The sequence below is a fragment of the Meriones unguiculatus genome, chromosome 14 (assembly GCF_030254825.1).
Source record: "Meriones unguiculatus strain TT.TT164.6M chromosome 14, Bangor_MerUng_6.1, whole genome shotgun sequence".
NCBI lineage: Eukaryota > Metazoa > Chordata > Mammalia > Rodentia > Muridae > Meriones > Meriones unguiculatus.
In genome coordinates, this window is record NC_083361.1 from 68,997,382 (window position 1) to 69,058,329 (window position 60,948).

Sequence of the window (60,948 nt, forward strand, 5' to 3'; positions counted from 1 at the left end):
CACCCTAAAAGAGGTTCATAGTCAGAGACGGGTAAATTTTCTCTGGGGTATATGAAAATTCATATACAAATATTGACCCAAAAATGGGGACATGAATAAAAATATACCTTTCGAGAGAAACAACCTAAGACAGGCACAATCTTCTGCTCCATAACTCTCAAGTTATGGCAAATTTAAAAAATATAAAAAAGGGGGACATGTCAGGAGCCGGGACTCCAGCGGCCAGCTTTGATATTTAAATCTCGGTGGAGAGATGGCTTTGAGCAGGCCTTTACTAATGGCAGAGGAGAACTTGCAAGTCCATCCCCTCTTGTTTGTGACAGCAGGTGGGATAGCTTGTGAGGGTCACACCTCTTCCTCAAGCTCCTGTGCAAATTAACCTATTGTTCTGAGATGTTTTACTGCCTAAAAGTAACTCCTGACATAAAAGAGGTCAGAGGGCTGGAGGCGGAGGAGGAGGCAGAGACCTGAGACTTGCTGCTTGCTGCAGCAGCCTGCCTTTTGCTGTGGCTGTCGAGTGTGGACCTTTAAAAGAGGTTTCCTGTGTGCTGTGTGCTCATTTTATTAATATTAATCCTCACTCCCGACTCAAGAACCGTTCGACTCTGCTGGCTGGCTCTGGCACCTTACCTTACTTAACTTACCTTACTTAACTTACTTACCTTACTTAACTTACCTTACTTAACTTAGTTACTTTACTTCACTTACTTACCTTATTTAACTTACTTACCTTACCTTACTTAACTTACTTTACTTAATTACCTTATGTTATTTATCTTACCTTCCTTAACTTACCTTACCTTATCTACCTTACCTTACTTAACTTTCCTACCTTACTTACTATGTTATGCCAGGTTCACAGGACCCTCAGAGACCACCAGGAGATGACTCAATGCAATTGCCAGAGAGCTTTATTATGAGAGCGATAAAACTCGGGACCCAAGTCTCACTGGATCAGCAGTAGAGAAGCGGGACCCAGAGCTCTGAGTGAACAGGATTTTTAAAGGGAAAGTCTGTGAGCCTGGGGTTTCCATGGCAGCAAGCAGGGGGCACAAGCCTTGGTGTTACAGAATTGGGTGAATTTTAGCAGGGCGGGGTGACCTTTTCTGAGGCACACAATCACAATGGCTAAGGCATATAATCACAATGGCTATTTTTCTAAACCATATGTGAAACATTGGGGAGAATTTTCCCACCCGATTCTCAACCGATTCCCATTGATTATTGCCAGGGAGTTTGTCTCTATTTTCTAGGAAGCATTTATTCTGTTATATTTTCTGGAGGCTGTTGCTAGGAGAGTTAACTTTGTTTTCTGCCAGGTGTACATTCTGTGATATTTCCTGGTACCTGAATTCAGTTCCCGGTCAAGATCTTTATTTCAAAATGGAGTTATATTCAGGCTATCTTAAGCTCTTCATTTCCCCCTTTCCATGTAACTGAAGAGGCCAATCTTGGGCTCTTACAGTTCAAGGTCATCTCCAAACTGACTGTATTGGGTTTTTATTACCATTAACTGTATAGTTCCTAGTCTTTTTAAATATTTAACAACTTTTTAAGTAAGCCTGATCCAAAAATGGCCAAAAGCAAAAAATTCTGCCTTTGAGCTGCTATAACTCTGGCTTTGTTCATCCAGTATTGTATTGCAATACGAGTTTCTGTTCCAGCTAAGTAATCCCCAAGATAATAGCTAATATCAGGGAGCCACCTTTGACTTAGCATTTCAGCCTGTAGGTGGGATTTTGGGCCGGTGGTCTTGTCTTCTGAAACTACTTCAGCGCTGACAGTAGGACCGTTGCCATCAGGGGCTAGGAAGGCTGAAATGCCAGTCAAAGGCTGGGCAATGGGGCAGTCCTCAGAAATGTCTGGTTAGGTGGTCCATCTGAGGAGGCAGTGAGTAATCATGACAGCTCCCAGGAAGTTCAGATCTCAGCTTGCCGTTTCAACCAGATGAAAATCTGCTGAGAGAAGTTTAAACTAGAAACAGAAATTAAAATTTGCCTAATAAATGGGAAAAATGAGGAATCACAAGACCAGGGAAAAACTCATCTGGGGTCTGTTTGAGCTATGTCAAATTCAGGTCTCATGACTTTTTGATTTTCTAAAACATTTTGTGAATAACAGGTAAAACTGCATCCAATAGAATGAGCAACAATTTAAGTATATCCATGATCTGAAACTAACATTTTAACTGTGGATACAGCTGTTGGTAATCAGCCACCAATAGAGCTGGGCCACTTTTTTTTCAGATCTTCTTAGAATTTATTTTTAGTTCCCATCTCCATGTTACACTGGAAAGTTAGGCAGAAATACATTAGTGGCTTTAGTGCTGAACTGTGGATGCTTGGACTTCCCTTAACAAAGCAACTAGAAAAAATAGATTTAAAATATTTTTAACTTCTGTATCAAAATCTACCTCAAAAATGGCAAATATTAAAGATATCATAATAAAAGCTCTGGCTTTTGGGTCAAATATACACATTGTATATATGTGTTTAGCATGATGAAATGCATTTTTATATTTATCTCCCGAAAACCATCAAAAGGCAATTAAAATCTTAAACTTGTGACTGGATATAAAGCAATCAGCTTATCAGAACTCTATTAATCAATGACAGAGAGAGAGGAGAGAAGTCTAAAATATAAAATATCTCCCATTTTTAATATGCCTCAAATTATTTTTCTGTAGCATTATAATTTATGTTTATATATTTTAAAACAACTATTTACATCCTCCAATCTTTCTTGTATTTATTAATCCTGAAACATTTTAGGCTGGGCCCTAGCAGTGGGCCAGTTGGGGCAGTCTTGCCCAGTGGCTAGCATACCATAATCCAGAGTCACATTTTGCCCAAATCTTCTTGGAGACCTTGGGGGAGCTACTGCCAGGATTTTGGGACTCTCTGTCATAATAAACTTACACATGTTAAAATGCCATATTCATCAGATCTCTGACAAGCTTGAGGGCCGGCATATCTGAATTATTTTTTATCTCTCTTTAAATTATTTCTTTTAAATTGCATCCTATGAAATAGAATGCCATAATTTCTAATTCTGGCATATTTCTTAAATAAATATTTTTAAACCCATATTCATCTTCAGTAGATCTATGTAGGGCAATTTTATAATTACCCATCCTAGGCTTAACTTTAAAAAATAAACAAAATACCAGATAAAATCCATTTTTATAACTAACCGCATTTATTAGCAGTTATTTATATTTATTAGCATAACTTCAAATATCTTTCTGAACTAAAATCAAAGCAAAACTTTCAATCAAATACAATACATAGAAGGGCCAGAAAATCTTGTCATCCTATCATATTGCATTAAAACTAAACAACAAAAAAAGCATAAAGGACAAATTTTCATTTAGAGACAGCATTAAATAATTTATATAGGAACTGGCAACCAGGCATATATTTTTATAATAATTAAAAATGAGTTGAATATAACCCTATATAAACCTGGGCTAAAAAGCATAAGAAAACATTTTGCATTAAAAAAAATTAGCCTTTCAAATGAAGAGCAATATATCTTACAGTTCTTTTTCAAATCATGCTTGCAGGTGTAAAAACCAAAGCAAATACAATTTATATCTTTTATAACAGTCTGTATATCTTCAGGTTAGGCTTTTCCCAGCTCCATTCTTTTGATTTAACCAGACATTTTTTTAAAATTCTTAAACCATATAAAAGTTTTTATTAGAATCATTTTTATTATTTTATCAAAACTGCAATTTTCATAATTGGCTCAAATAGTATAACTTGGTTTTATTTGGTAAAATTAACAAAACAAATATCAAAGTCTTTTGTTCTCCTCCAAAGGATTGAGAAACTGTTCCAAGTTCTCTGTTAGAATGCCTAAGGTCATTGTCTAAAATACCTGATAAACTTTAAAATGCTTTATTGCCTTAAACATAGTTTTTTTTTTTTAACCTGTTTTTGAAATATCAAAATAAGGTACCCTTTTTAGGAATGAAGTCATAAAGTATAACCATAATTTTAAAAGGCAAAACCAAGTTTTATCAATGCAAACAATTCAGTACTTTTAAAATCAATATTAAATGTATTATTTTGATGTTGGCTGCCAGCAAAAGAAGATCCTATATATAAACACATGAAGGTACACTTTTAATATTTTATATAAACATAGTTTTAAACCTTATTATTTTTATAAACCTGGTTTTTAAAACAGGACAGAAATTATGTGCAGTATTGATTGTTAATATATTTAATAATAACATATATCAAGATATATAGAACATAGTTAACTTATATATTCAAAACAAACAAATAAAATTACAAAACTTATTTTTATTCCCTTTAGCTGTAATTTCAAGGGAGGAACATCTTGTTACCTGTTAAATCCAATTTTTATGACCATAGAGGCTTGCAGCCTTTTTTTTTTTATTTATTTTTTTTACCTGAGAAGCTGCTGTTGCTCCTTTAAGAGCTGCCTGCTTGCACAGAAGCCTTAAACACTTCTCAAAACCTGTTTTAATCCATTTCAGCAGTAGCATCAATCTTAAGGTTGGGTACTATAGGGGCTGGCATCCCATATATAATCTCAAAGGGAATTAAACCTAGCTGGTAAGGGGAATTCCTAACCCTATAAAGGGAAATGGAGAGGAGCATCACCCAGTCAGTGCCAGTCTCCAAGGTCAATTTTGTTAAGGTCTCTTTTCCTGTTTCTGTACATCTTGGCCAAATTAATGGGCTGTCTTGTGATCGCCTTGAGACCTGCCAACAGAGCCTGATAGTAGACTAGGAGATGTAGAGGAGCAGGAGTTGGTTGAGGAGTGGGAGGAGGAGGAGGTGGAAAAATTATTTCCATGGGAGTCCCATCCTGCAAAACAGATTAAGGGGTGGTCTATGGAGCCAGGGCAGTGGCCTCTGGTTTCAGAGAGCCTGTGGAAGGAGGACTGTTAGTGGGGGATCAGAAAAGGCTTAATCTATGGAGGTAGATGAATAACTAGATCCTTCCAAACTACAATATGGGGCACTTGGTCTGGGTGCCTGCATGCTTTCTGAAAAACTTTATCTTCCACTGCTAAGACGGTGGGACGGTGGAAGGTTCCTTCTGGCGGCCAGCCCACATTGAAGGTGGGCCATTTTGAGCTGCAAAAAGTCATCATTTTTCCTTTTCTCACATCAACTGAAAGACCATGAGCTCTAGTTTTAACTTCTCCAAAATGAGTCAGAACCAAGTCAAGAGGTTTGGAGGTATTCCGTTCCATATCGTCAGTCAGTCTATTCGTCAAGAGAATTCAGGAGAACTCAAAAGAAGTAAGGAAAACAATTTCAACAAAGAGTAAATCACTCATACACAAAAAAGAACCGGTTGTCTCAGACAAAAATGAAACCAAAGGCAACAACTTACAGCCTATACCTGGGCTAACATCATGGGACAAAACTGAAATCATAGAAAGGAAAACAGCCACAGTTTTAAACAAAAGTAAAATCAAGCACTCTCAAGTAGACGCAAAACCACAAACAATTAATCACAAAAATTAAACTGTAACTCCGGGCACAACACCAAGGGGAAAAAAATTAATCACACATAGAAACCAAGTAACACTGAAAACCTGGACTTCTCTGCCACAGAAGTTCCAGGAAACCGATCCTCACTCTGGAGGCAGAAACAGATCCTCACTCCACTCCCCCTATCCCAGGAGTCCTGAGGAGGCAGAAATTCCAGGACATCAAAACGTCTTTTGAAGCCCGCACAGCCTAGGCCCCGACACGTCTGTCATACCTAATCTGGCTGCTCCCGAAAGCACCTCAAGGCTTTTCAGGAAAAGAAACTAAGAATAAAGGCAAACAAACATTTAAAGCAGACAGACAACGTAGAAGACCTTACACTTACCCGCGGGACTAAGCTCTCCGGGTCAGGAGTCCTAGAGGTCCCGAGGCATCCCGGATGGACAAGCCCCCAAATGTTATGCCAGGTTCACAGGACCCTCAGAGACCACCAGGAGATGACTCGATGCAATTGCCAGAGAGCTTTATTATGAGAGCGATAAAACTCGGGACCCAAGTCTCACTGGCGCAGCAGTAGAGAAGCGGGACCCCGAGCTCTGAGTGAACAGGATTTTTAAATGGAAAATCTGTGAGCAGGGGGTTTCCATGGCAGCAAGCAGGGGGGCACAAGCCTTGGCGTTACAGAATTGGGTGAATTTTAGCAGGGCGGGGTGACCTTTTCTGAGGCACACAATCACAATGGCTAAGGCATATAATCACAATGGCTATTTTTCTAAACCATATGTGAAACATTGGGGAGAATTTTCCCACCCGATTCTCAACCGATTCCCATTGATTATTGCCAGGGAGTTTGTCTCTATTTTCTAGGAAGCATTTATTCTGTTATATTTCCTGGAGGCTGTTGCTAGGAGAGTTAACTTTGTTTTCTGCCAGGTGTACATTCTGTGATATTTCCTGGTACCTGAGTGCAGCTCCTGGTCAAGATCTTTATTTCAAAATGGAGTTATATACAGGCTATCTTAAGCTCTTCAACTATACTTTATTAATTTACTTCTTTACTTAACTTACTCTGCTGGCTGGCTTGGACACCTTACCTTACTTAACTTACCTTACTTACTTAATTTACTTACCTTACTTAACTTACTTACTTTACTTAACTTACTCACTTTACCTAACTCACTAACTTTACTTAACTCACTCCCTTTATGTAACTCACTCACTTTGTCACTTACTCACTTTACATAACTTGCTCACTTTACTTAACGTAACTTATTCACTTTATTTAACGTAACTTACTTACCTTACTTACTTTACTTAACTTACCTTGCCTTACTTACTCACTCTCTGTACGTAATTCACTACATGGAACTCACTTTACGTCACTCACTCCTTTTACGTAACTTTACGTAACTCACTCACTTTACGTAACTCACTCAATTTACGTCACTTACTCACTTTACTTAACGTAACTTACTTACCTTAATTAACTTACTTAGTTTACTTAACTTACCTTACCTTATTTAACTGACCTTCCTTAGCTTACCTTGCCTTACTTAACTTACTTGCCTTACTTACTTTAATTTACTTACCTTACTTAACTCACTCACTTTATGTCACTTACTCACTTAACGTAACTTACTCACTTTACTTTTAAGGTAATTTACTCACTTTACTTAAGGTAACTTACTTACTTTCCGTAACTTACTTACTTTACTTAACTTACTTTACTTACTTTACTTAACTTACTTATGATACTTAACTTCCCTTACCTTCCTTACTTACCTTACCTTCCTTCCCTTACCTTACTTACCTTACCTTGCCTTACTCACCTTACCTTACTTAACTTACCTCACTGTTGGGAGCCATGACTCCAGCGGCTGGCTTTGATATTTAAATCTCGGTGGAGAGATGGCTTTGAGCAGGGCTTTACTAATGGCAGAGGAGAACTTGCAAGTCCATCCCCTCTCGTTTGTGACAGCAGGTGCGATAGCTTGGGAGGGTCACACCTCTTCCTCAAGCTCCTTGTGCAAATTAACCTATTGTTCTGGGATGTTTTACTGCCTAAAAGTAATTCCTGACATAAAAGAGGTCAGAGGGCTGGAGGCGGAGGAGGAGGCAGAGACCTGAGACTTGCTGCTTGCTGCAGCAGCCTGCCTTTTGCTGTGGCTGTCGACTGTGGACCTTTAAAAGAGGTTTCCTGTGTCCTGTGTGCTTATTTTATTAATATTAATCCTCACTCGCGACTCAAGAACCGTTCGACTCTGCTGGCTGGCTCCGGCACCTTACCTTACTTAACTTACTTACTTACTTAACTGACTTACCTTACTTAACTTACTTACTTCACTTAACTTACTTTACTTAACTTACCTTACTTACCTTACTTAATTTACTTCACTTAACTTACTTACTTTATTTAACTTACTTACTTTACTCACTTTACTTAACTCACTCTCTGTGCGTAACTCACTACACGTAACTCACTCACTTTACTTAACTTACCTTACGTCACTTACCTTACTTAACTTACTTACCTTTCTTACTTTTCTTTAACTTAATTTTCTTTATTTAACTTACTTTACTTACTTACTTTACCTTACTTAATTTACTTTGCTTAATTTACTCACTTTACTTAACTTACTCACTTCACGTAACTTACTCACTTTACTTAACTTACTTTACTTACTTTATGTAACTTACTCATTTTACTTAAATTACGTTACTTTACTTACTTAACTTACTGTAGTTTACTTAGTTAACTTACTTTATTAACTTACTTACATTTATTTATTTGTTATTTATTTATTATTTATTTATCATTATTTGTTTGTTTATTATTTTTGGAAATCCTGGCTCCCGGCCAGGCTCTGGATCAGTGCAGGTGAGCCTGAAGTCCCTGCAGCTCTAAGGTGGCTGACCGAGAGGACAGGCCAGCCTCCCCTGTGTCTTCCCAGCCTCAGGGCGCCCGGGAGACGGGTGGGGCTCCTTGCTCCCCGCAGACAGGTCACTGAGTGGCCTCCGCGCCCCTCGGCCGTACACGGGTGGGCCCCGGGGTCGCCTCCTGGGTCAGTGCACGCCAGAAAGGCGCGGCGTGGGGCAGAGACAGCAGCAGGCCGTGACAGGCGGAAAGCTCTTCTCGGGACGGGAGGATCACCCGTGGGACGCTGCCCTAAAACAGCCAGCAGCCGGGAAGTGCCGCCCATGGCTTCTTGCCATTGGCTTTTCAGTTACCGAGCCTAGTCGCCTTCTTCACCTAGTCGGTATTTTGTCTGTCAATCACCATAGAGGCGTCTGGGAAATGCAGGATAGGAATAAAAAGGACGCGGTAGCCTTTCCACCTTTAATTCCAGTATGGAAAGATCTCTGAAATCGAGAGTAGTCTAGTCTACTTAAGAGAATTCCGGGGATGTCAATGAGACTTTTTTCAAAAAGGGACGGGAGAAGCCAAGCGGTGACAAGTGCTGTTTCCCAGCTATGCATGCGGGAATCTCCACCCGAGAGCCAGTTTGAAATGCTGTACCTAGAATGGAATCTGCAGAACATTCTGGCCTCATGTGGCTACTGTGGAACAACCTGGTACCGACTGTGAGGCCTCGGCGCTTTGGCATGTCAGTGCTCCCAAGCACGGAACAGCTAGATCATCGTTGGGGCCTCTCAGAGAGTTCAGAGAGTTCCTTGGCACAGTCGTTCGTTGCACAGCTACTGACCACCAGTCCGCAACCCATCTTGGTTCCAAGACAACACAGGGACGCCCAGCAAAAGCCACTGGTAGGGGAAAACAAAATAACAACAAAACCCCAAAACCAGTTTCCTCCCAAGAACAGCAAACTCACAGGCAATCTTTCTTCCAGTTACTTAATACACCTGTTAACCGTCAGAGGACGCAGAAAAAGAGGTTAAGTATCCTGGGAATATGATATTGGGTTCCAAACTAGGAAAAGAGGGCTCTTGGATCTCATGTGAGAGCCAGTGAGCATTTTGGACAAGATACCAAGAAGGCACATCTAGTTCTAAAATTTTAACTAACTGCAATTAAAACAAAACAAATTCTGAAAAAGTCTGTAAAGAATTTAAAATTACTAGCCAGGGGGCTTGCATTGAAGACATCATTTGGGTTTCTTCTAGGGAAAGGAGAGGTTGAGACAGGGTCTTTCTATGTGGCCTTGGCTGTTGTGAAACTCTATGTAGATCAGGCTGTTCTCGAACTCACAGAGGTCTGCCTGCCCCTGTCTTCTAAGATCTGGGATGAAAGGTGTGCGTCACCACCCCTGGCACAAAAGGCAAGACAATCACATAGCACATGAAGATCGGATTCTGTCCTCTTTATAAACAAATAAATGTTTAGTTTCAGCTGCCAAATGTACTTTTATGAAAGGAGAGAAAATGGATTTGTGTGTGATGGCACATGGCTATAACCCCAGCACTTTTATACACTTTTTATACACTGCCTCAAAACAAAAACAAAGAAGGAAAACTGAAATCTCACAGGAACCAAGGAACACCTAGACAAGAGGGATTGCCAGACTTCACAGGACTGGGACATGGTTCCATATGCAGCCTTCCTGCTCTGCCATTGTAATGTGTGGCTCCTGGTTTCATGGTCACATCCAGTTATCATCATGCCTAGACTCCAGGATAGGATGTTATCCTATCACTAAATACCATGGACATTGAAATCATGTTGTAGAAAACATGGAAGGAAGGTGGGAAAGAGCCTATCGCAAGACAATTGTGTGAAATATAATCCCATTTTTATGTGGAAAGAGTTGTCGTTTCTCTACCAGCAGCTGATCTTTCTATTATTTATTTATGCTGGTTTTTCTTTACAAATCAGCAATCTTGCTGTTCAAATGACAGGTGCTTTTCTTACCTCAAAATCCCCCTCTGTAAGAGTTTTCTTTAAAGGAGTCACTGAAACTGAGCCGATTTATAGCTTTGTTTATACCAATTTGGCATGGGTGACTCAAGCTGAGCCTTACAGGGACTGCCCTGGAGCAGCTAGAACCAAAGGAGGACCTCTTCCCTCTGAAGATGAGAGATGCCGGCTAATAGCCAGCCATGCTTCCTGCAGTCTGAGGAAGGAAGTTGGACTTAAAGAGGGATGCAGAGAGCTCTGAGGCTTTTTGTTTGTTTTTCTTTTTCTTTTTTTAAGTTTTATTTATTAAAAATACAATGTTCTCCAGATATCTTTACGATGGTCATGAGCCACCATGTGGTGACTGGGAATTGAACTCAGGACCTCTGGAAGAGCAGACCCGTGCTCTTAACCTCTGAGCCATCTCTGCAGCCCTGTTTGTTTGTTTTTCCAGTCTTTTGTTTTGTTTTTGTTTGTTTGCTTGCTTGCTTGTTTTTTCGAGACAGGGTTTCTCTTTGTAGCCTTGGCTGTCCTGGAAGGTTTGTAAACCAGGCTGGCCTCAAACTCACAGACATCCGCCTGCCTCTGTCTCCCGGAGTGCTGGGATTAAGGCATGTGCCACCGCACCCTCTCCTACAGGGTTGTTTAACCTGAACTCTAACCCTATTTTTCCTTAAGTTTGTTTTATGAGTTATTAAATATTCTTTTCTTATTTAAGTTAACTTGAATAGTTAAGTTCAAACACTTGACATTTAAATATGCCCCACTAAGCTTGGTATAGTGGCACACATCTGTAATTTCAGTATTTGGAAGGTAGATGCAGGAGGATCAGGAGTTCAAGGACATATTTAATTATGTAGGAGTTCAAGGCCAGCCTGGCCTAGTGAGACTTTGGAAAAAAAAGTATGGTGATGGCTCAGTGGGTAAAGTTCTTGCTGAACCAGTATGGGAACCTGAGTTCAGACCACTAGCACTCAACTCAAATGCTGGGCATGAAAAGTGGCATGGGCATGGTGTGCAATCTTTGATCCCAGCACTCCGGAGGCAGGGGCAGATCTCCAGGAATTTGACACCAGCCTGGTCTACATAGTGAGTTCCAGGACAGCCAGGGCTCAGGGCTCTGCAGAGAGCAATACATCTTTAATCCCGGCGCTGGGAGGCAGAGACAGGAGGGTGCTGGGGGCTCCCTGGCCAGCCACCTAGCTAACTGATGAGCTTCAAATTCTGTTGCTGCTAATATAATGGTATGATCTAGTAATGTTTATTATTAGCCCTAAACTTTTATTACGGTGGTTAATGTAACCTGCTGTCACAAGCAATAAAAGACACAGACACCTGATAGATTTTAGAATAGCCTCTTCCATCTGGGGCAAGGCAGATACTAACCCTCTCAAATACCTTCTTCACCTCCCAGTCCCATCCCAGGCTCCCATACCTCCCATACACAATTCCTTAAATTCTTGCTTGTTCTTCATCTGGGCTGCTTCTTCCATCCATGCCCGCCATGAGCTTCTCTCACATGCTAAGCCATGAAGCGTCTTTTTCCTTTTCCTCCACCTGTACTTCTCTCCAAGATCCCTCTCTCCCCAAAGCCCAGGAACCTTAGCCATGCCTGCCTCCTTCAGTCCTACTCAGGTAGAGGCCTTGAAATCAACCAATCAGGGATGGTTTCTTAGGCAAGTTTATAAATGTTGTTTTTGAGGTAACTGAGTGTCCATCTGGGCAGCAAACAGACCTTTGGGGCTAATAATTAGCATCAGAACGCATAGCCCTGGACCAACCCCCAACAAAGTTTAGGAAGAGACTATTTAAAGGAAAAATCAGGTGGGGATCTATTTGCATGTATTCTACATCCAGTTAGACCAGCACCATTTGTTGAAGATACTGTTATTTTTCCATCTGCCTGCCTGGTTTTGGCTTCTTTGTCAAAAATCAGTTATGCGTAGGTGTGTGGGCTTATTTCTGGGTCTTCGATTTGATTCTATTGATCAACCAGCCTATTTCTATGCAGTACCATGCAGCTTTTATTACTATTGCTCTGTAGGACAGCTTGAGGTCAGGAATGGAGATACCTCCAGAAGTTCTATTATTATATAGGATTGTTCTAGGTATTCTGGGTTTTTTGTTTTTCCATAGGAAGTTTAGAATTGTTCTTTCAAGGTCTGTGAAAAATTATGTTGAGGTTCCCTCCTTTCAGCTCCTGTCAAGTTGACATAAAACTAGCCAGGATACCATGTGTGTTTATAACTCAAACATATTTATATGCATACATGTAGGAATATTTTCCTGAATTTTAAATCCCTCTTAATAGACACATTGACTTTTAAATCAATTTTAAGAACTATTTATGAAGTTTTACTCATTGAAAAGTTTAAGATAATTCATATAAAAGCGAACAAATTTAGAAACAAAATTTATTTTATTCTTACTAATAATAAAAATAGCAAAATTAGTTTAAATTCCTTTTAACTCAAGCCACTTCCGATATAAATAGCTTGAAAGTTGATTTTTTCTTTTTTTAATAAAAAATTCTATTGGGCTGAAGAGATGGCTCAGAGGTTAAGATCACTGGCTGTTCTTCCAAAGGTCCTGAGTTCAATCCCCAGCAACCACATGGTGGCTCATAACCATCCTCATCTGGGCAGGATACTGTATAAGTAATAAATAAACATTCTTAAAAAAAAACAAAACAACCATTTAAAAAAATTTATTCAGTGTGTGTGTGTGTGTGTGTGTGTGTGTGTGTGTGTGTATGAAGTCAAAGGACACCTTACAGAATCAGTTCTCTCTTTCCACCACGTGTGTTCTGGATATGGAACCCAAGTCAGTCAGGCTTGCTTGGCAAGTTTGGTTTCCTGCTGAGCCATCTGGCCAGGGCCCGTTCTCCTTACAGGTTACATTCAAAACAAAACATCTAATGTGACAGGATTGTCACAGTAGTGTAACGATGGAAATTTTTTCTTAAATATATCTCCTAAGGGCCAGAGAGATGGCCTGGAGGTTGGGAACACTTCCTGCTCTTCCAAAGATGGCTCGTGGGTAAAGCGCTGCTGTGCAAGCTTAAGGACCTGAGTTCAGATCCCCGGCCCCTGTGTAAAACCAGGTGTGCAACACACGCTCGTTTCTCCTGTTCTAGAGGGTGTCGGCAGGCAGCTCCTGGGGCTCAGCCAATCTAGACAAGCCAGGGAACTCCAAGTTCAGTGAGGGACCCTGTCTTTAAAAAATAAAAAAGTGATGGTAATGATGGGGGCTGAGAGGAAAGGGCTCAGTGGTTAGGAATACTTCCTGCTCTTCCAGAGGACCTGAGTTCAGCCCCCAACACCCATATCAGGCAGCTCACAGTGTCTGTAACTCCAGCTCCGGGGGATCTGATACCCTCTTCTAGCCTCCAAAGGCTTGTGTATACATGTGAGTCACACACACATACACTAAAAGTAAAAACATGTATTTTTTTTTAAGGCGATGAGTGACTGCAGAAGATGTTTAAATGTCAACCTCACAGGCACCCACAGAAGCAGGCACACCCACACACATTCATCTACCACACTAGCAAACACACACAAAGGAGGAGGAGGATGGGGGAGTTGGGCTGGTGGGGGTCGTTCCTCTGAGCCTGCATAGGACATAGACTCAGGTGCTCCAGACAGTGATGGGATTTTCCTTGGGCTCAGAAGTTGAAGGCAAGTTTGAACCTACAATCCCGGGGGCCCTGGAGGAAGAGGAAGGAGAGGAGGAATTATTTACAGACAGCTGTGTTAGGGACCCCCTATCTGGGGGGGAGGGTGGATTCTATAGAGCTTCCTGCCACCTCCCGCCAAGAGCTGAAAACCAATTTCCTTCCCTGCCCTTGAACTCTTAAAGACTTCTTGTGTTCCAGTGCACCCTGGGATGAAGCCGCTGAGACCCTCCTGCGTTCACTGTTTTCAAGACCAGGGGTTCTCACAGACTCATGCTGAACTCACACGGTCCTTGCAACAGAACAGGTTATTTTTTATACATAGGTAATGAGTTCATTTTAAAACTATAAACACAAGCAAGGAAAGATCAAGAAAGACTTCATTTAGAAAAAAAGAAAAAAAAACAAACAACCAAAACCCCGCTATTAGTTTTTTTGCTGCATACCTTTTTGTAATAGTGCAGCTGTTCTCAATCTGTGGGTCTCGGCCCCTTTGGGGGTCAAAGGACCCTTTGACAAGGGTCCTAGACCATCGGAAAGCAGATATTTACATTATAAAGGTATCAGGCAGTGTCAAAATTGCAGTTACAAAGTAGCAATGAAAATAATTTTCTGGTATGGGTCACCACAGCATGAGCAGCATGAACAGCATTAGGAAGGCTGACGACCACCGGAACAGGAAAAGTGGTACAGAGGCCCAGGAAGAACAGAACAAGCCTGGAATCCAGCACTTGGGAAGCAGAGGCAGGAGGGTTTGGTTTCTTTGTATGTTATGTAAATGTACTTTCGTTTTAATCCCAAGTGTGGGATTTGTCCACACCTGTTAACTGTGCTGAGCATGGCTTTAGCCAGCTGGTGACGGCATGGAGAGGGGAGTGGTCTAGGACTCAGAGTGTAAACAGGAGAGTGAGAAAGAGAAGAGGAGGCGAGCATTGAGGTGTGTCTTCTGGTGTTGTAGTGTGGCCTGGAGCAGTTTGGAGAGACCAGAGACGGTGAGGCAGTTTGGACAGACAGATGGAGAGAAATGCTTCGGGCCCAGCGGCATGGAGGAGCCTGCTGGCTGCATCTGCGGTTGATGGAGACTGGGACAGAGCCCTAAAAGAACCCCTTGACCCTCACTAGCCGGGAGAAGTAAAGGGGTCTGGGCCTCTTCTCCCCACTAACCTTTTCTCTCCTACTTAAGGTTGGGGGTTGGGAGTAGGGATGTAGACGCCTAAACAGGCCAAATAAAGTAGAGTTTTAAAAGCTCCAGGTGGCTTTCCACTCCACAGGAGGATCAGGAGCTAAAGGTCGTCTTCTGCTGAATTGCACTTTGGAGGCCGGTCTGAGCTACGTGGGACTCTGCGGACAACACCATCTCAGAAGATGAGAAACAAAAAGAACACTGGGGCCAATCAGAATTGAAATCTCCCGGCTCAGGAGATGGCTCAGTTGGAAAAGAGCTTCCCTTGCAGGAAAGCAGAGTGTGATTCAGAACTCACTTGAAAATCCAGAGGCAGAGGCAAGCAGATCTCTGTGAGTTTGAGACCAGCCTGGTCTACAAAGCAGTCCAGGACAGCCAGGGCTACACAGAGAAACTCTGTCTCATAGAAACAAACAAACAAACAAAACAAAACAAAACAAAAAAACCCCGGCCCAGTGGAGCCAGTTTGTAGCCTCACCCCCATCCCAATCCCCATCTTCGGTAGAATTCACTGATGAGCTCCAGGCCAGCAAAAGAACCTTGTCTTCATAGGAGATAGGCCACTTCCTGAAGAGGACACCTGAGGTTGCCCTTGGTCCTTCGAAAACTTGCATCTGCACATAAACAAAACAAGCAAACACAAAAACCCATGTACCCCCTGTGGGTTCTTGTTTGTTTTGAGACAGGTTTCTCTGTGCAACTCATGCTGACCTGGGACTCACAATCCTCCTGCCTCAGTTTTGGGTGCTGGAATAACAGGTGTGCACCTCTAAGGGATTTCTCTTTCTTTCTTTTTCTCTTTCTTTCTTTTTTTTTTTTTTTTTTTTCAACAGGGTTTCTCTCTATGGCCTTGGCTGTCCTGGACTCACTCTATAGACCAGGCTAGCCTCGAACTTGCAGTGATCCACCTGCCTCTGCTTCCCAGAGTGCTGGGAATACAGGCGTGGGACACCTTACCTGGCTGCTCCAAGGGATTTGTTTTTTTCGACACAGAGTTTCTCTGTTTTAGCTCTGGCTGTCCTGGACTTGCTTTGTACACCAGGCTGGCCTCGAACTGATCCGCCTGCCTCTGCCTCCCAAGTGCTGGGATCAAAGGCGTGCGCCATGAGCTGAAGTCTTGAGTGATTTGGTTTAGTTATCACAAGGATGTACAGGATGCAAATTTCGCTTCTCCAGAAGCGTTCCCAGTGCCAAGCTGCAGATCTTTGGCTTGGGACTGAAGAAGGAAAAGTTGATGGATTCTTATCATGTGTCCATGTGTTGTCAGATGAGCAGGAGAAGTTCTTCAAAGCCCTGGCGGCCACCCTCCCGTAGTTGAGCAAATATATTGTGAAGAGCTGTGGGAAAACGGCTTTCATATTCCAGAGAGGCCGTTCCCTTTTCACACCATCTGCATCAACAAGATGTCGTCCTCTGTGGGGCTGACAGGCTCCAGACTGACGTTTGGAGTGGGGTGCTTTTGGATCTCCCCTGTGCCTAGTGGCCAGGATTCATTTTGGGCAAGTCACCGTGCCCATCCTCACCACGCTGCAAAAGTAAGCTACACATGACTGAGGCCCTGCCAAGTTCAAGTTTCCTGGCCACAGATGATCCACAGGTCAAAGAAGTGAGCTTTCACCAAGTTTAATGCAGATGAATTTATTTGAAAGTAATGGTAGCTGAAAAGTGGCTCATCCTTGACGGCATATTCCCCATCATCCCCTGGAGGAGTGACGGGTCATGTAGGCAAGGGCTTCCACTTTGTTGGGTCCTGTACCTCACCAAACCGTGTTCAGCAGGAAATCTCACATCCAGTTTGGACAGAAAGTTTGGGGGGGGGAGCAAGGAGGGAAGTTTTTGTGGCTAGGAAGCTTGAGGAGCAGAGAGGGGTCCTATTTCAGGACAGTCTGCTGTCTGGCTGCTTCCTGCCGACATCTCATTGACAGCAAATGAGAGCAGAGGCGGCAGGTGGCTCTGGCAGGCGACACTGTGCATGCTAGAACCCGAGGAAGAACATTCCTTTTACAACTGTCACAGATGGTGGCATTGCCAGGAGTCCACGCCCTGGGGGAGGTTAGGAGGAGGAAGTTGCTGGAGATGGGCGTGGGGCATGTGGCTCTTGCTTGGAGAAATAGTGACCGACTCCCAGAAGAAAGGGAGGGTTCTCCCTGTGAAGGACGAACAGAAAGACCCTGAGGTCTCATACCCAAGGAGACGGTGTTTCTGAAATGTAATGTGAACAAATTTCCAATTACACAAATTGAGCTTCTTTAAAAGCAACAAAACCTCAAGCATCTTTCTTTCTCTCTCTCTTTCTTTCTTTCTTTCTTTCTTTCTTTCTTTCTTTCTTTCTTTCTTTCCTTTCTTTCTTTCTCTTTCTCTTTTCAAGACAGGATTCCTTTGTGTAGCCCTGGCTGCCCTGAAGCTAGCTCTGAAGACCAGGCTGGATCCGCCAGTCTCTGCCTCCCAAAGGCTGGGATTGAAGGCATGTGCCACCCCCACCCATTCCTCAAGCACTTTTTAAAAATTAATTATTATTATCCTCATTATTATTTTCCCCTCAATGTTCAGGATCAAATCCAAGGCCTCTGTGCTTGCCCAAGTGCTCCATGACCTTCAGAGTGGCCAGCCTCCTTCAGTTTTGATAATTTCTTTCTTCCTTTCTTTTTCTTTCTTCCTTTTCTTTTTCTTTTTTCTTTTCTTTTTTTTTTTTTTTTTTGCATGTGTATGAGTATGCTTGTTTGGATTTATACAGACACACCTGTTTGGCATGAGGGCCTGGCTTACATCTGCTATCCTCCTCAGTTGTTCTCTGTTGAGGCAGGGTCTCTGGCTGAACCCGGATCTCCTCAATTCCAGCTACTCTGACTAGAAAGCTTACCCTCAGGGACCTCCTAGCTCTGCCTCCCAAGGGCTGGGACTCCAGGAGACCACCATGCCTTTGGGAGGCTCTTATGTGGGTTCTGTGGATTAGAGCTTCATCTGCTTTTTTTTTCCTGACAAGTGCTTTATCCACTGAGCCATCCCGCCCCTCCTGTTTGTCTGTCTGGTTTCAGTTTTGTGTGTGTGTGCAGACAGAGTCATTCGGGGAAACGGGGAGAGTGTGCCTGACAGTGGGGGCTTAAGGAAGGAAGAGCTTGCGTTTTGTTGTTGTTTGAGACAGTCTCACTATGTAGCTCCTGTTAGCCTGGACCAGGCTGGCCTTGAACTCACAGAAATCACCTTGCCTCTGCCTCCAGAGTACTGACCAATTCTTTACAAAGAACCTTTTACATTACGGTCGTAGGGAACGGTTCAGAATAAATCCCCAGGACTTCTGAGTGGGTGAACTTGGAACAATTAAAATCAGATGATGTAACCTGGGTTAGGGGACTGAGAGCCTATTTTGGAGCATGGGGATTTAAGGCATTAAAGTAGGCACAAAGCTATAGCATTGGTTAAATGTGCACAGCTTTCAAAATGGGAGTAGATACCATTTCAAAATGGTATCCATGCTATGGATACCACTTGGTAATTTTCTTCTACAGCTTATGTAGGAGCATAACAACTTAGCAGGTAAATGGCGCAGGAGGGTCCTGAGCTGCCAGGTCCAAACCGGAGCAGGCAGAGCTGCAGCCTGTGCTCTGATGGGCACTGGGCTCAATTTCCATGGATCTGGTGCGCTGTTAATCTTTAACTTTCAATTCTGCCTTACTCTAAGCTATGACTCATTGTGAGCACATGAAAGAACTTTTGTTTCACAGCCTGGATTGACCTTAGCAAACACTTAACACACTGATTCCTATTAGAAGCAATATATGTCCAGTTAATTAAAAGAAGTCCCTATAATCAAAATAAAAATGGAAATTTCCAACTGTTTTTCCTTATTATGGACTCCCCTTCCCCCCCTTTTTTAAACGTTGTTGTATATTTTGTGTGTGCTTGTGTGTACACATGGGTAAGTGAATGCATTTTAATTGTGCATGCCAAAAAAAATTAGCACATAAAAGAAACAAATTTAAAAAAAGAACTGAAATGGCCACACTGTGTTAAAAGCTTTGACATAAACAACGTATGAAAACAACCAAAGAGGGCTGGAGAGATGGCTCAGTGGTTAAGAGCACTGTCTGCTCTTCCAAAGGTCATGAGTTCAATTCCCAGCGACCACATGATGGCTCACAACCATCTATAATGTGAACTGATTCCCTCTTCTGGCAGATGTAAATGCAGATAGAATACTCATATACATAAAAAAGTAAATCTTTAAAAAAAAAAAAGGAAAACAACCAAAGAAATAAAAAATAGTTATAGACATTTGACACAATTGTGTGAAAGTAGGGCATCTAGTTTAGGGAAAAAGTTAGAAAGCTCATCTCTGTTTAAGATGTGAGTAAGGCTTAGTAACACAAGAGATGAAAGGTGAACTTTGTCCACTCTCCTTAAGGTAATCTCTCTCTCTCTCTCTACTCTCTCTAAATAGTGGGAGTTTTGTTTCGAGAGACAGAGAGTTCTTTTCTTCTGTGCTGTGGGTCCAGGGTTGGCCGCATGGGCCCTTAACTGCTGGGTGATCTTTATAGAACCTCCTTTTCCTTTTCCTCCCGGGTGTGTGTGTGTGTGTGTGTGTGTGTGTGTGTGTGTACATGCATGTTGAATATGTCTGCAGTGCATGTGGAGGCTCAGGTTGGTGTCGGGAACTTTCCTCCCTCTCCTCCCTTATTTTCTGAAGCAGGGTTTCTCCACAAGAAGCCACACTCCTCAACTCTGCTCCTCTCGCTGGCAGCTTGTTCCTGGCCCATTCTCAGCTCCTGGATCATATGTACGGACACAGCATTTTGGGGGAACATTTTGTAAAACCTGACACCCCCCCCCACACACACACACATACACACCTCCTGTAAGCATTCTGGCAGATATATAGACTCTAAAGACACACTTGTCTCTCCATCTGACCGTGAGACTTCTGGAGTTCCCCCGGAATCTCATGTTGGAAGAAGGAAAGAGCACTAGCCAGAGAAACTTGTACTTCTGAAAGAGATTTCAAACAACTCTGGCAACTTGTCAAACTATTTTATAGCCTGAGACTAAACTCAGATGGCAGTGAGTCACTGGTGGGTGTAACTATAACTATTTTTTTTTTTTTTTCGAGATAGGGTTTCTTTGTAGCTGTGGCTGTCCTGGACTCAGTTTGTAGACCAGGCTGGCCTGTGAGATCTCCAGCTCACAGCCATCTGCCTGCCTCTGCAACCCGGAGTGCTGGGATTACAGGTGTGCCTCAGTGCACCCAGCAACTGTTTCTTTGTTTGCTTTTTGTTTTTAAAGACAGTTTCTTCCTGTAGCCCTGGCTGTTGTAGACTCAATTTGTAGACCAGGCTGGCCTCATACTCAGAGATCTGCCTGTCTCTGCCTCCTGAGTGCTGGGACATGTCATAGATTTTAACACATTGTTAAGTTCTCTTTTTACATTCGTTTTTTTTGTGTTCTAAAATTATTTTTGGCATGTTCAATTAAAATACATATACAGATTCCAATTTAAATATCATGATCATATTTTAAGGCCTCATAAATACTTAGTATTTTATAAATTTGAGCACTCTAAACATCTTAAAATCTATTAAAATGATATGTATTAAGTGTTTCATAAACATCATGACTGACCACAAGTTTTTTTTTTTTTTTTTTTTTTTTTTAATCTGGTAAGAAATTTATTATACAGGGGTGGGGAGAGAGAGAGTGACAGACAGTGGGAGAGTGTAGGAGAAGAGGAAGAGGGGGGTTGCCCCCCCCCCGAGAGAAAGTCAGAGGAAGCAGGGGAGGGGAGATAAACAGAGGCAGAGCGACCACGGCTGGCTTAGAGTCTCAGAGGTTTCGTCCATTATCGTCAGGACAAGAAGCATGGTGGTGTACAGGCAGACATGGTGCTGGAGAAGGAGCTGAGGAAGACTGTGTGCCACACTGGGCGCAGCCTGAGCATGCGAGATCTCAAAGCCTACCTGCACGTTGACATCCCGACTCCAACAAGGCCACACCTCCTATGGGCCAAACATTCAAACACATGAGTCAATGGGAGCCATCCCTATTCAAACCACCACACTGACTCACCCCCAACTCCAGAAGTAACCACATACCAGCGGGACCTCTGTACAGCCCCACTGCCCACCAGACTCCCCAGCCATTCCCACGTGTCGTTCACCCTGCGCCTGCTTTCTGAGGCTGTTGCAACCTTCTGCACAAACGGCCACAGCTGACAATTGGTGTCAGGCCTCAGCTGAGAACCTGTACTCTGGGCCCCTCTGCAGCTCCCTCCCTCCCGCTTTCTTCCCTCTCCCCGCACCCCTCATTTAACAGGGAGCCTCAGCCTCCTCAGCCCCAGCCTCCAGGTACGCTGAACTGCAGGCGCCTGCTCCCTGCTTACTCTGATGGTTTTGGACCCTGGCTACTGGACTCCTGCGCTCCGGGTGTCTTGCCCTCCTTGATGCCCTCAGTGTACCTAAGCTCATGACCCTCAATCTCCTCAGTCCCGTGACTCATGCCTCTAGAGGCAAGGCCACGTCAGGAAGGGCTTCCGTTGCAGCCCTTATTGGAGCTGTCTCCTTCCCGCACAGTAGCCCACCCTCTGCTTGTCACCACCTCTCCTGCGTTCTTTCTGCTCCTCCCCATCAGTCTGGGGCTCCGAGGTCTGCTCTTCGACCTCATTCCTGTTTAGCAGGCAGATTTCCCTGGTTCACTTTCTAATCCAAGCAGGGGATTCCCCACCGTCTACTCCTGCAGCTTTCAGGCTGGCTCAGGCCAAGAGGTGTGATCGGCAAAAACTGCTCCATCTGGTTCCATCCGCAGGGTCTCTCCTCCCAGCTGGCTGGCCGGCAAGAGAGGAGGCAACTTGCTAGGGATGTCAACAACAGGAATCAGTGCCTGGGGAACCCAGCTCCAGGCTGATTCATTCTCTTCTCGCCTCTTCCTCCTTGAGCCCTACCTACGTAAGAGTTTCCGCGTCCCTGCAAAAACACTTTCACAAACATTCTGACTGTCGTCTTGGAACTTCATGCCTGAACCCTAGGATTCCTCCAACCGCACACTGTCTCCTCCGAAAGAGGCTGAGGGCGAAGGAGTGAGTCACAGAAATAGAAAGGCCGTGTGTCTTGTTTAATTGGGAACTTGGAAACGTACCTGACCTTCTCTTGTGTATCCAGACCCCCCCATGCCTGTGCGCCTATGTAGAGGCCAGAGGTCAATGTCAGCCATGTCCCTCTATCTCTCTCCGCCTTACTTTTCGAGACAGGTTCTCTCACTGAACCTGGCCCTCACCGACCAGCTAGACTGGCTGGCCAGCGCCCCCACCTCACCCCCTGGGTCTTCCCATCCTGTCTCCACGGTGGGCTGCAGGGGTATGATTGTACCTACCTTTTCCTGTGGCTGCTGGGTCCCAGCTCAGGTCCCTCACGCTTGATGGCAAGAACTTTTACAGACTAAGCCATCGCCCAGTCCTTTCTTTCCTTCCTTCTTTCCCCTAACATGATTTCAGCTGCTCCTTTGATTACCACTGTGACGCAGTGCACCTGAGGCTGGCCTTGAAACTCAGACTCCTCCCGTCTCAGCTTCTACTGTGTTTGTGCCCAGGATGAAACTGAACTGTAGGTGAGCAAGAGCTGTGCTTATGTGCACAAAGCAAAACACAGCACGGCGCTATGCATGTGAGCCTTCGCCTTCAGGAACCGAAGCTTCTCTCCAGCCCAGCACTCAGGAGGCAGAAGCAAGTGATCTCTGGATTTGAGTCCAGTCTGAAAAAATTATATATATATATATATATGTATATATAAAAAGGTGCTCCCTCCAGGAAGCAAATTGAACAAAATCAAAATAACTCAGGCCCATGGAATCAGCGGAATGCTTAAAGCCAAATTCTGAAGCAACCTTCCTGCACAAAATCTGTTTGATGCTATACCCTACATGGATTTAAACTAACAGAGTAAACAAGTAAAAGTAGGTTTTTTGGGGAAAACCTAAATAAATAAATAATATGTTGGTAGTCCTTACCTCTAATTTCAGCACTTGAGAAGCTGAGGCAAAAATATCTGTTGCAGGTATGAGGCTAGCCTGAATTATATAGAGTTCAGGGCTAGCCTGGGCTACATAGTGAGACTTTGTTTCAAAATAACAATAATTTAAAAAATTACATTACTTGTTAAAACTCTTCAGTTGTACATGTGAGATTTATGTATTTTTTTTTTTGCCCGTGAACTTACTTTAATGACAGTCTTAAGAATTACATGTTTTTAGGAGTTTTACATACATAAAGATGAACACTAAAAATCTTTTAGGGGGGCTGGAGAGATGGCGTAACAGATGAGAGTACTTGCTGCCGTTGGAGAGGACCTGCGTTTGCCTCTCGGCATCCACTTGGTGACTTACCACCAGTTCCCATGGAACTATGCACATACATACATACATACATACACTCATACAAAAGGAATAAAAGAAAATAAATCCCTTTGGAAAAACGTTGTTAGGCTGGGCAGAGTGGTGCATGCCTGCACTCCTAACTACAGAGGCTAAGGCGGAAAAGTATCACGTTCAAGGTCAACCCAGGCTACACAGGAAAATTTGTCTCGAGAAAAACAAGTGTAATCAACAACAAAATCCCAAACAATGGAACCGTGAAATACATAGAGAAAACACTTGTGACAGTATACTAGGCAGTCAACTGACAGCTGCAGTAAGCAAAGGAGTCCTAAGAACGGAGCTTCCTTGGGCTGGAGAGATGAAGATCTCAGAAAAGAGCACCCAGGGCAGGCAGCTCACAAGCCTGTGTGACTCCAGCCCCAGATGATCCAGCACCCTCTTCTGGCCTCTGTGAACACCCACAGAGACGCACATTAAACAAACAAACAAAAAACAGCTCTCCCAAGAGTCTTCTGATCTTAGCTGTGAACTGTAAATCTTAAAAATATTTTCATTGATCTAATAATTGAATAATCAGAGATTTATAAAAGCGTGTGTGATACTAAGAGGACTCCAGACCTTGTTGCATGTTGAGCAAGCATCCTATCACTAAGCTATTGCCCAAATACTCTAATCGCTTTTTAGTTTATTTTTAAATTTTATTTATTTATTTATTTATTTATTTATTTATTTATTTATTTATTGTGATGGTGTCTCATTATGTAGCCCTAGCTGGCGCTCTGGGTCCTCCTGCCTCAGGCTCCTAGGCGCTGGGGTTCAGGCTGCACCCCCACTGCAGGAAGCTAAGTTTCACCCTGTATGCTGCTTGTATACCACAGTGAAGCTTACTAGGAGTCTTATAGTGTGCACAAAAGGACCTACCTGATGCTTTTGACTCAGTAAATTCAATACTATGTCTTCTTTAAAAAAAAAATATTCAGAAAAAAGTATAAAGATATAAATAGCCTGTAGAAGCCAGGCATGGTGGCACATTCTTATAAACCCAAGTACTTAGGAGGCTGAGGCAGGAGGATTGCAAGCTTGACGCCAGTTTGGGCTTTATAATGAGTTTAAGTCTGGCTTGAACTACAGAGTGAGACCGTATCTCAAAAGCAAAACAAATAAAGATCAACACAGCAAAGTAACAGAAATAAGCAAAGTAGGGCGGGTGTGATGGTTCAGCAGGCAAGCCCAACAACCCGTGTCTGAGAACTAGGACCCACGCTGTGGAAGCAGAGAACTGACTCCCGAAGTTATCCTCTGACTTCTGAGTGCACTCGACAGTACGGGTGCGTGTGTGCGCGCGCGTGCACACACACACACACAAACAAACACACGGAATCGAGAGTTGGGTGTTGCTTGCTCAGTGGTTAAGTTTCTGGTTGCATTCACAATAGCCTAGGCTCATTTGCTGGAACATTAAACATGTGCTATTTATAGCCACATAAAAATGTATGTCCCGCTTAGCTATTTATAGCGGAAGATGTAGAACTTGTGAGCTGTGTTTTTGCTGTTCTACTGGAATGCCCAAAAAGATCTCCCGGGACTCCCTCCCACAGGGTCCCAGTCCTCCCAGGGAAATCAACAGAATTAGCAGCTGGGGAAGGCTGCTCCGCTGAAGGCTGTCGAGCTCCCTGTCAGGGAAAGTGGCGGCTAGTAACCAACCTTCTGTGTGAGGCAGACAAGCGACAGGGTACTAGGAACCCCTTTCCGGCTGAGCGTGGTGGCCTGTACTAGTAACCATAACACTTGACAAGAGTGTGACCCTAACTGGAAGCTAGCCTGGGCTACAGAGTAAGACTGCCTCGACTTAGAAAGAACATGAAACAAGAAGTTGCTGTGGGGTTTACGGGTTTGGTGGCCCGCATCTGCGGTCCTAGTTTGTGGGAGCTCAAACGTTCAAGGTTATCCTTGGCTGTATATCCAGGTTCCAGCCCAATTTGGGACACGTGAAACCCTGTCTCAGAAACGGAAAGGATGAGTCAGCTTGGAGAGCTGGTAAACTTGGGTCCAGTAAAAAAGCCAAATCAACGAAATCCAAATTGTGGGTCGAAAACCTCTGGAAAAGAAAGTTGTTTGCTGTCTGGATCAGGAAAGGGTAGCCGGTGCGAAGTGGGATCTCATTGGCCAAGGGAGAATGTGCAGGAGCGGCAGAGAGTGACACCTTGTGGTGATCAAGAGAAACGACAGAAACAGTGCAGTGCCGGGGGGGGGGGGGGGGGGGGGGCGAGAGCGACCATGTGTCTGTGTCTTTCCTTCAGGCGGTGTGAAAGACCGACTAGGAGAATTGAGCCTTCAGCCCTAGGGAAGCCTGAAGCAGCATCAATGAAGCTAATTGGCTAATTCAGTCTTTGAAGGATAAAGTTATTTTTTAGCTTCACTTATTTTGGAATTTTTTTTTTTTTAGCAGGGTCTCACTCCCTAGCCCCAGCTGGTCTTCAGCCCCAGCGCTGGAATTGCGTGGGGGAGGGGCGCGGGACGGCATTTATCAAAAACTTCAGATTGTTGAGCTGGACAGGATGGCTCATACCCGTAATCCCAGTACCGGGAACGTGGAGCTGGAGGGCGGCGGAAGCGTGAAGGTGCCCCGGGTGAGTTCTAGGCCACGCTGGGCTGCAAAGTAAGATCCTGTCTCAAAACTCCCAAACAAAAAACCCAACCCCATTCCTCCCCAAACCCAAACAAGACAGCAACGCAAACACGGGCTGGAGAGACGTCTCAGCGGAACGTGCGCTGACTGCTCTGGCGGAGGACCAGGGTCCAGTTCCCAGCCCACCCACAGCTAACCGTGACTCCTGCTCCTGGAGACCTGAGGCACCCCTTTGGCCCACTGGGGCACGAAAGGAGGGCATAGGCGTTCATGCAGTCAAGGTGCTGATCGCGTAAAATAAAAATATGGGCACTTTTTAAAGAAGTATAATTTTTACAAAATCCACTCACATGACGAAATGAAGTTTAAAATAAAACATCAGAACCTTTGTGTTGTCCAGTCTCACTAACACAAATCATTATCAGCACTGTCTTTGTATGTGCATTGAACGCGTATGCATGCGGAGGTCAGAGGTCAACCTCAGGTGCCATTCCTCAGGAGCCATGTGTCTTGTTTTTGTTTTTTGAGGTAGGGTTTCTCCCTGAGACCTGTAGCTTAGTGATTAGGTCAGGTCTGTTGGCCAGTGAGCTTCAAAGGCCTGTTTCTGCTTTCCTAGAGCTGGGGTTACAGGCGTGTGCCAGCACTCCGGGCTCTCTCGAGGATCCTCATGCCACACTGGCAGTCAAGCCTGATCTTTCTCTCTCCACCTGCCTCCCACCCCTGTGGCGTGTGGGTCACAGGCATGCACGGTCACACCCAGCTTCTCACTGGGTCCTGGGGATTTGAACTCAAGTCCTCATGCTTGCACAGAAAATGCCCTTACCCACTGGGCCATCTCACTTTCCAAATATTTTTTTTATTTTTATATCTGTGTATGGGCATTTTGCCTAAATATATGTCTGTGGGCACGTGTATGTCTGATTCCCACAGAGCTCAGAAGAGGACGTCATATCCAAACTGGAGCTATGGACGGCTCTGAGCCACCGTGTGGGTGCCAGGAATGAAATCCAGGTCCTTGGCAAGCCCAGCAGGCTCTCTCAACTCCTGAGCCGCCTCTGTAGTCCCCCACTTTTCCCTGAATGGCTGTGCTACGCACCAAACCAAGGCCTCACCGGTACTAGGCATACTAGGCAAGCACTCCAGCCCTTAGCTGTGTCTCTGACCCGCTCGTGACCTTTCATGCTGCACAAATATTTTAATATGTGTCTTTGCTTTTCTTGCTTGGCTTAGTAGATGTGCTATCATACTTGGTCATGGTCTGTTTTTGCAGCGCTCCCATTCTTCATGTATGTGATATGGTGTGCGTGTGTATGCACGAGTCTTCCTGTGTGTGCACCTGCGTGAGGGTGTGCACGCATGTGTGTGCCTGTGCACACAGAGGTCCAGGCAGACATTGGGCATCACCTTCCTTTCGAAAGGGTTTAGCCTGAACCTTCTCTGCAAGCCTGTTACATTTTTTGAGACATGTCTTGCTAGGTATTTCATCATGGACTGGAACGCTACGTAGCCCACACTGGCCTTGAACACTGGCTCCTCCTGCCTCTGCCTCTTGAGTGCTAGAATCACTTGTGCCACCGCATCATACTTACATACACATGCAGATTTACCTTCAGGCATGTCCTGATTTCTTAATAGACTGCTTTTTTTATTCATTCGTTTATTTGAAATAGTCTCACGGTGTAACCCTGTCTGCCCTGGAACCCGCTATGTACTTCAGGCTGGCCTCCAGCTCATAAAGATCTGCCTGCCTCTGCCTCTCTGGGATTAAAGATGTGTGTCTCTATGCCGGTCTGCATTAACTTTGTGTTTTTGTTTTTGTTTTTTTTTTCAAGAAAAATTCAAATTGTGTGTGAGAAAGAGAGAGGGCGGGAGGGAGGGAGAGAGAGAGAGATCACAATAATAGGAGAAGCCCATTCAGACCAATCTTTGGCATCAGATAAGTCCCTCAGGAGGGCTCAGCTTTCCAAGCTGTGAGGCTCAGCACATTTCATAGCTAGCAGTGGGATTTGTGACAAAAACAGTTTATAGTTAGGAAACTGGCCTGGAAACTGCTTTTGTTTGTGAGAAGTTTATTATTTTTGCTAAGGTTACAGGATTATTTTTTCTCTCTGGTAGCCGGCTAACTATTAGGGATGCCTATTGTTTGCAACAAAATCTCAAACGCTCGATTTTATGAATAAAGTCTAGAGAGCCAGATGCTGGGGTGAAAGTCTGCTAGCTCAGAGCGGCAGAGAAAGAAAGCACCCAGCTGACCTTCCTCCTTAGCAGACCTCCCTCAAAAGGAAGCTCTCTTCTTGCGGCCATCTCAACACTCCTCAAACTGAATGCCCCGCCCTTCTACTCGCTTTGCATATCTTTTTTTGTCCCCCTGACTTCCTCTTACACTCTGTTTTCTCAACTGGTTGCTTGCTCCACCTCTTGACCCATGGTTAACTTTATTTAATCCTGTTTACAGTATTCAAGTAGAAAGCTCTTGCATTAAAGATGTGTGCTAGGGCTGAGAACAACTGGAAACAGGTTTTTTCCAGGAAACAACACAATCTCGGGTTCATAATATGATCAAATATCCTGCAACATTTCCCCCCTTTTGTCTAAATAAAAAAGATTTTAACTCTACACAGTAAAACTACTGAAGCTGATCTTTGGGTGGTGGTTGTCAGCCTAGTGGCAATCCTGGCTAGGAAGAACACAGCAGTCAACCCAAAGGTGTCCACTGTTTGCTCAGAACCTGGCGGCAGAAGAGGCTTGGGGCAGTTTTTCCCAGTGGTTAGTGTTCCCACGATCCAGGTGGATTCATCCTGGCGGGGCCCCATCATCTTGGAGACCTCAGGGTTACTGTTAGGAATGGTCATGGGTTGTTGTTGAAAACTTAGCAGATGTCCACAAGGTTTGAGGACCATGATGTACTATTAAGTACATCGAGGTACACAAACTTTGTTCCTTGTTACCTGCTTCAGACTCAAACGTGAAAACATATACAGGAAGCTAGATGAAGCTTATTTCTAGAATGAGTTAGTACTCTGTATGACTAGCAGTATTATGACAAAGTTTATATATACACGACAGCCTTATAGATTTTTGAGATAATCTTTAAGAAAAAAATTTAAAGAGTCAAATGAAAACCAAAAGATTATGAGATTAATGACAATAGACTAGTCCCTTATTTTTTTTCCCTCTGCCCCACACCAGTTAGCTCTTCTGCTATGAGACTTTGGGTTTTCCTTTAAGTGCTTGTTTTAATGAATTGGTACTACATAAAGACCATTTGCCACTTAAGCCTGTAGAGGACAGCAGAGACAAGCTGGAGATGGGCGATACCACTTGGGCAAGTCTCTCTTTTTGTTCTTTGGACATTTTCTCTTCATCTGTCCTTTTACTTCAAATGTTTCACTTGTCCGGTGGTCTCCGGATTCCTTAGTTGGGTGCTTTTATTCACCTGAAGCGATAAAAGCAAAATCCTGTCCCAACCTTAACTCTGGGGGATTCCTTTTTTTGACAGGTTTTATCTGTTATGGGCAAAATGTTCTTGGCAACAGAAAAAAAAAGTATTATTTTCCAATTGAAATATTAAAAATTCTTTTGAAAAATTGAAATTAAATATAACTTGTTATGTGTGAATAAATCACCTATAGTCCCCTTTCTCTATATATAAATTATATATGTATATATGTCAATTCAAGTGTATTTATTTTGAGATCACAAAGGACATTCACTTTGAGCGTTAGCCTGCCATTTAAATTTAAATCACTGTAGTTCTTATGTGCCTGCCTCTGCTTCCCAAGTGTTGGGATTAAAGGCGTGTGGCCCCCAAGTGCTAATCCACAGCACAACTAGAAACACTAGAAACAGGTTTTTCCAGTAAACAACACAATCTAGGAGTTCTAAGTGTGGTCAAATATCCTGCAACAGATACCTTTTTTCTTAAAAATTTAACAGTCTCTGTGTGTGTGTGTGTGTGTGTGTGTGTGTGTGTGTGTGTGTAAATTCACTTCCTGTTAAACTGGTTGCTTGCTCCACCTCTTGACCCATGATTGACTCTCTCCTTCTGTATGTTACATTTTTCTTTCTTTTTATTTCAATTTTCATCTTTATATTTAGTTTTGTAATACCTTAGGGAACATTGTAGATTGTGGAGCTAAATCTCTTCTGTGATGCATCCTATCCCAAGCTGTCTCTGGTGCCACTCACGTCTATGTCTTGGCAAAGACCACTCCATGCTGGGGCAGCCTCTGATTTATTTTGTTCAGCCCAGAAAAGCTTGTGCCTTCCCACAAATGTCTTTGAATAGAGAAATTCAGAATAGGGCATGAGAACCGGCCAGAGGTTGCAAGTCCATTTTCCTTCCTCCTCTTGGCAGGCAGGGCTGGAAGAGAGCCTGGCCCCCACTCCCCGAGAAGCCTTGGCAAGCACAGGACAACTAAGAGAAAAGCCAGCTCCTCCTGAGGAATAACTCAAGGTCGTAAGGGTCCAAATTTCCTCGCTGTCACACTCAGTGCAAAACACAAGTAAAAAACAAGGAAAAGATATGTGTAGAGGATGACAATGTCCATTGTTGGGAGACCCTAAAGAATTATACATGTGCAGCCCTAGTAGGCAGGAGGCCTGGGACAAGCCTCAGGCCATCCTGGTTTACAGAGTGAGTTCCAGGGAAAACCAGGCTAGTACGACCCTGTCCCAAAAAACAAAAAGGAAAAAACCAAAACCATAGCCAAAAAAGCCTGCTCTAGTTTTCTGTTCATACATCATGCCATGTCATGTGATGCTGACTTCATAGCTGTTCAAAACACTGCCTTGGGTTGAATTTCATCCCTCCTTTCTTGAGGTAAATGTTTTCCCCATGCTATCCTCCAGTCTCTTTCTGCCTAAGCGTTTTGTTTGGTTTTCTTCAGTCTTTGGTTTCTCCCTAGGCTGGTCTTACTACTTCCCATATAGTGCATATTTAAATAGTTTTAAATGCTTTTCCAAATCACATTTAGCAACTCTAGGCCTTCAGCATAACTATAAACCATGAAAGAGTGCCTATATAGGGCAGGAAGAGGCCCCTTACTGGCCTTACACTGAAGAAGGAGCATGGATTAAGTAACGAAACGATGGGGTGTTAGATAGGAAAAGTTGCCTCATCCTCAGAGCCCCACGCCTTTCTGCCCCAGTGACTAGGCCTCATTCTCAGGCACCTGGGAAGCAGGCTCTCCCTGACCTTACCCTCATTATCTCCATCAACTCTACATAAGCTAAGGGCCTTAGGCTGAGCATTCCTTGAGGTGAGCTTCCATCTAAAGACAAGTAGTGAATGCACAGTTTCTGCCAGTCTAGTTCCTAACAGAGGTCGAGTCCCTGTTTTTGTGTAGGGTGGCAGTGAGGAAGAGCTGAGGGCCAGACCTGTCTGCCCTGGGCTTAGTGGGGAGTGGCCACGTGACTGAGATTCAGCCTACCAAAGGCTCCTTCCTCCGCTCAGAAGGCTTAGTGCTGTCTGGGTTCTTGTTTCTGCTTTGTTCCTTGGTTCCCAGGTGTTCTCAAGCCTGGCTGTTCAGCTCCCACCAACCCTGAGAGTTCCTTGACAGTTTTCTGGTCTGTTTGAACTAGGTAGAAGTAGTTTTGTGAAGGATTTTGTTTTTGTTTTATGTATTCGGGTGTTTTGCTTGCATGGGTGTGTATGTACCTCATTTATGCCTGGTGTCTTCGAAAATCAGAAGAGGGTGTCGAATCCCTTGGTACCAGTGTGACAGATAGTTGTGACCCACCATGTGGGTGCTGGGAGTCAGACCCATGTCCTTTGGAAGAGCAGCCAGTGCTCGTAAACACTGAGCCATCTCTCCAGCCCCAGTTCTGAGAAGGTCTTAATCCTGAATCCATCTTGGTGGAGCGGAGCCACTCTCCCTGCGGCTGGCCAGTGGCGAAAGGATCTCTTGGAGGAGGTTCCGTGAGCTGGTCTGTGTTCCTAAGATGGCCTTGTCAACAGAAGCAAGCATGGGGGCACAGCTCCCATCTGGTATACACGGTAGCCTGACATTTTAGTGACCTTGACTCAGGTAAAAGCAAGTCCTTCACTTGGATGCAGAAAATAATTTCAGGATAAAGCAGCATGAAGCAGAGCAGAGGCTTGTTATTTGGGGGATGTTGAAAAGGGTCACTCAGCTCTAGCTCTTAGCTTTCCTGTCTGCTTCTCTGCAGACATCCTCACTGGTCTAACACCTTCATTTACAAACATTCTCGCTCACAGGATAAGAGCTTACTGTGCATTATCTTTGCTATTTTTCCATTTCTTGCCTTGTTGATTGAGATAGGGTCTCACGGTGCAGCTCTGGCTGCTGTGGCACTCTGTAAAACCAGGCTGGCCTCGAAGTCAGAGCTCCACCTGTCTCTGCCTCCGAATGCTTAGATTAAAAGCATGCATCACCACGCGTGGCCTTTTACTTTGTTTTTTAGAGACAGGGTTTCTTTCTGTGTTGACCTGGCTGTCCTGGAACTCGCTCTGTAGACCAGGCTGGCCTGGAACTCACAGGGATCTGCCCGCCTCTGCTTCCCAAGTGCTGGGATTAAAGATATGTGCCACAACCAACCAGCTTATTTCTTAATTTAACACTTAGACAGAAATGTTTGCCTCCATGTATGTATGTGCACTATGACACAACATGCCTAGTGCTTTTGGAGTCCAGAGGAGGGCCCCAGGTCATGAAACTAGAATCCAGCACTTGTGAGCCCCCAGCTGAGTGCTGGTGTCTGACCCTGGGTCCTCTGCAAGCACAGCAAGTGCTCTTAATCGCCGAGGCGTTTCTCCAGCCCTCCCCCTCCTCTCTCTCTCTCTCTGTATATATATTTTTGGCCTCTGTTTTGTTTTTAGACAGGATTTCTGTGTAGCCCTGGCTGGCCCAGAACTCTGTAGACCAGTCTGGCCTTGAACTCACGGAGATCCACCTGCCTCTGCCTGCCAGGTGCTGATATCAGAGGCATACGCCATCAAGCCCAGTCCCTCCTCACTGTTTTCAATAAGTGAGTTCTAGGATGGGATTATAATCTGAGAAAGTTAATCCGATAGAGCTGCACACAGGGTTTAGGTCACCTCTTCTACAGCGAGAGGGGTTTCTTGTCAGAGTCTTGGAAAAGCTGGGGACCAGTCAGTGAGTTGGATGCCGGTAAAGGTGCCTGCTGCCAAGCCTACCGACCTGAGCCCCATCCCTGGAGCCTGCATGGCGGACAGAGAGAGCCAACTCCTGGAAGTTGTCCTCTGACTTCTACATGTGCACTGTGGCTTGCATGCATGTGCGTGAGCACACACACACATATATGCACACATGTACATACATGCACACATGTATATATATGTAAGAAGATGAATGAATAAAAGTCCAATTAAAAAGATGGGGTGTGGTGGCACATTCCTGTGATTCCCAGCACTCTGGGAGGTAGAGGTATGTGGATCACTGTGAGTTCGAGGACAGCCTGGTCTACAAAGTGAGTCCAGGACAGCCAGGGCTACACAGAGAAACCCTGTCTCAAAAAACAAAAACAAACAAACAAACAAAAAACCACACCAAAATTAAATTAAGAAAATATTCCTAGAAAAATTATAGGTTTATATCTTGAAAAGGAGAAGACATCTTAAGCAAATGTAATTGTATTGGAATTCTTGATTTTCAGTTGGTGGGAAGCTTGAACCAGACTCCTGGGTGAAGGGCTTTTTTTTCCTTCCCATGCACCCACAATTCCCCCTGGTTGTCTTTATTGCCTCAGCCATGGTGGTCTCAGAGGCCAGCTTTGGTAGCACGCCCCCTTTCAGCAGTATCATTAGGCCATGAGTTGGTTCACATGTGATTTCTTCCTTCCCTTGTTTCTCCTGGGATGGTTGACTTAGGTTAAGAGCAGCTCCCCTGAGCCTGAGCCACAGGACGCTGAGGACAGGCTGCAGGCCGCTCCTGTGACAGACTAGTTTCCGTTCCTATGCTCAGCAGCTGGTTTGGGATGGGAGCAAATATAAATGGATTCTTGGACTTCCGGAAAGTTTCAGCGGTGCACCCCACTGACCCATCAAATCTTTCCCCGGGGGTGAGGATGGATATAACACTCTTTAAAAAACAAGCAAACAAACAAACAAACAAACAAACTCCTTTACTTGGGGTGTTTGGGCCTCTACCTCCCTTCCACCAAGCCCCCAACTTAAGTAGGAGAGAGAAAAGGTTAGTGGGGAGAGGGGGCCAGGACCCCTTTACTTCTCCCAGCTAGTTAGGGTCACGGGGTTCTTTTAGGGCTCTATACTAATCTCCATCAACTGCAGATACAGGCAGCAGGCTCCTCCACGCCACTGCGCCCTCTGACTGTTCGCTCCTAACCGCCACACTGTCTCTGGTCTCTTCACACTGCTCCCCGCCTCCCACCCCACACCCCACGCCAACATCGGACCCCATGCTTTCTCAACGAATGCCACCTCTTCTCTTTCTTGGCTCTCATATTTATAGAGTCCTAAACCACGCCCCGTCTCCATGCAGCACTTGGAAGGCCATTACCAGCTGGGAAAGATCACACCCCACATGTGACAATTAACAGGTGTGGAGAAACTGTAGCCCAACTAAAATCCCACACTTGGGATTAAAACAAAAGATATTTACATAACATACAAAGAAACCAAAACTTCTATTACAAATGGACATACATAGAGACAAATCTTTGTTGATATAAAGTCATCCCCCGAAATCATCACTGGCAGTATTCCTCCGCTCTCCTCTCCAGGCGCACCTACAGCAGGAAGAGTGGTGGCTGGCAATTGCATCCGGGAACTTTAGGTAACTTCTCAGGCTGGCCTGGAGGTGGTGCTGTTTGCATGCGCTCCGTTTAGGATTACCACATTAAGAAGCCTTAAGATTCAATCTTATACCTAGTAACAAATCTGAATGTTACTTGGGCATCTTTTTTTGTAAGGTATTTTCTTTTTAGATCTATTTTATTACTTTATTTGTATAAGTGTCTTGTTTGCATGCATGTAAGTGCACCACCTGTGTCCCTGGTACCCTCTGAGGTCAAAAGGTCCTTGGATCCCAGGGCCTGGAGTTATGCTGGAAAAGTCTTTCCAGCCCTTTTTTTGTGTGTTTGGATTCCTGAGGTTAATTAATGGGAAACTGGGAAACGGTGAGCTCAGATGATCTTTGGGGTAGTGTGGGGGTCTAACACAAAAAATCAGAATCTATAAAAAAATCAGGATAAACAAAATTGCCTGGGTAAAAATTCAGATCAGGGCTGGTGACTCAGTGATTAGGATCACACACTTGCTCTTGGAGAGGACCCGAGTTTGAGTCCCAGCGCCCACACTAGGCAGCTCATAACCTTCTGTAATTCCAGTTCCAGAGGAACCAATGCCTTGGGCCTCTGTGGGCACCCAAACTCACATGCATGTACCCACATAGAGACACATAATTAAAAATAAAATAAGCCTTTCAAAAGGCCAAATATCATTTTAAGTCTTTTAATTTAAATTTAAAAATCTTTTTAAGGAAAAAAAGATTTTATCTTGTGGTGTGTGTGTGCGTGTGTGCGTGCGTGCGTGTGTGTGTGTGTGTGTAAGTATTCTTTGCTTGTGTGGATGCCTGGAGAGAACAGAAGAGGGTGTGTCAGATCCCCCGGAGCTAGAGTTACAGGCAGCTGTGAGCCACTGACGTGGGTGCTGGCATCTGAGCTCCGATCCATTGGATGAGCAGAAAGTACTACTTCCCAGTAAATCATCTCTCCAGCATTCAGATTTGTTCATCTGACAGACTACCAGAAAGTGAACAGCAAAATGAGAAGGTAAGAGTTCCTGGATCAGCAAGATGGCTCCGTGAGTAAGGGCATGTTTTATCATAGGCCAGAAAGGGTTGTTTGTTGCCTCTTCCTCAGGCTTCCTTTTTGGGTGTCCAGGTAGTTACTCTCAGTGCGGAGGCAGCCATTTCTTTTGAAGTACCAACCTTGGCAACGCTGAGGTGCTGCTGTGATGCCCAGGGAACCATCCAAACACCAAGGTAGTAGTCACATTCCCATACCCATGGAACCTTTGTGCAGCTGACTAGGCAGGCAATGCTAGTATTAGAGAGAGGTCCACACTTTCCTCTCTACACCAGCAACAGTATTGGCTCTTGTGGTCCCGAAAGGAAAAAAAAAATCAGATGGGACATATAGGAGTAAAGCAGTCAAGAGTTTGTTTATGTTTTTTGTTTGTTTGTTTGTTTGTTTGTTTGTTTGAGACAGGGTTTCTCTGTGTAGCCCTGGCTGTCCTGGAACTCACTTTGTGGAGCAGGCTGGCCTGGAACTCAGAGATTGCCTGCATGTATGTACGTGAACCACATGCATGTCTAGGGTCTAGGACGGCCAGAAGAGGGTTTTTGGATCTCTTGGCACCAGTCCTGCAAACTGTTGTAAGCTTCGATGTGGGTGTCGGGAATCGAACTTGGGTCCTCTTCAAGAGCATCAAGTAAGGGGAGTAAGAGCGAGTTCGGGGATAAAAGGATGATCTTTGGGAAAAGAGCAATGGGAGCAGAGAAGGAATGATTGTTAGATCCGTCCTTTATCTGTTCCCTCCTCCTTGTGTCTCTCTCGAGGTGAGCGCTACAAGAAAGTAGCACGCTTTTCTTGGATGCCCATTTTACCCAGTCCAAATACACTTAAGATGCAGGACTGTGCCTGGGGGTTTAAGTACCCCCAAAGCTGAAAAGTTCACTGGGTGAAAGGGTAAAAGCACTCTGCACACTGTCCTTATGAGGAAAGACCCCGAAGCCCGGTTAAGCCCAGTCAGCTGGTAGACCGCTACTGCTCTTTACATCCTGTTTTGGGGGCCCTGAGCGGGCTGTCACCTGTTGTTCTTTATGTCCTGTTTTAGGGCACCTGGTTGGTCATTCTCTCCCAGAATTAGCCTCCTTCCTAACACCAAGGCAGAAGGAGATTGTGGAAGAGTGTGCGGTCCAAAGCCGAAGGAGCGGGGCGGGGCTTTCATGCAGACGCAGCAATACCACGTGTGAAAACAAAGGGGTGTGCAACACCCGAGTGCCCGGGCGTAGCTGCGGATTGCAGGGAGAGGTGCGGGGTTGGGCCACGAGGGCCTTTACGGGCACAGATTTCTTCCCCGATCAGAGTCAGCTTTTGGCTGTCTGGGGCCCAACACCACCATTTGCCTCACAATTCTCACCCAGCTTTCGTTTTTTTTTTTTAATAGACAAATACACGCAGGCTTTAGAGAATTGAAACTGTCTCAGGTAAAAGCCTTGGGCCGTACTAGAAGACCGAAGGCTAGTCCGGGGATTTTCTGTGCCTCTGATTCTGAGGCTTTGCCTAGGGCTATCAAAGCCTCTCTTCGCTCAGGTACGGTGTTCAGTTTTTTCTGGCTAAACTACATTTCCCACAACACCTCGGGCCGAGCAGCCCGCCTTCCATCTGGACGCTGCCTTCACCAATAGCGGAGCAGAGTTTCCAGAAACTGTCCTGAGCAGCCAATGAGAGTGGCCGTGGGCGGGCCTCTCCCGTCCATTGTTCTCCTTGCCCCTTGGGCTTGAGCTGAGGTGAAGCCAGAGGGACCGGGGCCGGCCGGTCCGAGGGGTGCTTTTGCGCACCGAGCCGTCGTGGGAACAGGATCTGGTTCCTGGAGAGGCCAGAGGGAGAGGCAGGTCAGAAGCCGCGCGCCCGGCGGGGAACAGCCGGAGAGACGAGCGAATAACGGGCCTGGAGCCAGCTGAGGGCACCTTGGGGGAGGGGCGTCGGGGTCCGTACCCCGCGGTCTGGGCTCTCGGTTCTGCGTCCCGACCCTTCCGGGCCCCCGGGATTCCGCTTATGCCAGCGCTCCGAGCACACGCACCCCGGGAGCGCAGGCTTTATTCTGGGAAGGGATGCTCGGCGACACCCGGTCGAGCCCCCTCTTTGTCCAGATGGGGAAACAGAGGCTCTGAGGGGGCGTGCCGTGGCCCGGTTTAGTGAATGGGCCGTCTAGGTTTAGTGTTCCCAGGAAGGGGTCCGCTGTGTTTGTGTTTCACGTTGGTTGTCATTTGGACAAATTGACGTTGGAAGCTTCAGTTTTCTTTTTGTTGTTTTGTTGCTGTTTTTACTTTCTACTTTTGCTATTTTCATAGGGGTGGGAAGGCATGTTATCTGAATCTATGGTGTAATGATTTTTAAAAATAAATATTCGTTGCTTTTATAATATTTAAATAGTTTTTTCATTAAATTTTTATTTTTTTATATTAATTACAGTTTATTCACTGTGTATCCCAGCTTTAGTCCTCTCCCTCCTCCCCTCTCAATCCCACTCTCCCTCCCTCATCTCCTCCTATGTCCCTCTCCAAGTCCACGGATAGGCGAGGTCCTCCTCCCCTTCCAACTGACCCTAGCTTATCTGGTCTCATCAGAACTGGCTGCATTGTCCTCTGTGGCCTGGCAAGGCTGCTCCCCCATCCAGGGGAGGCCATCAAAGAGCTAGCCACGGAGTTCATGTCAGAGACGGTCCTTTTTCCCCTTACTAGGGAACCCACTTGGATACTGAGCTGCTCTGGGCTACATCTGAATGAATGGTCGTTGGCTAGAGAATCAGTCTCAGAAAAGACCCGGGTGCCCAGATATTTTGGTTCTATTGCTGTTCTTGTGGAGCTCCTGCCCTCTCCAGGTCTTACTATCTCCCTATTCTTTCTTAAGATTTCCTACACTCCGCCCATATTTTATGAATCTCAGTATCTGCTTTGATACAATGCTAGGTAGAGTCTTTCAGAGGCCCTCAGTGGTAGGCTCCTGTCTGTTTCCTGTTTTCTCCTTCTTCCAACGTCCATCCCATTTGCCTTTCTGAGTGAGGATTGATCATCTTACCCAGGGTCCTCCTTCTAGCTCACCTTCCTTAGGTGTGTAGATTTTTGTAGGTTTATTCTATATTTTATGTCCACTATCCACTTGTAAGTGAGTATATATTGTGTGTGTCTTTCTGTTTCTGGGATACCTCACTCAGGATGATCTTTTCTAGTTCCCACCATTTGCTTGCAAATTTCATGATTTCCTTATTTTTAACTGCTGAGTAGTGTTCCATTGTGTAAATGTTAAATAGTTTTTAACACCACTGCTTTGACTAGTTTGTAGAGTTGCTGCTCAGGTCTAGGTCCCTCTACCCCCACCCCACCCCCTTGACCCCCATGCATGTTCATTTAAAAAGCTACTTGGGAAATTCTAGGTGATGGGGCATAGCTGTATTCTCAGTACTCAGGAGGCAGGGCAGAAAGACTAGCAGTTAAAGGCCAGCCTGGGCTACACAGTGAGATAAACAATGTCTGTACTGAACATGTAGGGACTTTTTCATGTTATTATATCCCAAACAGTATAACAACTTTTTACATAGTGTTTACACTTAGGTATATGCTGTTCAGAGATGATTGAAGGTATATCAATAGGGGACTTGAGCATTCAGAGATGTGGGAACCTGAGGTTCCTGGAACCAGTTCCCTGAGGATAACCCAGCCTCTGAAAACATAGCAGTAATGTCTCCTCCTAGTGAAGCTTAACATACGATCCGCTACCAATCATTAAGATGTTCCAAATGATAAGGGTGAGTGTTATTATCTATTTATGAAGTTGTCTCTGAGGTTGAATGATTAACCTCTTCGTTAGGTCAAGGTCATTTGCTCTGCAGAAAGTCTGAACTTAGGGCAGGATATGTTGGTTCTGTTTCTCTCACCCCAGACCATTGTATTTCTACTACTCATTCTTCAGTCTTCCGAAAAGAATAGTGCTGTGTGTGTGTGTGTGTGTGTGTGTGGTGTGTCTTTTGCCACAGAGAGGCACTGTCTTCAGGAGTAAGGCAGCAAGCCTCTGTTGGGTTTTGAATGTAAGGAGGCTGCTTCGAGATGGCTGTAAGATGTAAATTACTTAGTGATTCTGGTCCTGTCTTGTTTCTCAGCAGACATTCGTGCTGGGATTGGAGGAAGGAGGTGCCTTCTCAGAGAGCCTGGAGACGGGTGCGAGGCTTGACATTGGAGTGATCATCCTGGAAGTTGGATAATGGCAGCCGAAGTTCCTGCAATGACAGCTCCTCTCAGCCCTTTGGTTCAGGTACCTCAAGACGAAGATGAACAGGCGGAGGTTACCACTATGATCCTGGAGGATGACTCATGGGTGCAGGAAGCAGTGCTGCAGGAGGATGGCCCTGAGTCCGAGCCCTTTCCCCAGAGTGCTGGAAAGGGCAGCCCACAGGAGGAAGGTGCAGCTGGGGGACCTCAGGGTGCACTTGTCCGGTTTCGGGAGCTCTGTCGACGCTGGCTGAGGCCAGAGGTGCACACGAAGGAGCAGATGTTGACCGTGCTGCCAAGGGAGATTCAGGCCTGGCTGCAAGAGCACCGGCCAGAGAGCAGCGAGGAGGCTGTGGCTCTGGTGGAAGACTTGACCCAGACCTTTCGGAGCAGTGGTGAGATGTAGGACGGGGCAGGGAGAGGGCGGGAGCCTCCTGAGGTGCGGTAGTGCAGTGGCTGGGCGGGAGCGAGTGCTCTTCCTAGAGGAAGAGATGGCGCCTGTCTCTCCTTACTGTCTCTGAGGCACTCAGCGAGATCATAGCTCTTCTGATGCCCTCACTGTGTGCAGCGGTAGCCCCAGAATTTCAGTAGGAGGGGCTTGGAGGGCTGGTCTTGGAGCTCTGTTTGCATACTACACTCTGCTTTGACTTGTTTGGTCCAGTGATTGGGAGGTTGACTGAAATCACAGAGTGGTCTGGGGTAAAGTTCAGTGGTAAATGTGATGCCTGCCTAGCATGCACCAGAGTTATCTGGAAGCTATTTTTGGGCTTGTGGTTTTTAATTTCTCTTGCTATAAAGAGAAAGTATTTCTTTTCTTCTTCTTTAATTTAATTTAATTTGATTTTATTTTTTAAGTTTTGAGATAGAATCTCATTATGTATACCTGGCTGGCCTGAACTCACTGTGTAGACCAGGCTGGCTTCTGACTTGCAGAGCTCTGCCTGCCTCTGCCTCAAGAATAAGATGTTCTTCCCTTAAGAGGAACAGAACATTTCTGTTGGTTTGTAAGTATAAGCACAAAAATGAACTCTGTAATCCACCCCCTGGACCCTTCAGTTGGTTGTAATCATTGAAAATAGAGTTGGCAATTAGGAAAAAATGCAGTTTTTTTTCAGAGTGGTCATTTTGATAAGCAACAGGTAAATTGTCTGGGCTTTCTGTGGTATGGAGTCATCTTAGACTCTTTAAAGAGTAATTGGCCAGGCTTGGAGGGGTACGCCTGTTACCCTAGTGCTCAGAAACTGGAGGATTGCAAGCTAGTCTCTGTATACAGAATAGATCTCATCTGGAGAAAGGAAAAAAGGTAATTCCAGACATGCTGTTTACAGCGGCTACTGTATCTGTGTGCTTTAGTGATGAGTTCTGGATCCTTGTCCAGTTACCTGTTCTATTTGCATTTGGCCTTGGGCTGTAAACTGTGCTTATTTGATTATCCAGTATTTACTTCAGTTCTGCCTTTCCCCTAGGACAATTTCAGGACCCAGAGGATGTGGCTGCTTTGTGCTGCTGAAGTACTTCAGGAATTCATAAAGGCATGTGGAGAGGTCAGGCCAGATCAGAGAAGGCTTTGTAGCAGGCATGGACCATGAGTAGGAGGTAGCAGAATGGCGTAGAATTTGGAAAGTCACGGTGCCAGGAGGAAACTATGACAGCTGAGAGGAGCTGTGCTCAACCAAGGCTCTGAAGTCGGGGAGCTGAGGAAGCGGGTTTCCTCAGATGACAGCAGCAAGGCAGGCCTGCTGATGGGAATGGAAAGTGTGTTTTCAGGAAGTGGTGGGAGTTTGGGGGAAGGGAGGCTGGAGGTTTGAATGAAATGCATTGGCTCTCTAACTAGGGCCTGTGGGGCATGAGAGGAAGCTGACTTTGGCAACAGGATGTAGGTTTGATTAGATTGGGGAGAGGCTAGTGGAGAGCAGTCAGGAAGCAGCCTGGTCATGAGATGTGCCATGTTGGGAGTCAGAAGGAGGTGGAAACCGCAGCGGTGGAAGATAAGATCGGACAGGACGTGTGAGAAAGAACTATCAGTGTAAAGGCATCTCTGGAGTTCTGTCTTCAGGCCCACAGTCTGTTTAGCATCTCACGAGCACCGTCTTGGAACATAAGTGGATTATTGTCATTAGAGGAGGAGGGTGCCCTACTCTAAGATCAGGTAGCTGGTATGAGGGGAAATGCTTGTGTTCTTAAGCGTTGCATCGAATGAGGGTCCTGATGATTCCTCGTGAGGTCCTGGAAGGAGGAGAGCCCATCAGGGTGTAAGGCAGAGTGACTGACTCAGTGCTGTCCAGTCTGAAGGACTTAGCAGGCTGGGAAGGGAGAGGATGAGGAGAAGGTAGTTGAGGGCAGAGGGTGTGACAGTAGGCAGGGACTGAGAGACATGGGTAAGTCTGTCCTCAGAAGAAAGGACTTAGAGGACTGACCGACCCAGCCCTGACTGGGCACCTTATATGGCACTGGCACAAGAATCTTGTGAGGTGAGTGGGATTGTCACTTGACAGGAAGCTCAGCAGGCACACAGCTGTCATTTGGTAGAGCCAGGATTCAGACTCAGGTCTGTTTGCTACTGCGTGAGTTTCACGGGTCCTAAGGCTCCCTCCTTCCTTCCTTCCTTTCTTATTTTTTATTTATTTTTTTGAGACAGGGTTTCTCTGCATAGCACTGGCTGTCCTGGAATTCATTATGTAGACCAGGCTGGCCTCAAACTCAGAGACCCACCTTCTACTGCCTTCCAAGTTCTGGGATTAAAGGCATGCACACTACTACCTGGTTCCAGGCCCTAAGTTTTATTTGAGGTATTTTAATTTAGCAGGGCTGGTGTGAGTTCGGGGAGAACCAGCCTTCTCTGAGCCAGTTTTCAGTGAAAAGGCTCTCACTGGGGGAAATAGGGCTATATAAGCCTTGGGGAAGTGGGTAGGGATGTCCCGGGTGAGTGTACATCATTGGCTGAAATGCTTCATCTGCATGGAGAGGCATTTCAGGGGCTAGCTGGACACGGCTTTATGGGGAAATAGGAAGTTTTGATCTGAAACCTGGCCACCCAGGCTATGTGACTACCTCAAGTGTGGCAGAGGTAGTGGTCTCAAGGATGCTTGCGCCTGGGCATGCAGGCTCAGAGGAGGGAGAGAGCCAGCCTCAAGATGAGATTTTTGGGGTTTGGACATGTCTGAACCTCTTTCTTGATCTGGGCTGGCTCCCCCAGTTGCAGGGCTCACCTGCCCCACAGTAATCCTCCCATCTGAATCTCCTGAATTCTGGGCTTATGGATATGCTACTGAATTCAGCTTAATTTTAACCTTTGTACAAAGAAGAAGAAAGAAAAGAAACTTGCCCTATATTAGACTTCCCTTGCGTCTGATGGCTATGGCGAGTTTATAATGAACTTCAGGATTTCCAAGATAGCACAGAGGCTTGGGCTGAGGAGAAGTCTGTCTGGTGATTGTTTACTGGGGGAAGTCATGATTGATGCTGTTTCTCAGCGGGAGTCTGAGGTGATTAGAGCCCTCACCATCAGCTCTGCAGTGTCTCACTTTTTTCACTGGTCCTCTAAGATGGGGGTTTCTCCCCGGAGGAGGAATCATGTTCTGACTTCTGCCTTTAAGATTACCTCTGTTGGGAGTTGGAGAGATGGCTCAGTGGTTAGGAGCACTGCCTGCTCTTCCAAAGGACCTGGGTTCAATTCCCAGCACCCACATGGCAGCTCACAACTGTCTGTAATGCCAATTCCAAGGGATCTGACATATTCACACTAATGCACATTAAATAAATAAAATAAATAAATAAGTAAATAAAAAGATTACCTCTGTTAAGCCAGGCGGTGGTAGCCCACACCATTAATCCCTGCAGTGGGGAGGCAGAAGCAGAGGCAGGCAGATCTCTCTCAGTTGGAGACTAGCCTGGTTTACAAACCAGTGAGTTCCAGGACAGCCAAGACTACACATAGAGACCCTGTCTCGAAAAAAACATTAAAAAAAAAAATGGTTATCTCTGTTGGTCTTCATTGGATAACACACGTTGCCCTTCATAGTGGCTCCCAGGAGTCAGGACACCTTCATTCCTTCTCAAACATTTGCTCGACCTGATACCAGTCGGCCTCTGTTCTGTTTGTTAAGATAAAGGTCTTAGGGTGTATTGACCCAGGAAAGAGCATTTCAAGGCCTGGTTAGTCACTGCTTAATATTTGACTAAGAGGTACCCCTGGGTGTTCTCCCTTGAAGAGTCTTGTAATTCCAATTAAAACCGCATCTCTATTAATAATTTACATGTAAAGTTTACCTCTGTTTTGTCCATGTTTCCTGGGTGTTCATTCTCAGCCCCAAGTCAGGTGTTGGGATTTCCTGACTGAATTTCTGCAGTCGTCTCTAAACTAAACCTCTGTCTCGCCTCTGCCCCACTCATCAAGTTCCTTCATGTCCCCCAGAACAGGTTTCTTGTCTACCAAACCAATTGACCTTCTACGGGGGTGGTCGCTTGCAGTCTCTTTCTTGTTGCACTTTTGTTATTTGCTGGCTGTTTGTTTTGAGATGAGGCCTCACTCTATTGTGTCTAGTTCAGGCTGGTCTTGAGCTCACTGGGAAGCCCAGGCTGACCTTGAACTCATCATTCTCCTGCCTCAGTCTTCACTTTTTATCAATCTTTTATGTTATTGATATAAATATTCTTCTTTTTTCTTTTAGGAACTTCACAAAGTCTTAAAGGCTAGAGGCCTTATCCTCTCCTCTCCATGCTCTTTCTGGGTTTCCTCTCATAGTGAGAACTCAGTGACTATTGTTGGGATGAATAAAGAAATGTTTGCACTTGCAGGTTGAGAGACCTCTGCTTAGTCCATCAAGGGGACAAACAGATGGCTAGCTCTTACTAGACTCTTACCTCTTACATTCCGGATACAAGGAACCTTACTTCTGCACCCCCAGCTCCCCTCATTTTTTTTTTAACCCAGACAGGGTCTCCATTGCCCAGGATGGTCTCAGATACTCTGTTGCTGTGGATGACCTTGAACTTCTCTGATCCTCATGCCTTTACTTCCCTCCAGATCTTAGGTGTGTGTCACTATGCCCTTTATACAGTGCTGTTATTTGCTGGCTTTTTGTTTTGAGATGAGGCCTCACTATATATTGTCTCTACTCCAAGCCAGTCTTGAGCTCATTGCAAAGGTCAAAATGACCTTGGACTCATCATTCTCCTGCCTTGGTCCTTCCTAGGCAAGTACTCTGGGCTGTATCTTTAGCCTCGATCAGCATCTGCCTTTAAAAACAATTAAAGATTCACTTTTATTTTTAATCATGTATATATGTGCTTCTGTGACCCCACACATGGGAATTCGGATCCCTGCAGGAGCCAAAAGAGGAAGTCAGCTCTCCTGAGGCTGGAGTTTAGACAGTGGTGGGTGCAGGGAGCTGAAGTCCTCTGGAGGAACATCAGTCTTCACTGATAAGCTGTCTCTTCAGGCTCATGTCTGCCTTTTCTTAAGAAAACCAGTTTTGTTGTTTGTTTATTTTTGGTTTTCTGAGACAAGGTTTCTCTGTGTAGCCCAGGCTGGCCTAGAACTTAGAGGTTCGCCTGCCTCTACCTCTGGAGTACAGAGGTGTGTGTCACCACCACCCAATTAAGCTTTGGTCTTAAAGATGCATTTTTAATTTTCAATTGTACGCAGGCACGTGTGCTTGTGCAGAGGTATGTAGATATGAGTGCAGATGCCCATAGCGGCCAGAAGAGGGGTCAGCTGCCCTTGAGAAGTTACAGGTGGTTTGAGCCTCCTGACACCGGTGCTAGAACCTGACTCAGGTCTATTGCTAGAGCCATCTTTAACCGCTGAGCCATCTTTCCAACCCCTAAGCTTTGATTTTGTAGAACAAAATGGAGTCAGGTAAAGCTAGGCAAAGCATAGCCAAAGATACCTCTGAATCTTCAAAGGAAGATTGGTGGGACATCATCCTAGACCTAGGGAAATACTCATGCCAATGGGCAAGCCATTCAGCTTAGCACCATCAAAGACTCCTCTTAGCCTACAGTGTTTCCATTCTCCAAGTTCCCTCATTCAGAGACAGCAAACCCAGCAAGTATGTAATATGTATCAATAACTGTATTTTAAAGCAGCACATTTCTGAAGTTGGAAGTGTTTTTCCCATTTCTCAAATTACAGAGCCCCAATGAGATGGTCCCTGTGTGGTCTAAGTATAAACGTATTGGGTAGCTTTTTCACTTGCTGTGGTCTAGACCAGCCATAGTCATGAGACAACATTTACTTGAATTGACAAAGTTGCAGTTGGAAATCTGAGTTACAGAGAATTCACTTTCGTGTTGAAGGACAGTGAAAACCTCTCAAGCTAATGAGCTGGCTCTGGCTGTGGGTGACAGTGTCCCTTGATGGAAAATGAGATTGGGAGGCTCAGCAACCAAATCTCAGAATAAAAGGCAGGAGACAGCTCCTCAGTTAAGAGTACTTACTGCTCTTACAGAGGACCCAGGTTCGATTACCAGCATTTACACGACAGCTTTCAACCAACTATAACTCCAGTCCCAGGGGTTCTGGTGCCCTCTTTTGGCCTCTCTGGGAAACAGGCACGCACACGGTACACATACACACATGTAGGCACATGGTCATAAAATAAAAATCTTGGGACGACATCACTGCTCCTGGGGGTTTGTATGAGATTGACCACATTGTCCTTGTTTGATAGCCAAGCTTTCAGTCCACACAGGCCTGTCAAAAGAGCACTTACACAAAGCAGTGGGCAACTTCTGTAACTGTTACAGATTGTTGAGGTAAAAAAAAGAATGCCTGTGCCCCTGCCCCCACCCACCCCGTGCTTTGGGAAATGAGACTCGGGTTTTCCAGAAAAATTCCGAGTTTAAAATATTTATCTTTTGGGAGTTGGAAAGCTAGCTCAGTGGTTAAGAGCATTGGCTGTTCTTCCCAGAGGACCTAGGTTCAATTCCCAGCACCCACACGACAGCTCACAACTGTCTGTAAAGCCAGTTCCAGGGATTCTGACACCTCACACAGACATACATGATCTCGTACGTATTCATAAATACATACAAAACATCAGTGCACATGAAATAAAAATAAAGATTTTTTTTAAGTGTCTTTTGGTTGGAGAGATGGCTCAGTGGGTAAAAGCACTAATTGCTCTAAGTTTGGTTCCCAGCACCCACCTCAGGTGGCTCACCACCACTTGTAACTCCAATTTAAGGGAGCTGGCACACATCTGAAATCTTAGCTTTCAGGAGGTGGAGGAGGGTGGCTATAAGTTAGAGACCAGCTTGAACTATACAGGAAGTTGAGGTCCTTCGTGGGAGGAGCTCAGTGGTTGTCAGTTTGGGTGGCATACCTGAAGCCCTGGGGGAAACCCAGCGCCTGACCCTCTCTCAGGACCCTAGCTCATTCACATTCCAATAGTTGGCAGTTAAACTATTCATGTTTCTGTGTTTCATGCTTGAGGTTAGAAGTCATTTATCGAATTCATGGCCCAGTTTAGGTTCCAATAATGCTTGGCGTAAGATGGGGACAGTTTGTCTCTGCACTGTGCTACCTGCTGTTCCAGAGTTCATCCATCTGCTGTGAGAAGATGGGACAGAGAAACTTGGAGGAGACCAGCAACTCCAGCGTAGTGGCCTCATGATGGTGGAAGGGCTGCTAAACCTCTCCTGACAGATGTGTAGGCCTCATGGACTTCCATTACCCCACAGTGCTGAGAGATATCACAGGAAGGAAAAGGGAATTATTAGTCTAAAACTTGAAAAATACTTGATAATGGTCACACACCTATAAATCCCCACTCTGGGAAGGCCAGGCAGTAGGATCCTGGAAACCAGGGGCTGAGTAGGCTGCATAGTGAGGGAGTGCAGTACTGGTTTCCTGGACCAGCAGGGTCAAACCTGTTAAAAATGTAAATCCCGCCAGGCAAGGTGGCACCTCCTCTAATCTCAGCACTTAGGGAGGCAGAGGCAGGCAGACCTCTGTGAGTTCGAGGTTGGCCTGGTCTACAAAGTGAGTCCAGGACAGCCAAGGCTATACAGAGAAATCCTGTCTCGGAAAACAAAACAACAAGGAAAAAAAAAGAAAGAAAGAAAAGAGAGAAGAGAAAAAAAGAAAAAAAAAATGTAAATCCTACTCCAGAGCCAATGAATGAGAAGTGTTAAGGGTAGGTCCAGCCGTCTGGGGTCTCACAAGCCTGTTGGTGGTCTTGACTTAAGCTAACTACTGTGCCAGGTCTTCGGTTTTTAAACTTGGCAGATGATGATGTCTCTCTGGAGTCCATACCAAGGGTGCTTGAGACTGAACCCAGAGATTTCTGTATGCTAAACATGTGCTCTGCTACTAGGTGGCACCCTAGTTCCCGGGAAAGATTTCTGGAGGCTCCATAGCTGGTTCTGTAGTGCAGCGAAATCTAAACTCTGTGGCAATGTAGCTTTTTAACTCCAGGGATGGTCCATGGAACAACGGCATTAATATCAACAGGGAGCTTCGTAGAAATGCGCATTGTCAATCTTACCCAACTCCACCGAAGCCAAATACCATTTAATCAGATCTCTCGTGGATCCTAATGCACCTTGAAGAATAGAAGCCTATCCTGTATTAGAGGAGAGTAGTTTACATTCATACCCTTTCTTGTCCAGTAGATGAGCCAAGACACAGCTTTGCTCTCCAACCATCCTTACCATCTTCTGATGTCCAGTAGCAACAGCCAGAAGATTTGAAGTTTGCTGTGTAGCTAAACTGTTCCCTCAACAATTATAAACACATATGTACATATTCTGTGTGTGTGTGTGTGTGTGTGTGTGTGTGTGTGTGCAGCACATATTCCATGGTGCACATATGGAAAGCTTTCAGGAGCTGTTTCACTCCTTCTACCATGTGTGTGGGTTCTGGACAAAAAAAATCAGGTCATCAGGCTTGGCAGCAAGTGCCTCTACCCACTGAGCAATCTTACTGCCTTCATTCCTCCTTTAAAAACAGTCATATGTCGCTTAGGTCTTTTTTTTTTTTTTTTAAAGATTCATTTATTATTCATACAGTATTTTGCCTGCATATGTGCAAGCAGGCCAGAAGAGGGCACCAGATCTCATTATAGGTGGTTATGAGTCACCATGTGGTTGCTGGAATTGAACTCAGGACCTTTGGAAGAACAGCCAGTGCTCTTAACCTCTGAGCCATCTCTCCAGCCTGTCACTTAGGTTTTGAACTCACTGTGTCTGTAGGATAACTTTGGATTCCTGATCCTTCGCCTCCTCCATCTTGAGTGCTGGTTTTCCAGGCATGAGCCACCATGCCAGGTTGATGGGGTGCTGGAGATCAAACCCAGGGCTTTGCACACACTAGATAGACACTCTACCCACTATGCTACTTGGCCAGCTCACACTCATTTTTGTTGGCATGAAAGGGAGAGAACACTGCTGGAGAGGTGGCCTGTGTTAAAACTCCACTTCTTAGGATTGGAAAGATGGGTCAGCGGTTAAGAGGGCATATTGTTCGCTACTGAGTTTGGTTCAGCACCCATACGGGGTGTCTCCCAAATGTCTGTAACTCTGATTCCAAGAGAATCCTGTGCCTGCAGGCTCCGTGGACGCCTGCGTTCACATGTCCATTCCCACACAATATACATAATTAAAAATTATAACAAAACATTCAGTTCTTAGCTTGAAACCAAAAGTACTTCAAATTCACCTAAATCTGTGAAATATATACCATATAGAACACATGCGCATGAGAGAGGGAGAAAGAGAACTTTAGCTGCTTTACCAATAAAGGCGCACATAGGATGTTTCGCTAAACATTGTCTGAGAGTCTCTGATTTATCCTCAGAGAAAGTGTTTTCTCCCCAAGCAACACGCCCAGCTGGACTAGAATTGCAACCTGCCCCCACCAGTCTGGACTCTGCTTCATCCTTCTTGCTCCTTGTCTGGTGGTGTCTGGACAACCCCAGGAGAAGTGGATGAAGGAATCACATTCCAGGACAGCGAGACCCTGTCTCAACAAAAACTAAACAAAAACCAACAACAAACATGAACGTAGACTGATCTATCCTCTTTGTTTTTTATTTTATTTCAGTTTAGTTACTTTACATCCCAAGGGTGCCCTCTCCTTTCCCCCCCAGAAAAGAGGAGCCTCCTCCACCAAATGATTAATTAATTAATTAATTAATTAATTAATTAATTAATGTATATGAGTGCTCTCTATCTGCAGGCCACAAGAGGGCATCAGATCACATTATAGATGGTTGTGAGCCATCTATAAGGTGAGTTCCAGGCTAGTATGAACTACATGAGATCTTGTCTTAGGGAAAAAAAAAAAGAAAATGAATTAAAAAAAATTTTTTTTTGTTTGTTTTTGGATTTTCAAGACAGGATTTCTCTGTGTAGCTCTGGCTGTCCTGGACTCACTTTGTAGACCATGCTGGCCTTGAACTCACAGAGATCCACCTGCCTCTGCCTCCCGAGTGTTGGGATTACAGGTGTGAGCCACCACTGCCCGGCTGAATTAAAATGTTTTAAAGTGGAACCTACTGTTGTAGTGTTTGCTACTCCAAGATGCTAAGGTGAGAATGTGCATGGCTGTAACGGGACGCAGGGACCCTCGCTTCTGAGGGCGCAGGCTGGGAGTGTTGCGAAGACGCTGGTTTCTTGGTAGAGGAAACTCAGAAGAGCTCAGTGTGGAGAAGTACACAGTGTTTAATTTAGTAAATGTTACTTATCTCTCCTTAGCTACTGATTGCAAAAGAACAATCTTATCTATTCAAAACCTTTAAATGGGGGTTTGAGTTATCCTTTGCAGTGATTTTCCAGGTTTAAATATCTTTTGAGCCCAAGTGTTACAGATGAAGCAACCACTGCATCTGCCATCTCACCTTCTTGGCCCAGCTGCAGCTCCAGGTATTTTCCGTCTCTTCCTCTCCCTTCTCTCACTCTGACTCCATTCCTCTTTTCATTCTTTTACAGGCTGGTGCCCGAGGAAGGCATCTGCTTCCCTGGAACTGAGTTTCAGGAAGTTATGACTAACAACTGGAGATACAGTTGTTAGCCAGAGTGTGATTGCTGGGAATTGAACTCTGGTCCTTTGGAGGAGCAGCCAGGGCTCTTCACAGCCATCTCTCCAGCCCCGTGTTCATCTTTCTTTTGAGACAGGATCTCACAGGCTTGGAGCTTGCCATATAGGATAATCTGGGATTTACCTGTCTCTGCTTCCTCAGCACTGAAATTACAAGCACACAGCACCACAGCTGTTTTATGTGGATTCTGGGAGTCAAGGTCAGGGCCTGGTGCCTGCCAAGCAAGCACGCAACCGACTAAGCCACCTCCCAGGCCTTTCTTTCTTGTCATTTTAAAGGGTGTGTGTGTGTGTGTGTGTGTGTGTGTGTAGACCAGAGGACAGCTTGCTAAAGTTGGTTCTCGCCTTCTACCGTATGGGTCCCAACGATGAGACTAGGGTGGTCAGACATGGTGCAGGCACCCTAGGGCCACCCTGCTGCCCACCTCTTCCAACTTGCCTTTTTGTTCCTTTCTCTCATCCCAACGGGGAATTGAGCCGACACTGTATGCTTCTCTTTATTTCAGATTTTGAGATTCAGAGTGAGAATGGGGAGAACTTAAATCAGGACATGTTTGAGGATGCAGAATCGCACGAGATGTTCTTGAAAATACCCGGAGGTCAAGGTCCGCAATCCGATGGGGAGAGTGACTGTGAGAGAGACTGTGGCTCCGGGGCCGCCCAGGGAAGGGCCCCCGGCGAGGCCCACAGGGACAGGCCATCCGGAGGAAGGGAGGCTGGCCAGCTGATAGGCCTGCAGGGCACCTACCTGGGCGAGAAGCCTTACGAGTGTTCCCAGTGCGGGAAAACGTTCAGCCGGAAGTCCCACCTCATCACACATGCACGGACCCACACGGGAGAGAAGTACTACAAGTGCGCCGAGTGCGGGAAGAGCTTTAGCGACGGCTCCAACTTCAGCCGACACCAGACCACCCACACGGGAGAGAAGCCTTACAAGTGCAGGGACTGCGGGAAGAGCTTCAGCCGGAGCGCCAACCTCATCACCCACCAGAGGATCCATACGGGCGAGAAGCCGTTCCAGTGCGCCGAGTGCGGCAAGAGCTTCAGCCGGAGCCCCAACCTCATCGCGCACCAGCGCACGCACACGGGCGAGAAGCCCTACTCCTGCCCCGAGTGCGGCAAGAGCTTCGGCAACCGCTCCAGCCTCAACACGCACCGGGGCATCCACACGGGCGAGAAGCCCTACGCCTGCCGGGAGTGCGGCGAGAGCTTCAGCTACAACTCCAACCTGATCCGCCACCAGCGGATCCACACGGGGGAGAAGCCGTACGCGTGCGCCGACTGCGGCCAGAGCTTCAGCCAGAGCTCGGCGCTCATCACGCACCGGCGCACGCACACGGGCGAGAGGCCCTACCAGTGCGCCGAGTGCGGCAAGAGCTTCAGCCGCAGCTCCAACCTGGCCACGCACCGGCGCACGCACCTGCCGGAGAAGCCCTACCGCTGCGGCCTGTGCGGCAAGGGCTTCAGCCAGAGCTCCAGCCTCATCGCGCACCAGGGCGTGCACACGGGCGAGAAGCCCTACGAGTGCCCAACGTGCGGCGAGAGCTTCAGCTGGAGCTCCAACCTGGCCAAGCACCAGCGCACGCACACTGGGGAGCGGCCCCACGAGTGCGGCCAGTGCGGCCGGCGCTTCGGCCAGCGCTCGCAGCTGGCGGCGCACCAGCGCACGCACACGGGCGAGAGGCCCCACCGCTGCCTCCTGTGCGGCAAGAGCTTCAGCCGGGGCTCCGTGCTGCTGATGCACCAGCGGGCCCACCGCGGGGACAAGCCCTACCGCTGCCCCGAGTGCGGCAAGGGCTTCAGCTGGAACTCCGTCCTCATCATACACCAGCGCACCCACACCGGGGAGAAGCCCTACAAGTGCCCCGACTGCGGCAAGGGCTTCAGCAACAGCTCCAACTTCATCACTCACCAGAGGACTCACCTCAGAGAGAAACTTAGCTGAGGGGGTGGCAGGGCCAGGGGAGGGCTCCCGCCAGGCCCCGTTGTTCCTTTAAAAGAAACGCCTGTCCTTAATACGCTGTTTCTGCCGAACCGCACCCTGTCTGTCCTCCTTTCTAGGACACCGTTATCTTAGTGGAGTCCTGTCAGTTGAGGAGTGGCGTATAGGAGCGGAAGGTTGGAAGGCGGGTCTTCTCCTTCACGGTTCGCTGTTTGATTGCCCTCCCCCATGTTCCTGTGTTCTTCCTGTGTGAAGACAGTTTGGTCTGCAGTCTAGGCTGAGCCCTCAGACAAACACTGGACACCATTTGTGTGGCTCTGATTGTGTCGCTGTCACTTTGTGCCGATGAGGTGCCTTTACCCCCAGCTGCTAGCGCTCCAGCCCCCACCCCCCACTCCGGCCTAGACTCTCGCTGGCTTTGGTGTCAGGTCAGGAAGCTAGATCTCCAGTTCTGAACCATCGATGTGAAGGAAAGGCCTTTTCCAGTTCAGAGTGTTGAGAGCGCAGTCTGGGAAGTGTGGCCCGGAACTGGCGTCTCGGTGTGTTTCCTTGGTAAAAGGGACGGTGACTGCCAGGAATGGCTTAGACTTGTGCATGCAGTCCCGTGGGACGTGGCTGTGCGGGGAGCACTTGTGGGCACACGGTTTTGTGTTTGGACTTTGATATCTGTCCTCCACCTGTCCGGTAGCTTCTGCCCCATTAAAACAGTCCTGTGTGCTGTAGGCGGTATCTGCATTTCTAAACCACTGTGTGCTTCTTTTGCTCCTTGTTCCTATTTACACACACACAGCATGTGTATGGAGACAAGATCCCATATAGCTCACGCTGGCCTTGAACATGTAATGTATTTGAGGATCTGGAACTTCTGATCCTCCTGCCTCCACCTCCTGAGTGCGGGATTACCAGTATGTGCCACCCAGCCTCGTTTATGCAGTGTTGGGGATGGGGCCGTCACACTGCTGAATTATCTTCTCAGCCCCTTACGTCTTTCCTTTCGTTTGTGCGAGTGTATGTTGTGTGCTGGCCAGTGGTTAACCTCCAGCGTCATTCCTAAGGCACTGTCTACCCGGGGTTTTTGAAACAGTCTCCCACTGGAGTCTCAGCTTAGACTAAGCCCCTGGCCGCACAGCCCCCAGAACTGCCATCCCAGTGCTAGGGTTACAGGCCAGCGCCACCACGCGTGGCTTTCAGCATGGATGCTAGGATTGCACTGAGATCCTCACAGTTTCACAACATGTATGTACCAACTGAACTTTCTCCCCAGCCCCACATTTAAAATTTTATGTGTGTGGATCCAGAATACTGTCCTGCAGGTTTTGTATAGCAAGGGAATTCTTTTTAAGGAAGTGTCAAATTTGCCTCTTCTGACCTCTATGGGCACAAACCCACATGGTGTATAAACATACATGCAGGCAAAACACCCATACACAAAATAAAATAAATCCTTTTTAAAAAGGGAGAAAAGAAAGAAGGAAGGAGGGAAGAAAGGAAAGAAGGAAATCCCCTGGTGGGGATTTGGTCTTGAATTAGTTTGTTCTGCAGATTCACACTTAATCTTAGTTGCTCCTGGTCTTTATTCTTAGGATTCCCACCCATGAAAAGTGAAGAGTGAAGATAGGATGTTAACTAGAGAAGGGAGTTGTTAAGAGGAAAAAGAGAGATGCAGTATCCTGAGAAATGTGAAACCATCATCTAAGTAGGAGGCTTATGCAAGGAGCATGTAAAAAAACGGGTGCTGAATATTGCCAGTTAGAGTCCCATTCTTTTCCTGACTTTGCCTTAAAAAGGAAAAAAAGCGGGTGGGAATTGAGCTATCCGGTTCATACTAGCATAGAACTTGTGAGCCTTCCTGAGTGCTGTGATTACATGCCTGGCTTTCTAGTCCCTGAGTCTTCTTTATTGTTTTGTTTTTGTTTTCTGAAACAGTTTTTCTCCGTGTAGCCCAGGCTGTCCTGGAACTCACTTTGTAGACCAGTCTGTCCTTGAATTCATGGAGATCCACCTGCCTCTACTTTCTGAGTGCTGGGATTAAAGCCATGTATCACCCTGCCCAGCTGAGTCTCGTCTTTTAATGTGTGTTAAAAACTTGTACTTGGCATGGTGATAAACACTTTTAGTCCCAGCACTCGGATGGCAGAGGCAGGTGGGTCTCTGTGAGCTCAAAACCAGCCTAGTCTACAAAATGAGTTCCAGGACAGCCAACAGCCAGGGCTACATAGTAAGACCTAGTTTCAGTGGGGGAAAAGAAAGAAGAAAGAAAAAGGAAAAGAAAGAAAAGGAAAGAAAGAAAAGAGACAGAAAGAAAAGAAAGAGACAGAGAAAGGAAAGAAAAAGAGAAAGGAAGGAAAGAAAAGAAAGAGAAGTTGACTTTGTGAGGAAGACTGTACCTCACTTCCATACCCCACCCGCCCCCTGCTGCAGGCTAAAAGTGGCCTAAGACTTTTAGAAAGAAAAAATGAGTTGTTTCAAAGAACATGTCATTTGCTGTGCAGTGATGGCCCGTGCTTTTGGTTCCAGCAGTCAGAAGGCAGAGACAGGTAGACCTTTGAGTTTGAGGCCAGCCTGGTCTACAAAGCAAGTCAAGGACAGCCAGAGGTACACAGAGAAAGCTTGTCTTGAAAAACTGAAAATAGATAAACAAATAATAAAATAAGCGACATATCATTGGGTTAGAGTCTTACCACTCTTTTTGCGAACCATTCAACCTATTTGTTGCCCAAGCTAAGTGTGGTGGCTCATGCTTATAAACCCAGCGCTTGAAGGCAGAGGTAGGAAGATCACAAGTCTGAGGCCAGTCTATGTAACTCCAGGCCAGCCTAGCTATCTGTCACTCAAGATTTGGCACGACACATTTGGCTAAGGAGTAAGACAGCATTAAGACTCATCTCTATTCAGAATGAGTTAATTGGGACAATGAGGAAATTATTATATTTTTTATTTGTTTTAAGGGAAAACTATAAAGTCTTATTAGATTATTAGTTAGTCTTATTAGTTATTTGAGTCTATTCAGGAAGGCACAGAAGCTGCGTGCCAGAAAGAGAGTATAGCTAGAATAGTTTACCAGCTGACGATAAGTTTCTCACGTAGCTCTTGCTAGTCTTAAACTCCATATGTAGCTAAGGATGATCTTGAATTTCTGAGCCTCATGATTTTATTTCCTAAGTGCTAGGATTACAAGCATGTACCAACATAGCCACCTTAGAGTTTTAGTATAATTTATGATAATACCTATCCTGAGATTACAAACTCTTTTTGGAATCCAGCTCACTGTGTGATAATAACTATAAATATTTTCCAGTTGGCTCACTTCACAGAGATATATATAAATTCATAAGGCAGATAGAGCTCAAAAAACTGAGTTCCTTATACTGTCCTTTGACAAGATAATTATCACTTCAGTGCCCTCTCAGTATTGTCAGTATTGTATTACTGACAATATTTGTAGAAATCAGCCAACATCCCAATGATATAACTAATGTTTTTGAAATGTCACATATAGTCAAAAGCCAGCTGGAAACCAGGTACCTATTTTAAATATATCTTTCCTTCTTTAGATTATTTAATTTTATTTTATGGATATAAATGTTTCCCCTGCATGTATGTCTGTGTGCCATGTGTGTGCAGTACTTATTGAGGCCAGAAGAGAGTGTCAGGTCCCCTGGAACTGTAGTTAATGGACATTTGTGAGCCATCCATGTGAGTGCCAGAAATCAAATGCAGATCCTCTGGAAGAGCATCAAGTGTCCTTAACTCCTGAGCCATCTCTCCAGCCTGTTTAAGGATTTATTTATTTGAGGTGTGTGTGCACACGCTTGCTTGCACCCCTGCCGTGTGTGTGCTGATGCTTGAGGAGGCCAGAGAGGGTGTAGGGTCCCCTGAAACTGGAGTTACAGGTGGTTGTGAGCTGGCCCATGTGGGTGCTGGGAACCAAACTCCTCTGGAAGAGCATCAAGCACTCTTAACCACTGAGTCATCCCTCCAGCTTATAGAAGCTTATTCTGCAGTTTGAAATCTAGGTCCTCCCCACCCTCATATGGACAGGAAGTGAAACCTCAGATTTTGTACTGCTTTTACTCTTTATTTTTGGCTTTTTAAAATTTGAGACAGTGTATTAGTCAGGGTTCTCTAGAGTTTATCAGAACTTATGGATGAGATCTCTCTCTAAACAAAGGGGATTGATTAGAATGACTTACAGGCTGTGGTCCAGCTAATCCAGCACTGGAAAGTCCAAGAATCCAGTAACTGCTCCATCCTTGAGTCTGGATGTCTTAGCTGATCTTCAGGACAGGATGGAATCCCGAAGAAGTTGCTCCAATGCCAGTGAAGGAATGGGTTTGCTGAAAGGGTGGGAGAAAGCAAAGAGAGAAGCTCCCTTCTTCCACACCCTCTTACAGGCTGCGGGCAGAGGGTGTGGCTCCTATCTAAGGTGGATCTTCCCACCTCACAGATCCAGATTGGAAGTGGATTTTCTCACTTCAAACAATCTAGTTAAGCAAAGGTCCCTCACAGGTGTGTCCACCCATTTTTGGGTTTTAGTTAATTCCAGATGTGGTCAAGTTGTCAGCCAAATCGCCATCACGGAAGGGTCTTGCTCTGTAGCTGTGGCTGGCCTCACTTACAGCTATCCTTCTGCATCTGCTTCCCAAGTACCAGGACTACAGTTTTGTGTGCTGCCATGCCCGGCTACCCGCACACATGAATCCACTGAATCACTACATCCTGAAACAATCCCCTTACTTTAAAGATCTTACTGAAATATGGCACATAACATTAAAATATACAGCTTGCTTTAGATTCACAAGCCGCACACACACAACCAGCGCCCAGATCCAGGAACAACTGAGCACCCTTATCAAGATGTGCCACTCTGCACCTGCCTGGAGTTTATGGGGTGGGAAGCTCATCAGACCTGGCTCTAGACAAATTCGTGTCACAGTCATAATGAGATGACTTCTCCACAGAACTCCCCTTTGGATTACATAGTGCAAGACACCGTAATAGCTTATAGCATAATCAAAAGGTCCAAAGCAGTGACAGGGCAGCTGTGCTGCTCCTCCTGCTCTCTCGCTGGGAACTCTGGGGGAAGTGGCCCCACTGGGGCAGACTGGAGACTCGGTTGTGTGGTAAGTGCATCACTAGCACCGGTTCTCCTGTAGTTCTCCTGAGGGCGCTTAGCTACACTGCATTAGTTTCTTTGAATTTTTTATTTTTTACTTTGGCTTATACGAGACAAGATCTGGCAGTATAGCCCAGGCTGGCCTCTGATTTATAGATCTCCTGCTTCAGCTTCTCAGACTGGGCACTCACATTTATCACTAAAGCTGTAAGCGAGGACATGGTGATTAGGTGGTGGCCCACCTTTAATTCCAGCGTTCGGGAGGCAGAGGCAGGGGGATCTCTGTGGGTAAAGGAGTCGGCCACCTAGCCTGACAACCTCAGTTGAGTCCCTGGGGCCTCTACAGTGAGAGAAGAACGCTGGCTCCTGGAAGCTGTCCTCTGACCTCCACATCTGCATCACCGCAGTCACTCCCCACCCCCCATATAATTTTTTTAAAGGTTTTAAAAAGCAAAGCAAAGCACAAGACACACTAATAGGAACAAATGGATGAAGAGATACTAGGTAAAAATGATACCTTAGCTAGCTTTTAATCTTTTCCTCCTCAGTCACGGGAGTGTCACAATTCTAGCTGACTAGTCCTGCAAGTAACAAATCATGACCTTTCCTGGCCCTTTACCCCTGACTGGGGTAGGGGTCGCTCTCTCCTAATCAGGAAGCTCCTCAGGGCACAGCTGCTCTATTCCACTGGCTGGTTCTCACCGGGCCATGGAGATTTCCACATGGAGGGTTCTAACAGGCTTGTTCATATCTTTGGGTAAAACATTGATCTTTTCACTTTTGATTTAAAAAAAAATGTCCCAAAGGAAATAGATATGATTTCATGAGTGATGGCGAGGTGTTGAGACAGAGATTACTTCCCTTTGGTGTTGCACAGCTCCTTGTAGTCTAGGTCTGGGGACCGTTGGTAATCTGAGCAAAGGCTGTGGCCCCAGGGCCCACTTGTCCTTGGGTTCCTGTCCACTGCTCACCCCCACGGTGTCTCAGCTCTGGGTTTAACATATGCCTGAAGCAGCTGCGGGAGAAGCTGCCAAGTGAAAGGTGTCGCTCCAGTGGATAATTTGCCCAGTTCTTCATAACTTGGTGATGTGAAACCTGTCAAAGAAGAGGTGCTCTGTCAATGGACGAGAGCCCCAAACTCTCTCCTGTTTGGTCCCTAAGGCAACTCTGAAACTCTTGTGCTGGTTTGGATGCTAGTTTCTGTATGATGGCCTGGGCTTCCACATAAGCCGCCTCAATCCGAAGAGAGGGAGAGAGAGAGAGCGAAAGCGAGAGAGAGAGAGAGAGAGAGAGAGAGAGAGAGAGAGAGAGAGAGAGAAGAGGCACAGGGAGGAGAGAGGGAGAAGGAAAGAGAGAGTGGGGAGAGGATGGAAAGAAGGGAGAGAGAGAGCGCCAGTCTCATTGCCGGTCTCTCCTGTCATCCTTTCCATGGGCTGCTCTTCTGTGGGCAGTCACAGCTTAGCTATCTAGAGGAAATAGTGACAGGAGCTAGGGATAGAGCCCAGAGACAAAGCATGTGGCTAGCACGTCAGAAGCACTGGATTTGGCCCTTAACACCAAAAATTGAAAGCACATGCTTTTTTTTTTTTTTTTTTTTTTTTTTTTTGAGGCAAGGTTTTAAGTCCAACGCTGGCCAGAACTCTCCATTCTCCTGCTGGGATTACAGATAAAGTACCCACGGCAGCCTTAAGAGCTCAGATAAAATTAAGCGCTATCGTGCCTTCCTGCCCGCTTCCCCCGAAGCCCCGACCTTTTCCCTCCTGGGCATTCCCGGCCTCTCTGTAGTACTCCCGCACATCGACTTGGACCACAGCCGCAGGAAGCACACCGCCGTGAGGAAGCGGCTCGTTCGGGGCAGCATTTGGAAAGGTTCTCTCCGCCCGACTGTACTCAAGCAGGGGCGCTCTGCTTTTCTCTTCCCACCGCAGCAGAGTTCAGGTCTAGTCCTTGCCCCGAGTGGATACCCCGCAGGTGGCTGTTGATGAGTTAGTGTCAAGGATACTCTCCGGCTCAGCCAGGTCTGGGCGTGCAGGACACAAAGCAGCGGGCTGTGTGCTGCAGCCTCACGTGACAGGCACCAGGCCTGTGACCGAGCAACACGTCCAGTGGTAGAAAACTGAGCTCCGCACTGGGTCAGCCCGTCAGTGACAGCTCTTAAAAGCCCGCAGGTGCTCTGCGCCCTCCTCCCGCTGCGACCTCAGCGTCCTTTACGCCTTCCGGCTGCAAAGCGCTCCTAAGGTCCCGCCCCGCGCCTCCTTATATTTTATTGGTTAACGCTGCCGTCAGTCTGGGTGTGGGGACCTCTGGGAAATGTAGTATTTGCTGAGTCCTGGGTCTCGCGGCTCTGCCTCCTGGGTTCTTTGTCCAATTGAGCTTCGGATCCTGGCTCAGGGGGTTGAGTGAGGATGCAGTGAGGTAGCGGGAGAAGAGGCTCTGGGTTGTCGTGGCCAGGTCGAGAGCCTGCATCAGGTTCTTGGCTTCCGAGGCAGGTCCTGCTGCTCACCGGGCCTGCAGGGTATATCTCTACCTGATCTGTAGCTTCCAACACTCTCGAGTCCGCAGGGCCTGCGTTCGACACCCGAGTTTCCAGAATTCGTGGCGTCTGGAGCAGGGTGGCCTTCCACTCCTGGTCCAGCCAACCAATGACCTGGGTCAAGTGGCCGGGGTAGCTGCGGCC

The 60,948-nt window shown here is 45.9% G+C and overlaps 1 protein-coding gene and 1 long non-coding RNA gene across 4 annotated transcripts; one reads left to right on the forward strand and one right to left on the reverse strand.

The window, feature by feature from the left end:
• Positions 1 to 20,853: 20,853 nt before the first annotated feature.
• LOC132647051 (uncharacterized) lies at positions 20,854 to 22,704 on the reverse strand. The gene is made up of 3 exons (XR_009585336.1): positions 22,548 to 22,704; positions 21,903 to 22,029; positions 20,854 to 21,178 (listed from the first exon to the last, which is right to left on the reverse strand). It is a non-coding gene; the product is annotated as an uncharacterized LOC132647051 (long non-coding RNA).
• Positions 22,705 to 37,647: 14,943 nt separating this feature from the next.
• Positions 37,648 to 53,898, forward strand: Zscan2 (zinc finger and SCAN domain containing 2). Of its 3 annotated transcripts, none has more exons than XM_021663229.2 (3): positions 37,648 to 37,796; positions 40,061 to 40,564; positions 51,720 to 53,898. In XM_021663229.2, exons 2-3 carry the CDS (start codon positions 40,162 to 40,164, stop codon positions 53,156 to 53,158), a joined length of 1,842 nt encoding a protein of 613 aa, XP_021518904.1. In that variant the 5' UTR covers positions 37,648 to 37,796; positions 40,061 to 40,161; the 3' UTR covers positions 53,159 to 53,898. The 3 variants fall into 3 exon arrangements, with proteins under 3 accessions (XP_021518904.1, XP_060223410.1, XP_060223411.1); XM_060367427.1 differs by having other exon boundaries at positions 40,064 to 40,564; XM_060367428.1 differs by lacking the exons at positions 37,648 to 37,796; positions 40,061 to 40,564 and adding an exon at positions 41,710 to 51,038.
• The last annotated feature ends 7,050 nt before the right edge of the window (positions 53,899 to 60,948 follow it).

Bases quoted from the DNA above. Each gene is read 5' to 3' on its own strand.
- Zscan2 (XM_021663229.2), top strand. From the start codon at position 40,162: ATGGCAGCCGAAGTTCCTGCAATGACAGCTCCTCTCAGCCCTTTGGTT. The intron at 40,565-51,719 runs GTGAGATGTAGG...TCTTTATTTCAG, and splicing joins CCAGACCTTTCGGAGCAGTG to ATTTTGAGATTCAGAGTGAG.